At 53.5% G+C, this 71,310-nt stretch overlaps 1 protein-coding gene across 1 annotated transcript; it reads right to left on the bottom strand.

Annotated features, from left to right (window-relative positions):
• Positions 1 to 3,190: 3,190 nt before the first annotated feature.
• COL2A1 (collagen type II alpha 1 chain) lies at positions 3,191 to 58,016 on the bottom strand. The gene is given in 57 exon segments (XM_038752223.1): positions 3,191 to 3,708; positions 3,804 to 4,046; positions 7,942 to 8,129; positions 8,278 to 8,566; positions 8,809 to 8,916; positions 9,603 to 9,656; positions 10,057 to 10,164; positions 10,485 to 10,538; positions 11,312 to 11,377; positions 11,379 to 11,420; positions 11,569 to 11,622; positions 12,099 to 12,158; positions 12,160 to 12,207; positions 12,463 to 12,558; positions 12,560 to 12,571; positions 12,991 to 13,152; positions 13,917 to 13,970; positions 14,196 to 14,249; positions 14,863 to 14,970; positions 15,420 to 15,473; positions 16,345 to 16,398; positions 16,659 to 16,712; positions 18,435 to 18,488; positions 20,247 to 20,354; positions 20,560 to 20,658; positions 21,046 to 21,090; positions 22,905 to 22,958; positions 23,096 to 23,149; positions 23,479 to 23,532; positions 24,079 to 24,132; positions 24,376 to 24,474; positions 24,745 to 24,798; positions 26,024 to 26,122; positions 26,230 to 26,283; positions 26,446 to 26,553; positions 27,118 to 27,171; positions 27,483 to 27,581; positions 28,124 to 28,168; positions 29,768 to 29,866; positions 30,511 to 30,564; positions 30,705 to 30,749; positions 36,068 to 36,121; positions 36,618 to 36,662; positions 36,918 to 36,971; positions 37,072 to 37,125; positions 38,912 to 38,965; positions 39,782 to 39,835; positions 40,299 to 40,352; positions 40,493 to 40,537; positions 40,863 to 40,940; positions 41,557 to 41,658; positions 41,767 to 41,820; positions 41,930 to 41,962; positions 42,081 to 42,132; positions 44,631 to 44,634; positions 45,188 to 45,397; positions 57,912 to 58,016. Coding segments are annotated over 57 exon segments (4,485 nt in total). The 5' UTR covers positions 58,009 to 58,016; the 3' UTR covers positions 3,191 to 3,561.
• Positions 58,017 to 71,310: the final 13,294 nt, after the last annotated feature.

Consider the following 71,310-nt stretch of genomic DNA (forward strand, 5'->3'; position numbering starts at 1 on the left):
CTTAGTACAGTGCCCTGCGCACAGTAAGCGCTCAATAAATATGACTGATTGATTGATTGCTTAGAACAGTGCTTTGCACAAGTAAGCGCTTAATAAATGCCTTTATTAATAATAATAATGATGGCATTTGTTAAGCGCTTACTATGTGCAAAGCACTGTTCTAAGCGCTGGGGGGATACAGGGTGATCAGGTTGTCCCACGTGGGGCTCATTATTGTGGGCAAAGCAGTCAATCAATCAATCGTATTTACTGAGCGCTTACTGTGTGCAGAGCACTGGACTAAGCGCTTGGGAAGTACAAGTTGGCAACATATAGAGACAGTCCCTACCCAACAGTGGGCTCACAGTCTAAAGCACTGTTCTAAACGCTGGGGAAGTTACAAGGTGATCAGGTTGTCCCACGGCGGGGAGGGGGGGGGGGAGGGGGCTCACAGTCTTCATCCCCATTTTCCAGATGAGGGAACTGAGGCCCAAAGAAGTGAAGTGACTTGCCCAAAGTCGCCCAGCTTACTTTTACTTGTACGTATTTATTCTACTTATTTTATTTTGTTAATATGTTTTGTTCTCTTTCTCCCCCTTTTAGACTGTGAGCCCACTGTTGGGTAGGGACTGTCTCTAGATGTTGCCAACTTGTACTTCCCAAGCGCTTAGTACAGTGTTCTGCACACAGTAAGGGCTCAATAAATACGATTGAATGAATGAATGACAAGTGGCGGAGGCGGGATTTGAACCCATGACCTCTGACTCCAAAGCCCGGGCTCTTTCCACTGAGCCACACTGCTTCTCTAATAAATAATGATGGTATTTGTTAAGCGCTTACTATGTGCAAAGCACTGTTTGCTTACCTAATACGCAAGCAGCATGGCCTACTGGACAGACCCCAGACCTGGGAATCAGAAGGACCTGGGTTCAAATCCCAACTCTGCCACTCGTCTGCGGGACGACTTTGGGCTAGTCACGTCACCTTTCTGTGGAAAGAGCCCAGGCTTGGGAGTCAGAGGTCATGGATTCCAATCCCGCCTCCGCCACTTGTCAGCTGGGAGACTTTGGGCAAGTCACTTCACTTCTCTGGGCCTCAGTTCCCTCATCTGTAAAATGGGGATGAAGACTGTGAGCCCCCGTGGGACAACCTGATCACCTTGTAAACTCCCCAGTGCTTAGAACAGTGCTTTGCACATAGTAAGTGCTTAATAAACGCCATTATTAACTCTGCCTCTCGTCTGCTGGGTGACTTTGGGCTAGTCACGTCACCTCTCTGTGGAAAGAGCCCGGGCTTGGGAGTCAGAAGTCATGGGTTCAAATCCCGCCTCTGCCACTTGTCAGCTGGGTGACTTTGGGCAAGCCACTTCACTTCGGTGGGCCTCAGTTCCCTCATCTGTCAAATGGGGATGAAGACTGGGAGCCCCACGTGGGACAACCTGATGTCCTTGTATCTCCCCCAGCGCTTAGAACAGTGCTTGGCACATAGTAAGGGCTTAACAAATACCAACATTATTGTTATTATTACCTCAGTTCCCTCATCTGTAAAATGGGGATGACTACCACGAGCCCCAAATGGGACACGGACTGTGTCCAAGCTGATCACCTTGTATCTCCCCCAGCGCTTAGAACAGTGCTTGGCACATAGTAAGCGCTTAACAAATACCAACATTATTGTTATTATTACCTCAGTTCCCTCATCCGTAAAATGGGGATGACTACCGCGAGCCCCAAGTGGGACACGGACTGTGTCCAAGCTGATCACCTTGTATCTCCCCCAGCGCTTAGAACAGTGCTTGGCACGTAGTAAGCACTTAAGAAATACCAACATTATTGTTATTATGACCTCAGTTCCCTCTTCTGTAAAATGGGGATGACTACCGTGAGCCCCAAATGGGACACGGACTGTGTCCAAGCTGATCACCTTGTATCTCCCCCAGCGCTTAGAACAGTGCTTGGCACGTAGTAAGCACTTAAGAAATACCAACATTATTGTTATTATGACCTCAGTTCCCTCTTCTGTAAAATGGGGATGACTACCGTGAGCCCCAAATGGGACACGGACTGTGTCCAAGCTGATCACCTTGTATCTCCCCCAGCGCTTAGAACAGTGCTTGGCACGTAGTAAGCACTTAAGAAATACCAACATTATTGTTATTATGACCTCAGTTCCCTCTTCTGTAAAATGGGGATGACTACCGTGAGCCCCAAATGGGACACGGACTGTGTCCAAGCTGATCACCTTGTATCTCCCCCAGCGCTTAGAACAGTGCTTGGCACGTAGTAAGCACTTAAGAAATACCAACATTATTGTTATTATGACCTCAGTTCCCTCTTCTGTAAAATGGGGATGATTACCGTGAGCCCCAAATGGGACACGGACTGTGTCCAAGCTGATCACCTTGTATCTCCCCCAGCGCTTAGAACAGTGCTTGGCACGTAGTAAGCACTTAAGAAATACCAACATTATTGTTATTATGACCTCAGTTCCCTCTTCTGTAAAATGGGGATGACTACCGTGAGCCCCAAATGGGACACGGACTGTGTCCAAGCTGATCACCTTGTATCTCCCCCAGCGCTTAGAACAGTGTTTGGCACATAGTAAGCGCTTAACAAATACCAACATTATTGTTATTATGACCTCAGTTCCCTCATCTGTAAAATGGGGATGACTACCGCGAGCCCCAAACGGGACTGTGAGCCCACTGTTGGGTAGGGACTGTCTCTGTGTGTTGCCAACTTGGACTTCCCAAGCGCTTAGTCCAGTGCTCTGCACACAGTAAGCGCTCAATAAGTACGATTGATTGATCGATTGACACGGACTGTGTCTAAGCTGGTCGCCTTGTAATAATAATAATAATAATAATTGGCATTTGTTAAGCGCTTACTATGTGCAAAGCACCGTTCTAAGCGCTGGGGAGGATACAGGGTGATCAGGTTGTCCCACGTGGGGCTCACAGTCTTAATCCCCATTTTCCAGATGTATCTACCCCAGCGCTTGTGCCTGACACGTAGTAAGCGCTTAACGAATACCGATAAATAAAAAAGACGGCAGAGGCAGGGGGTGAGGGCGAGAGTGGGAGCAGGAGAGAAGCGGGACGAGGACGGGAGTGAGGGCAGAGGGCGAGGCGTCCAGGGCCCGGCCGGAGCCACAAACCAGACCAGAGCTCAGACCTTTCCAACAAGGTTTTTTTTTTTATATCAATTGACGTTTTACAAAATACAGAGGTGTTTGACACAGAGTAGCACCATTGGGCCGCCCCGCCGGACACGCGGGGGACGGGGTCTCGCCGGGGCCGGGCGGCCACGGGGTGTGGGGGCTTCGAGCTCACGCCAGGTCTTCTCCCGCCTCGGCCTCGGCCCAACAGTCTTCCGGGAAGACAATAAATAAATGGGATTCCCCCGGGGTCGGTGGGTCCGCCGTCTCGGGGGCGAGGCGGCCCCGGCGGGTGGGCGAGGGGGGCCGGGGCGCGAGTCCTGGGGGCGGCGGGCGAGGTTGGGGGGAGAAGGGCGAGGTCAGAGAGGGCAGAGTCCTCGGGGCCGCGGGCCGGACGGTGACGGACGGGTTCGGGGCTGGGGGGCTCTACAAGAAGCAGACGGGGCCGATGTCCACGCCGAACTCCTGCTCGGGCCCCCCGATGTCCAGGGGCGCGATGTCCACGATGGGCAGGCGTGACGTCTTCTGGGTCCGGTACTCCACGACGGTCTTGCCCCACTTGCCGGTGTGTTTCTGGGGGAGGTGGAGGCGGCTCAGCCCGACGGGTCGGTCCCGGGGCCCCCCGCCCCCCGCTTCCCTGCCCCGTCCCGAGCCCACGGGTCCCTCACCGTGCAGCCGTCCTCGAGGGCGCTGTAGGTGAAGCGGCTGTTGCCCTCGGCGCGGAGCTCCACCTCGTTGGAGCCCTGGAGCAGCAGGGCCTTGCGCAGGCCGCCGGCCGCCTCGTCCAGGTAGGCCACGCTGTTCTTGCAGTGGTAAGTGATGTTCTGGGAGCCCTCGGTGGACAGCAGCCGCAGGAAGGTCATCTGGACGTTGGCCGTGTTGGCGGCCAGGGACTCGTCGCCGTAGGAGAACTGCCGGGGGTCGGGGGGAGAGCGGGGTCAGGCGAGCGGGGGGCTGCGGCCTGGAGGGGCTCGAGGGGCTGGCGGGACTAGGAGATCCGGGAGCCCCACTCCTACGGGCCCGGCCACTGGACTGTGAGCCCGCTGTTGGGTAGGGACTGTCTCTATATGTTGCCAATTCGTACTTCCCAAGCGCTTAGTCCAGTGCTCTGCACATAGTAAGTGCTCAATAAATACGATTGATGATGATGATGATGATGGATGGCTCCCCCCTGCCCAGCCCAGCTGCCCAAGGGGCAGGCGGGTTCGGTTCTCCTCTGGATAAGATGGAGAACGGTGCTTTGCACATGGTAAGCGCGACCTCACCTCCTCCAGGAGGCCTTCCCAGACTGAGCCCCTTCCTTCCTCTCCCCCTCGTCCCCCTCTCCATCCCCCCCGTCTTACCTCCTTTCCTTCCCCACAGCACCTGTATATATGTATATATGGTTGTACATATTTATTACTCTATTTATTTATTTATTTATTTATCTTACTTGTACATTTCTATCCTATTTATTTTATTTTGTTGGTATGTTTGGTTCTGTTCTCTGTCTCCCCCTTTTAGACTGTGAGCCCACTGTTGGGTAGGGACTGTCTCTATGTGTTGCCAGTTTGTACTTCCCAAGCGCTTAGTACAGTGCTCTGCACATAGTAAGCGCTCAATAAATACGACTGATTGATTGATTGATTGATTGACCTTTTAGACCTTTTAGACTGTGAGCCCACTGTTGGGTAGGGACTGTATATGTTGCCAATTTGTACTTCCCAAGCGCTTAGTACAGTGCTGTGCACATAGTAAGAGCTCAATAAATACGATTGATGATGATGATGATGATGATGAAGGACGGCTCCCCCCTGCCCGGCCCAGCTGCCCAAGGGGCAGGCGGATTCAGTTCTCCTCCGGACAAGATGGAGAACGGTGCTTTGCACATGGTAAGCGCGACCTTTTAGACCTTTTAGACTGTGAGCCCACTGTTGGGTAGGGACTGTCTCTATATGTTGCCAATTTGTACTTCCCAAGCGCTTAGTACAGTGCTCTGCACATAGTAAGCGCTCAATAAATCCGATTGATGATGATGATGATGGACGACTCCCCCCTGCCTGGCCCAGCTGCCCAAGGTGCAGGCAGGTTCGGTTCTCCTCTGGACAAGATGGAGAACGGTGCTTTGCACATAGTAAGCGCAACCTTTTAGACCTTTTAGACTGTGAGCCCACTGTTGGGTAGGGACTGTCTCTATATGTTGCCAATTTGTACTTCCCAAGCGCTTAGTACAGTGCTCTGCACATAGTAAGCGCTCAATAAATATGATTGATGATGATGATGATGGACGACTCCCCCCTGCCCAGCCCAGCTGCCCAAGGTGCAGGCGGGTTCGGTTCTCCTCTGGATAAGATGGAGAACAGTGCTTTGCACATAGTAAGCGCGACCTTTTAGACCTTTTAGACTGTGAGCCCACTGTTGGGTAGGGACTGTCTCTATATGTTGCCAATTTGTACTTCCCAAGCGCTTAGTACAGTGCTCTGCACATAGTAAGCGCTCAATAAATACGATTGATGATGATGATGATAATGATGGATGACTCCCCCCTGCCCGGCCCATCTGCCCACGGGGCAGGCAGGTTCGGTTCTCCTCTGGACAAGATGGAGAACAGTGCTTTGCACAGGGTAAGCGCGACCTTTTAGACCTTTTAGACTGTGAGCCCACTGTTGGGTAGGGACTGTCTCTAGATGTTGCCAATTTGTACTTCCCAAGCGCTTAGTACAGTGCTCTGCACATAGTAAGCGCTCAATAAATACGATTGATGGTGATGATGATGATGATGGACGACTCCCCCCTGCCCGGCCCATCTGTCCACGGGGCAGGCGGGTTCGGTTCTCCTCTGGATAAGATGGAGAACGGTGCTTTGCACATGGTAAGCGCGACCTTTTAGACCTTTTAGACTGTGAGCCCACTGTTGGGTAGGGACTGTCTCTAGATGTTGCCAACTTGTACTTCCCAAGCGCTTAGTCCAGTGCTCTGCACATAGTAAGCGCTCAATAAATACGATTGATGATGATGATGATGATGATGGACGACTCCCCCCTGCCCGGCCCAGCTGCCCAAGGTGCAGGCGGGTTCGGTTCTCCTCTGGACAAGATGGAGAACGGTGCTTTGCACATAGTAAGCGCGACCTTTTAGACCTTTTAGACTGTGAGCCCACTGTTGGGTAGGGCCTGTCTCTAGATGTTGCCGACTTGTACTTCCCAAGCGCTTAGTCCAGTGCTCTGCACACAGTAAGTGCTCAATAAATACGATTGATTGATTGATTGATTGATTAATAAACGCCATCATCATTATTATTACTATGGAGGACGTAGCCTTCGTCGGCCCTCAACTGTACACCGAAGGTGTCGAAGGCACCCCCTTCCCCATCCCACATCTGCTTCCTCTCTTCCTGAGCTTCACCCAGGCATATGCGGAATTTCCCTCCTTCCCTCTCCCGCCCGCCACAGTCGCCCTCCGCCCCCCGGCCTCGCCCCTCTACCCCGGGCCAACTGCCAGTCAGGAGCCAATCAATCAATCAGTCGTATTTATTGAGCGCTTACTGTGTGCAGAGCACTGGGCTAAGCGCTTGGGAAGTACAAGTCGGCAACATATAGAGACGGTCCCTACCCAACAGTGGGATCACAGTCTAAAAGCCAGTCCCACTGGGGGGGCCTGGGCAGGGGTGTTGGGAGGGTGGACGGGGGCATTTCTTCTCCTGCAGGGAATGGACGGGAAAGGGACTCTCACGGGGTCCACGCTGGGTCACGCTCCCGGCTAGATAGAGTCCTGGGGGATCCTGCGGCCGGGCTCTGGCAAGGAACGCCCTCCCTCCTCAAATCCGACAGTGCCCCTCCCCGCCTTCCAAGCCATATTGAAACCACGTAACAATAATGACGATGGCATTTATGAAGCGCTTACTACGTGCAAAGCACTGTTCTAAGCGCTGGGGTACATACAAGGTGTCCCACGCGGGGCTCGCAGACTTCATCCCCATTTTCCAGATGAGGGAACTGAGGCCCAGAGAAGTGAAGTGAGTTGCCCAAAGTTACACAGTGAGCCCGCTGTTGGGTAGGGACCGTCTCTATATGTTGCCAACTTGTACTTCCCAAGCGCTTAGTACAGTGCTCTGCACACAGTAAGCGCTCAATCGATACGATTGAATGAATGAAGTGGTGAAACCGGGATTTACTACTACTACTAATAATGGCATTTATTAAATGCTTACTATGGGCAAAGCACTGTTCTAAGCACTTGGGAGGTTACAAGGTGATCAGGTCGTCCCACAGTCTTAATCCCCATTTTACAGATGAGGGAACTGAGGCCCAGAGAAGTGAAGTGACTTGCCCAAAGTCACCCAGCCGACAAGTGGCGGAGCCGGGATTTGAACCCGTGACCTTTGACTCCAGAGCCCAGGCTCTTTTCCATTGAGCCACTCTGATTTGAACCCACGACCTCTGACTCCAAAGCCACTGAGCCACGCCGCTTCTCTAAGCATCACCTCCTTGACTAAGCCTTCCTTTCCTCTTCTCCCACTCCCTTTTCATTCATCCCCCCCCCCTCCCAGCCCCACAGCGCTTACGCCCATATCCGCCGTTTATTTATTTCTATTCATGTCTGCCTCCCCCTCTAGACTGTCAGCTCGCGGAGGGCAGGGAAGGTGTCTGCTTATTGTTGTAGCGTGCTCTCCCAAATGCTCAGTCCGGTTCTCTGCGCACAGTAAGCACTCAATAAATACGATCGAATGAGGGACATCAGGGAACCCGAGCCCTGGGGTTGGGAGATGGGGGAGCCGGGGCCCTGGGGTGGATTTTCGGGGAACGGGGGCCCGGGGCCGACACTCACGTGGAAGCCGCCATTGATGGTCTCGCCGAACCAGACGTGCTTCTTGTCCTTGCCCTTGCTGCTCCACCAGTTCTTGCGGGGGACGCTGGCTGGGTTGGGGTACACACAGGTCTCGCCCGTCTCCATGTTACAGAAAACCTTCATGGCGTCCAGCGTGCAGCCTTGGTTGGGGTCGATCCAGTAGTCTCCTGCGGGGTCGGGGGGAGAGAAATGTCGAGGCCTCGGGTCGGGGCAGGGCCACCGGGGCGTCTGGAGCCGTGCCCCCGGCCTCCCCGCGGCCACGTGGCCGGCCCCGGCCCGCCACGCGTTCCCGTGGCCCGCGCCCGCCGGGCTCACCGCTCTTCCAGTCGGGGTGGCAGAGCTGCAGGTCGCGGCAGGTGCGGGCGGGGTTCTTGCGGGAGCCCTCGGGGCTGCGGAGGCTTTCGATCTGGTTGTTGAGGGACTTGAGGGTGGCGTCCACCTCGGCGTCGTGCGGCCGTGAGCCGCCGGCCGCCTCGTCGGCCCGCATGTACTGCATGGGGTCGGGGCCCTTCTCGCGCTGACCCAGCCCGGCGAAGGCCGACATGTCGATGCCGGGTCCCGGAGGGCCGGGAGGGCCGGGCGGGCCGGGGTTGCCGGGGGGACCCTGAGGAGGAAGCGGGGCGGGGGGAGCGGTCAGCGGCCGGAGTCCCCGGGAGGCTGGGATTTGCCAGGCGGACACCTTCCAGGACTGGAGATCTCCCCCAAGCAGGACCGGGTTAGGGGCAGCGGGAAGGGGCCGGAAGGAGGACGGGCACAGGGAGGAGGGCGAGTCGGGAGCGGGGAAGGGATGGGGGGCAGGAGGACGAAGGGAAGCCCAGTAGATGGGGGGCAGGGGGGCGAGCTCACCACAGGGCCGGTTTCTCCGGAGCGGCCACGGGGGCCGGGGGGACCGATGGGGCCTGGGATGCCGTTGGAGCCATCTTTGCCAGAGGGGCCCACGTGGCCGGGAGGACCCTGCGGCAGGCGAGAAACGAGGCCGTGAGACGCCAAGAGCCACGACGTCCAGCGCGGGGAGCAGGGGTACCAGGCCACATCCGGGCTGCAGCCCGGCCCCTCCGCTCACCAGTCATGGGAGAGGCACCCAAACGGACCCCCAGGGGCAGGGGCCGCGCCTGCCCATTCCGGGATCTGGGGTCCAAGGCACCACTGGTCAAGCTCTGCCCCACCCGGGGGGGCCCAGCACTGAATCAGGAGGCCGTCGCTCTCCCGTCTCGCTGAGCGATCCTGGGAAATTGCCGCCCATCTCTGGACCTCAGCTTTCCCTCTAATGGGACAGGCGCCCGAGCCCACCGGGATCAGAGGAAGATTGAGATGGGAAGCAAGAAGAGGATGTTGTTGAGGTAATAAGATTAACACAGTGAGCCCTATGTGGGACAGGGACTGTGTCCAACCCAATTACCTTGTATCCTCCCCAGCACTTTGTACAGTGCCTGGCACATGGTAAACGCTTAACAGCTACCACAGTTATTATTTTTATTATTAGTAACAGGAAACCATAGTGGTGTAAATATCCCTAATTGCCTTCCCCGATCGAGTCCTCCGAGGATCGTCCAGGGCCAGGGCCCCGGAATGTCTCCAGGTTGCCCAGATCAACCACCCGCTGCCCACCCCCGGCCCATTTCCCGCCCAACCGCACTCACCCTGGGACCAGAAGGACCAGCAGGACCGGAGATTCCCTGGTCTCCAGAAGGACCCTGTTGGGGAGGTCAAAGGTCCAGCGCTTAGAACAGTGCTCTGTACATAGTAAGTGCTTAATAAATGCCATTATATATATATATATATATATATATATATATATATATATATATGTATATATATATATATATATATATATATATATAATATAAAGGTCAGCCCCCAGCAGCTCCCCACAGCAGGGCTCTCATCCTGGGGCCGCCAGACCCGGGCTGGAGGTGATGGGGCAGAAGTAGGGGAGGTCGGGGGGTGGGGGGTATCTTGTACTGGATCTCGGGAGCCCGGTGGCGATCAGTCCAGCCCCACCCTCGGCCCCCTCCCAGCAGCCCAGCCACAACCCGGGCCACCATGGGTCCCGCCGCTCCCCCAGGGAAGCAGTCCCAGGGCACCGTCACTTACCGGGGGTCCGGGAAGACCCTGAAGTCCGGTGAAGCCTCGGTGGCCCTTCAGACCTCTCTCGCCAGCCTCGCCAGCCTCACCTTTGTCTCCGCGGGGACCTTGGGGACCCTGAGGAGAGAGAGGGAGCACGTGAACGGGTGGGTGAGCATGTGCGTGAGCCTGCGTGGGCGAGTGTGAGCATGTGTGTTCTCAGGGAAGTGAGCGTGCTGGTGAACAGGAGCGTGAACATGTGTGAGTTGGGACAGGGTGAATCCGTGGTCTGGGTTGGAGGGGAGAAGGGAGACGGAAGAAGAAAGGGGGACAGAGGGTGCCGGGGGTCCGGGATGGGGGGTGACCAAAGGGTCGGGGAAGGATCGAAGCCTTCGACACCCTAAATCCTGGGAAAGGGAACGGGAGGCGAGGGGTTGCTGGGGGTGGCCGGGACTCACCGCAACTCCCCGGGCTCCGGCCGGTCCGGATGGGCCCATGGGGCCTTGAGCTCCCTGGAAAGATACAGAGGGTCAGAGAAACACGCATATGGTCAGAGATACGAAGAAGGCAGCCAGAGAGACACCCACAAGGTAGCCAGAGAGACAACCACAAGGCAGTCAGAGAGACACCCACAGTGCAGTCAGGGAGAAACCCACAGGAGGTCAAGGGGACACACGCAGGCGGTCAGGGAGACACCCAAAGGTGGTCAGAGACACCCACAGGCAGGCAGAGAGATACCCACGGGCAGAGAGACACCCAAAGGTAGTCAGAGAGACACCCAAAGGCGGTCAAAAAGAAACCCACAGGCAGAGAGACACCAACAGGCACAGAGACACCAACTGGAAGAGACACACAGAGACACAAACGACTGAGAGAAACCCACAAGGCAGTGACACACAGAGAGGGAGAACGCCGAACTGTGCTGCGATTCTAGCCCAGTCCCCGAGCGTCCTGATCCCTGGGGTCATGGCCCTGGACCTCCCACCTTCCACCTTCCGCCCCTGGACCCCACAGAGTGCGGGGAGGGGAGATGACAATTATCGTATTTGTTAAGCGCTTACTATGTGCCAACCACTGCTCTAAGCACTGAGGTAGATACAGGTTGTCCCACATGGGGCTCACACTTTTAATCCCCATGTTACAGAGGGGTAACTGAGGCACAAAGAAGCGAAGTGACTTGCTCAAGGTCACACAGCAGACAAGTGGCAGAGCCGGGATTAGAACCCCGGTCCTCTGACTCCCAAGCCCGGGCTCTTTCCGCTAAGCCTCGCTGGGAGATACTCACAGTCTCTCCGCGGTCGCCCTGCTTGCCAGTTGGGCCGACGGGGCCAGGAGAGCCGGGGGATCCGGGGGGCCCCGGGAGCACCGAGGGGTCCGGTCTCTCCCCGATCGCCCTGCGGGTGGAGAGACAGAAACGTCCGCTCAGTCCCTGCTGAGCCCCAGACTTCCCTTCCAGGAAGCCCCCTCCGCTCAGGCCTAGCCAGCGGCTGACGTCTCAAGTCTGAGGCCGGGGTGGACTTAGGGCAAGACTCCGAAACTCACCTTGGCTCCAGCAGCGCCGTCGCGGCCGGGGGGGCCGTCAGAGCCGGGGTTGCCCTGCACAGAGACGAGGGGTTGGTAAGCCGAGCACCCCACTCTCCCTGCAATGACCCGCTCCATCTCCCCACAGCCCGTCCTGGGCCCGTCCCCTAGGCATCTGCTGTCCTTCGAGGCACCTCAGCACAACCGCCCCCAGCCCCAACCCGCTGAACCCCACCACCTCCACCAGCCTCCTCTGTGACCGGACCCCTCGATTGGCACCTTCAAACTGTGAGCCCGTTTTGGCCTCGACTTCCCTGGGCTTAGCAAGAGCAAGCATCACCACCCCCATGTTACTAATGAGGGAACTGAGGCCCAGAGAGGTCAGGTGACTTCCCCGAGGTAACTCAGCATACCAGGAGAGGGGTTAGGATTAGAACACAGGACTCCTGCCCCCCCAAGACCTGTGCCCTCTCCCTAGTGGCTCTCTCTGGCCCACCCTCCTCCCCATCCCACCCCTACCCTCCACTGTCCAGAGGACTCTATTCCTTTACCTCACGTCCAGGTTCGCCAGAAGGTCCAGTCAGGCCAGGGGGGCCCACGGGGCCGGGGGGGTCCACGGTCTCCGGCCCCTCCAGTAGCTCCCTGCTTTCCAGGCTCACCCTGCATGGCACGCAGAGACACAGAGCAGGCGGTGAGGCCCACCGCTGCCCCAGCCGGACCCTGCCCCGGACCCTGGGTCCCCTGGGGGCTCCGGTCTCCCTCCGGCCCTCCCTCCCTCTGTCCCCCCATCCTTCGCCTGAGAAGGCGACTGTGGGAAGCGGCATGGGCTCAGAGGGGGGATCCCTTTGGCCTCCTGACAGGTCAGCCTGGGCCCGGCCCCACGGCCGGCGGTTACGGGATGGGGCACTCACTCACCGAAGGGCCTGGCAGGCCGGGGAAGCCTCTCTCGCCCCGCTGACCGGGCAGTCCCACGATGCCTCTCTGACCAGCCAAGCCCTGAGGGCCGGGGGGGGCCGTCGGGACCCTGGAGGAGGTGGAGAAGAGAGGTGAGGGGGCCGCCGGTCCAGACGGGGGCTCAGGCAGCCAGTGACTGAGCCCGCCAACACAATGCCCTCCCCTCAATCCTGCCCTGGGGTGGGGGGGTGCGCTCTTCTCATGACATTTTTTTTCTTCTGGCATTTGGTAAGCGCTTCCTATGTGCCAGGCACTAGACTAAGTGCTAGGGTAGGTACAAGCTAATCAGGTTGGACACAGTCCCTGTCCCACATGGGGCTCACAGTCTTCATCCCCATTTTACAGATGAGGTAGCCGAGGCTCAGAGAAGTGTAGTGATTTGTCCAAGGTCACACAACAGACAAGTGGCGGAGCTGGGACTAGAACCCAGATCCTTTTGACTTCTAGGCCTCTAGGTCACACTGCGTCTCGATCCATTATGCCACTCACTGAGGGACCGTCGTCTCCGGGCTCGCCCTTCTCTCCGGGGGCACCAGCCGGGCCTTGAAGTCCAGGGTCTCCAGCGCGGCCTGGGGGGCCACCGTCTCCTCTTGCGCCTTTGGGGCCATCTTTGCCGGAAGCTCCAGGGGGGCCAGGGGGACCGGGGTTACCCTGCAAGGACACCGAGACTGGTGAGGACCAGGGGACCAGTGGGAGCAGGTGGGGGCCAGTGGAGGTGTCCCATGAGGCTGGTGTGGGCCAGTTCCCAGAGAAAACTTGAGAGACCCTGCTTCCCTCACCCCCACTCCAGGCCCCGCTGATCCAGGACCGCCTGCTTCCGGACCTAGAAGTTTGGCCCCCACATCCTGGCCCAGCGGGAGGGTCAGAGAGCCCAAAGAAATCTCCCCCACCCTCTAGATCCCTTACCTACTGGCTGATCCAGCCAGGCCAGGGGCTCTTGAGCCATCCCCCAACCCTGGCCCCATGCTCCTGAGAATGAGTGGGAGACAGAGAGGGAGAGAGGGATGGAAGAATTGGAAGGGGAGAGGGGAAGAGGGAGAGATAGGAATAGGGAGAGGGACAGGAGTAGGGAGAGAGGGAGAAGGGAAGACAGAGAGGGAAGAGAGGGAGAGGAGAAAAGGGAAGAGAGGGAGAGGGGAGAGGGAAAGGGAAGAGGGAGAGAAGGACAGGAGTTAGGAGAGGTGGAGGGAGAAAAGGAAAGGGGAAGATGGAGAGAAGGACAGGAGTCAGGAGAGGTGGAGGGAGAGAGGGAGAAGGGAAGACAGAGAGGGAAGAGAGGGAGAAGAGAAAAGGGAAGAGGGAGAGGGAGAGAAGGACAGAAGTAGGGAGAGGTGGAGGGAGAGAGGGAGAAGGGAAGATGGAGAGGGAAGAGAAGGAGAGGAGAAAAGGGAAGAGAGGGTGAGGGCACCACTTACATTGGAGCCTGGGGGTCCGACGCGGCCGGCAGCTCCGGGGAATCCAGTGGCGCCCTGTTGTGGGGAGAAGTCAGCGCAGTGTTCTTGGCCCTTGGTCCCAGCCAGTGCCCTCCCTCCCATCAACAACCCTTTGCCTTCCCCCGACCAAGCCTGTGTTCTGCCCTGGTAGAGGCCAGGTGAGGACCTGGGGACTCAGTAGGACCAGGCCTGGCCCGGCCTTTCTTCTCCCCACCCCCTGGTCCACACTCCAGTCTGCCGCCAGGCTGTGCCACCACTCACCGGGGGGCCCTGGGCACCGCGGGCTCCTTTGGGACCATTCACACCAGTGGGACCCTGAGAAGGCAAAGAATGGACGTGTCAGATGCAGGGCCGGGGGGACCACAGACCCCCAGCCCCTCACCCGGCCTAGGCACAGCGGGGTCTTTCCTCCTCGAGGCCTGTGTCTTCAGCCCCTCCCATCTGCCCTGAAGTCTACCTTCAGCCCCTCCAGCTGCACGTTCAGGCCACTTTTCTGCAGCCTCCCTGCAGCTCTGCCCACACCTCCCCGCGTTTCTCCACAACTCCAACCCCTCTCTCCCTCGCTGACCACAAGGTCGCCCACCGTGGCTCACCCAGAAAGCGGCCACTGCCTCCTGGCCCCCCACCGCTTTGATTCGACTTGTCTTCTCAAACAGCCCCGCCTCCCACCCCTACCAAAACTGCCCCCGGAGACCACCTGAACCCACCATGCATCTAACCCCCGACCTCTAACTCTCCTCCTCTTCCGTGCTCCTGTCCGTCTCCCTCCACCACTGTCTCTCACCCCTGAAATGGCAGCAGGGGACTCTGGACTCCAGAGGGGGTAAACTGAGATTCCACAGCCCCCCGAACACCTTTTTTGCAGCCCCCTCCCCTGCTCCTGTGGTTGGGGGATGGAAGAGAACAGCTTCAGAGGCGGGGCACTCACCTGAGGGCCAGGGGCTCCAGAGGGGCCCTGAGGACCAGGGGCACCGGCATCTCCCTTCTGCCCAGACTGTCCCTGCTCACCCTTGGCACCAGGTTGGCCGTCGGCACCCTGTGGCAGGAAGCGGAAAGGGGAGGCAGGGCAGTGAGAAGTGGGTTGGTCCCATGGGTGGAGAGCCGGGACCCACGGTGTAGGGGTGGGAAAGGCTGGAGAGATCAGGAATCGGGGATCAGGTAGGGATGAATGTGGTCCCAGGCCTGGTTAGGGCCCCACGGGCACCTGTCCTCCCTTCTGCCCAGACTGAGTGCAGAATCTGGTCTGTGGGAGTGAGCCGGGGATGGGGGCGGAGGGCAGAGGGGAAGGGAGAGGTGGGAAAGTGCTTGTCGGGGTGACGCCAAGGGACGCCGATGGGGTGTCATCAGGGGGAGCCGTTGGAGGGAGGTGGAGGAAGGGAGATCCTCGAGGAAAGGCCGGGGGTGGAAATGAGAGTCCCTGGGATGTGCAGTTGGGGGCCGGAAGGAGGGAAGGAAAGATGAGCAGGGGGATGCGGCCGTACTCACAGGGGGACCGGCGAACCCAGCGGGGCCTGGAGGACCAGTCTCACCACGCTCACCCTGCGGAGGAAGGGGGTCTGAGTCAGAAGGGGCAGTCAGTCCCAGACCCCAACCCCACTCTGCCAGGCCTCGGTTTGGGGGCGGCGGGGATCCATAGGGTCGGTGGGAGCCAAGCCCCACAAACACTGCCTTAGTCCTTATGCCTTAGTTTGCCTTATTAGAGAAGCAGCGTGGCTCAGTGGGAAGAGCCCGGGCTTTGGAGTCAGAGATCATGGGTTCAAATCCCGGCTCCACCACTTGTCAGCTGTGTGACTTTGGACAAGTCGCTTAACTTCTCTGGGCCTCAGTTCCCTCATCTGTAAATTGGGGATTAAGATTGCGAACCCCACATGGGACAACCCGATCACCTTGTAACCTCCCCAGCGCTTAGAACAGTGCTTTGCAGATAGCAAACGCTTAATAAATGCCATCATTATTATTAGTAGTATTTGGATGGTTGACTTCACTTCTCTGGGCCTCAGTTCCCTCATCTGTAAATTGGGGATTAAGATTGGGAGCCCCACATGGGACAACCTGATCACCTTGTCACTTCCCCAGCGCTTAGAACAGTGCTTTGCACATAGTAAGCGCTTAATAAAAGCCATCATTATTATTAGTAGCATTCATTCATTCAATTGTATTTGCTGAGCGCTTACTGTGTGCAGAACACTATACTAAGCGCTTGGGAAGTACAAATTGGCAACATATAGAGATGGTCCCTACCCAACAATGGGTAGTTGGGGGGGAACCTGGGGGGCACAGACAAACACACACACACACACACGCACACACACACGAACTGGGGATCCCAGCCAGGCCCGCCCACCCTAGGATGCCCAGAGGGAGCAGGGGGACCAGGCCCTGAACAGGTGAAGCCACTGAAGCCACTCACCGGAGCTCCACGAGCGCCAGCCGTGCCGGAGGGACCGGGGGCCCCGGACTCACCCTGGAGAGGAAGAAAGCAAAGGGGGAGGAGGAGGAGGGGTCTGGGAGCCGTCGGGCCCGGGCGAGCCCCTGCCCCTCTCCCTCCGCAACAGCCCAACCCGGGGACCCCCTGCCCCCAACTCAGATGGGGAGGGTGGAGCTCCAGGGAAGAGAGGAGGTCTGGGATGGGGCGAGGGGGCTACAAAGGAAGGGGGATGAGAGGTAGCCTCCCCTTCCCTGGGGTTGCCCAAGGGGCTGGGGTCCTTTGGCCCAAAAGCTTACCTTCTCGCCATTGGGTCCAGCGGGGCCGGGAGGGCCGATGGGGCCTGTCAGACCCTGCATGGGGAGGAGACAGGGAAGCAGAGTGAGGCTGGGCCGAGGAGCTCGGGCCTGCCTCCTTTATTGTGCTCACCTGAGCATTTAGTATATTAATTATATATTCTATTATATAATTTTATATTATATTAATTATATGGTATTTGTTAAGCGCTTACTATGTGCCAGGCAACGTACTAAGTGTTGGAGTGGATACAAGCTATTCTATTAATAGAATATTAATCCCCCCCATCTTACCTCCTTCCCTTCCCCACAGCACCTGTATATATGTATATATGTTTGTACATATTTATTACTCTATTTATTTATTTATTTTACTTGTACATATCTATTCTATTTATTTTATTTTGTTAGCATGTTTGGTTTTGTTCTCTGTCTCCCCCTTTTAGACTGTGAGCCCACTGTTGGGTAGGGACTGTCTCTATATGTTGCCAACTTTTACTTCCCAAGCGCTTAGAACAGTGCTCTGCACACAGTAAGCGCTCAATAAATATGATTAATTGATTGATTGATTGATAATAGAATGATTAATTCTATTTGTTCTGACGACTTGACACCTGTCTTCATGTTTTGTTGTCTGTCTCCCCCTTCTAGACTGGGAGCCTGTTGTTGGTTAGGGACTGTCTCTATATGTTGCCAACTTGTACTTCCCAAGCGCTTAGTACAGTGCTCTGCACACAGTAAGCGCTCAATAAATACGATTGATTGGTTGATTGATTGATAATAGAATGACTAATTCTATTTGTTCTGACGACTTGACACCTGTCTCCATGTTTTGTTGTCTGCCTCCCCCTTCTAGACTGGGAGCCTGTTGTTGGTTAGGGACCGTCTCTATATGTTGCCAACTTGTACTTCCCAAGTGCTTAATACAGTGCTCTGCACATAGTAAACGCTCAATAAATACAAATGAATGAATGAATGAATGAATACAAACAAATTGAGCTAGACACAGTCCCCGTCCCATGTGGGGCTCACAGTATCAACCCCCAATTTCTCAATGAGGGAACTGAGGCCCAGAGAAGTGACTTGCTCAAGGTCACACGGCCGGTGAGTGGTGGAGCCGAGACCAGAACCCAGGTCCTCGGACTCCCGGGCCCGTGCTCTATCCACTAGGCCCCGCTGCTTCTCACGAGTATAGTGCTGTGCACACAGTAGACGCCACTGACTGATTGGCGTGTAGGGGGACAGACTGCGCCCTGTGACCCCGATCGGAGCCCACCCCCAACCCCCGTTATGGGCAGGGTACGCTCCCAAGCGCTTAGTACAAGAGTCCCAAGGGCCCCTTCCTTCCTTTCCCCCTCGTCCCCCTCTCCATCCCCCCATCTTACCTCCTTCCCTTCCCCACAGCACCTGTATATATGTATATATGTTTGTACATATTTTTTACTCTATTTTATTTGTACATATCTATTCTATTTATTTTATTTTGTTAGTATGTTTGGTTTTGTTCTCTGTCTCCCCCTTTTAGACTGTGAGCCCACTGTCGGGTAGGGACTGTCTCTATTTGTTGCCAATTTGTACTTCCCAAGCGCTTAGTACAGTGCTCTGCACATAGTAAGCGCTCAATAAATACGATTGATGAAGTACAGTGCTCTGCACGTAGTACGCACTCTCTAAATAGCATCGATTGATGGATAGGGAGAGGACGTGCCCCGGTGGTCGGGCTCCGGGGCCGGTCCTGGGGTCCGGCTGACTGACCCCCGGCCGGTCCACTTTACTCACCCTTCCGCCGTCCTTGCCGGGGGCTCCTTCCGGGCCTTTCTCGCCGACGTCGCCCTAGTTGGGGGAAAGAGCGGGAGCCTCAGCCGCGGCCCCGTTGCCATGGAGATGCGGGGATGCAGGGATGCAGGGTATCCGGGGCAACGCGGCCCCGGCGGGTTGCTAGGGGCGTGGCCTGGGCTGTGACGCTAGAAGGGGGCGCGATCTGATTGGCGAAGATGTGAGGTGGGCGTGGCCTGGCCGGGGGACGCAGTGATTGACAGGGGGCGTGGCCTCCTGGCCAGGTGGGCGTGGCCCGGTCTGACAGGGGAGCGCAGGTAGAGGGCTTGGCCACGTCTGGTGCATCATCATCATCATAATAATGATAACGATAATAATGGCATTTGTTAAGCGCTTACTCTGTGCAAAGCACTGTTCTAAGCGCTGGGGGGATACAAGGTGATCAAGTTGTCCCACGGGGGGCTCACAGTCTTCATCCCATATTAAGCTCTGGGGTATATATGAGATAATCAGGTTCCACACAGGACTCACAGTCTAAGTGCATCATCATCATCATCATCATAATGTGCCAATAATAATAATGATAATAATGGCATTTGTTAAGTGCTTACTCTATGCAAAGCACTGTTCTAAGCGCTGGGGGGATACAAGGTGATCAAGTTGTCCCACGTGGGGCTCACAGTCTTAATCCCATATTAAGCTCTGGGGTAAATATGAGATAATCAGGTTCCACATAGGACTCACAGTCTAAGTGCATCATCATCATCATAATAATAATGTGCCAATAATAATAATGATAATAATGGCATTTGTTAAGCGCTTACTATGTGCCAAGCACTGTTCTAAGCGCTGGGGGAGATGCAAGGTGATCAAGTTGTCCCACGGGGGGCTCACAGTCTTCATCCCATATTAAGCCCTGGGGTAAATATGAGATAATCAGGTTCCACATAGGACTCACAGTCTAAGTGCATCATCATCATAAAAATAATAATGTGCCAATAATAATAATGATAATGATGGCATTTGTTAAGCGCTTACTCTGTGCAAAGCACTGTTCTAAGCGCTGGGGGGATACAAGGTGATCAAGTTGTCCCACGTGGGGCTCACAGTCTTCATCCCATATTAAGCTCTGGGGTAAATATGAGATAATCAGGTTCCACATAGGACTCACAGTCTAAGACGACGTATATTTTGTCGTGTGGGGAGGGTGGGAGGGGGAACGGGAGCCTGGGGAGTTGGGAAGGTCGGTTCTGAACTGATCAGACCTGAACTGAACTGATGAGAAGCAGTGTGGCTCAGTGGAAAGAGCCCAGGCTTTGGAGTCGGAGGCCAGGGGTTCGAATAAGCACTGTTCTAAGCGCTGGAACGGCTACAAGGTCAACAGGTTGTCCCACGTGGGGCTCACAGTCTTCCCCATTTTCCAGATGAGGTTACTGAGGCCCAGAAAAGTTGAAGCGATTTGTCCAAAGTCACACAGCCGATAAGTGGCGGGGCCGGGATTAGAACCCACAACCTCTGACTCCCAAGCCACTAAGCCATGCTGCTTCTCCAGGCCGAGGTGAAAGAAGGGAGCGTGACCAACCATGGTGGGTGAGCGGGCAGGGGCCAGCAGCAACAGGGAAGGGGCATGGCCAAGGCTGCCCTGCTCCAACGGGTAAACGTGCTTGGCTGTTCCAGAGGCAGGATGAGGGCTCCCAGGGCAGCAAGGAGATGGGTGGGTGTGGCTGGGGGGTGGCAGATGGGGCAGCGGGCACCGGCACGGGGCCTTCTGATGGCCCGCTGCCTGGGCACCCCTGAGGCCCGGGGGATACTCACTCTGTCTCCCTTCGGGCCAGAAATGCCTGCCGCGCCCCTCTCGCCGGGCATCCCCTGCAGACCTGGGGGGCCCTGAGCTCCGTTGGGTCCAGCTGGGCCGGTGGCACCCTGTGCGGGGAGGGAGAGTTCACCATTGGCAGTGCCCACCACTGACACCCATCCCTTCTGCCCCTTCCCACTTCATCTCCCTTTCTCCTTCCTTTCCCTCCCCTCTTCTCGCCTCCCGCTCCCTCCCTCCTCTTTCCCAGATGGAGGAGAGGGTAGTGTTGTCTAGGCAGGATTAGGTTCTGGAAGGAGACGGGGGAGGTCTCACCTTGGGTCCATCGGTGCCTGGTGTTCCAGGGAGGCCACGGGCTCCCTGAAGCCCCTGAGCGCCGGGAGAGCCTCGTTCTCCAGGGAAACCTCGCTCGCCCTGGTGCCAGAATATAGGGAGAGGTCAGGGATCAAGTGTCGCTGCAGGGGGGATTGGTCAGGGCAGCTCAGAGGGAAGACTGAGATGGGGTTAGAGGGAGGGGCACTCAGGGGGCTTGAAGCCAAAAGTGCCAGCCGTTCCCCGTGAGCCAGAGAGGGGCCGTGGGAGGCAGGGTCAGAAGGGGTCAGAAGCGGATGGGTTGGGGCGGTCCACAGGGTTGTGTGGACAGGGGCCAGGGTGGAGATGGTGGACGGGGGACAGTGGAGCTGGATGGGCAGGGGTCAGAGTAGAGCTGGGTGGATGGGAAAAAGGTGGAGCTGGGTGGGAGGGGACAGGATGGGACTGGTCATCCCCCCGCCGCCCCTTCCCCTCCCAGCAGACACTCACCCTGGGGCCCACAAGGCCAGGAGCACCACCTTCGCCGGGAACACCCTGGAGAAAGACAGAGGAGGACGGTGACGAGCAGAAGAAGCCCGACCCCGAGCCCCTGAGGGGCGAACCTGAAAGCCGAGCCCACAGGCCCAGCCTGGAGCCGAGTCCAGGCCACCAACCGCTGACCACTCTGGGATGACAAGCTCTGGTCACATCCTGGCTAGACTAGGCTCTTAGCCTCCTCGCTGCTCTCCTAGCCTCCAGCCTCTCCCCACTCCAAACCACACTGCCTGCCGCTGCCCAGATCATCTCCCGTTGATCCCATCTCCTTCCTCTCCCCCTTGTCCCCCTCTCCATCCCCACCGTCTTACCTCCTTCCCGTCCCTACAGCACCTGTATATATGTATATATGTTTGTACATATTTATTACTCTATTTTACTTGTACATATCTATTCTATTTATTTTATTTTGTTAATATGTTTGGTTTTGTTCTCTGTCTCCCCCTTCTAGACTGTGAGCCCACTGTTGGGCAGGGACTGTCTCTATATGTTGCCAACTTGTACTTCCCAAGCACTTAGTACAGTGCTCTGCACACAGTAAGCGCTCAATAAATATGATTGATTAATTGATTGATTGATTGATTGATTGAGACTGTGAGCTCCTTGTGGGTGAGGACCATTTCTCCTAACTCAATTGTACTGTATCTCCCAAGCGCTTAGTACAGGGCTCTGGACACAGTGAGCACTCAATAAATACCACTGATCGATCTTGCCAAAGCACTTCTCAGCTCACCTCTCTCCTCTCCTCAGTTCCCCCAGCCCCTCAGCTTCCTGCAACCCCCCACAACACACAAACACTTTTCATTGTTCAGCTTCAAGTTTCAGCTCTCCCCATCTTGCCCAGTGGCTCTCTTCACCCTTCCCATACTCGCCTTCTCACTGTGCTTTGCTCGACTGGCCCTGCTGGCTCTGTCCCTTTTCTGACACTGCTGGCCCTGGCCTGGACTCCCTCCCCAACCAAACCCCACCAGACCCCTTGTTCAAACCCCCCGAAATCTCACTTCTCAATAATAATAATAATAATGATGGCATTTGTTAAGCACCTACTATGTGCAAAGCACTGTTCTAAGCGCTGGGGAGGATACAATTTATTCAGGTTGTCCCACGTGGGGCTCACAGTCTTAGTCCCCATTTTACAGATGAGGTAACAGAGGCACAGAGAAGTTAAGTGACTTGCCCAAGGTCACACAGCTGACAATTGGCAGAGCCAGGATTTGAACCCATAACCTCTGACTCCCAAGACCATGCTTTTTCCATTGAGCCATGCTGCTTTTCTAATCAATCTCAACACTCCAAACTGCAACAACCCAACTGCCACCTTCAACAATTAAGTATTCACTTACACCCATCCTTAGCCCTGTGTAGGTATAGACTGCCCTTTCATCTGTATATTCGAATATTTATTACGACTCCACTACTTTTATAAATGTTGACATCTGTCTCCCCTATTGGAGAGTGAGCTCCTCAGGGACAGGCTACACGTCTTGTGCATCTGTTTTGCTTCCCCAAGCGCTTAGTACAGTGCGGTGCATCAAGCGGGCATTCAGTAAATACCACCTTGTGCTGAGCCCTAGTGATGGTGTCTAATAATGATGGTATTTGTTAAGCACTTATTATGTGTCAAGCACTTTTCTAAGCTCTGGTGTAGGTACAACCTAATCAGGCTGGACACAGTCCTTGTCACCCACGAGACTCCCAGTCTTAATCCCCGTTTTACAGATGAGGTAACTGAGACACAGAGAAGTGAAGTGACTTGCTCAAGGTCACACAGTTCCAAGGGCCCTGAGCTCCAGGAGCAAAGAGTCCAAACTCACCTGGTCACCTGGTTTTCCTCCTTCTCCAGGGGGGCCGGGAGGACCAGGGAGTCCCTAGGAGACAAAGAGACACATGTTTGACCATGTTATGAGGGTGGGGTTGGCCCTGGTGCAATCAATCCAGGGCCCACCCTCTGACCCCCAAATTTCCCGCCCTTCCCAAGTCCCAAGAGCATCTCCTGGCTGCTCACCTGGAAGCCGGAGGGGCCGGGAGCTCCCTGCTCTCCCCGTTCGCCAACGGGGCCCTGTGGGAGGAGACGGACACTGTAAGCGGAGCTGGCGGGGCAAGAGAGACAGTAGGGGCACGAGGGAACTGCAGACGGTTGGGGTTGGAGTTGGCGTTACACGTTACACGTTGGGTAGGGACCGTCTCTATATGTTGCCAACTTGTACTTCCCAAGCACACAGTAAGCGCTCAATAAATACGATTGAATGAATGAATGATGACCCAGCCCTGGCCCCTGCCCCCCACCCAGGACACGGGGCCCGTCTCTGCCCAGCTTCAGGATCGCCGGTGCCCCTGCTCCCCACCGGCCTCCGCCCGTCCTGCCCTGTGGGGGACCAGGGGACTTACTGCAGGTCCTGGGGGGCCGGAAGCGCCTGTTTCTCCATCTTTGCCGGGAAGACCCTGGAGGAAGGAGAAGAGAGGGGAGAGGTGAAGGGCGGTGGGGGCGGAGATGGGGATGAGACAGGACGGGGCAGAGAACTTCCTTGGGCCCTGGCTATGGACCCTCAGATGGTTCTGCGGTCAAGACGGGGGACCACCGAATCTGGGTCATCGGCCTGCTGCGTCCCACACTCCCTCACTCAGTCACAGGAACGTCCATCATCTTACCTCTACCCTCCTTCCACTGTCTTCCTTCCCACCTCCTCCAGGAAGCCTGCCCTGGTCCAGGGTTCCTTCCCACCCACCCACCCCGGCAACCCTTCAGGCCTGTCCCCTCCACCCCCTCCCAGACACAGCCATATACACCCACCCACCCAGGCACACACCCATGTGCACACAGATGAACGACACTATCTGTCTCCGTGGCAGCCCCAGGACCCTCAGATTTGCTTCCTGAGGCTCCCGCCCACCTTGAGGAAATGGTCAGGGGTCCAGTGAGTTGGACAGGCTCTGACCCGGGTGTGACCGGCCCTTCCCCTGACAATGGGGCACCCGGCGGGCACTTACTCTGAGCCCAGGAGCGCCGGGCAGTCCTTTCTCTCCCGCCTTGCCGGCTTCACCCTGGTGGAGAGGAGATGCAGAGTGAGGGAGGGATGGAGGGATGGGGAGGCAGCGGGAAGGAGTGAGAGGCGAAGCAGGGTTGGAGGAGGTTGAAAGGCCTGAGCCAGGTTGAGCAGACAAGGGCACCCACAAAGGGCACACCCAGGGTCAGGGGTTTGCCTGGCAGGAGGGTCAGGCCTGCCAAAGGGTCAGCAGGAGCACTATCCTCACTTGGGAGCACCGCAAAGGCATGGGAAGACTTACGCTGGCACCTTTGGGACCGGGGAAGCCCATGACGCCAGGCTGTCCGCGAGCTCCCTGAGGGCCCGGGGGACCGGGGCGGCCGTCCTCGCCAGCAGCTCCCTGCAGAGGGCACAGAGATGGCACATCAGAGCCCTCCGTCCTTCTCCACAGACACGGAGGTGAAGCTGGGCACCTCAGCTTCTGGGTGAGGTCACTGGACCTCCCCCGCCCTGTCTCCAAAGCGCTCCCCCGACCACAATCCCTCACAGATTCCCAGGATGATGGCAGCCCTGCCCCCTCTGCCCTCCATCCCAGCTCACGGGAGCCCCAAACCTCCCAGCACGCCCGCCCCTTAGCCCGGCTCCAATCCCCGAGCGGGGTTCCACTTACAGAAGGTCCAACTTTGCCTTGAGGACCAGCATCTCCGGGGCGCCCAGTGAGACCCTGCATTCAAGGGAAAAGAGGTCATCAGCAGGCCTGGGGTGGTCGGGGGGAAGTCGGGGAGCGGTGTTCAGCCTCTCTCACCAGGGGCAACAAAATGGCTCCATGGTCTGCCCTCCCCCAACCCACTAAGAGGGTCAACCAGGGCAAGGCCAGGGCAGCTCATCTCTTGAATGGCTCACAAAATGGCCCCAGGACACTCCCAGTTTATAATAATACTAATAATAACAACATTTGCAGGAACATGCAAAGATGGTGCTAATGGGATGGAGCGATTGGCACTATTCATTCATTCATTCAATCAAAGATATCGAGCACTTACTGGGTGCTGAGCACTGTACCAAGCGCTTGGGAGAGTCCAGTATAATGGTAAACAGACACATTACCTGCCCACAATGAGCTTAGAGTCTTAGAGGGTCTGGATGCCAGTGAGAATGACCCAGACTAGATTGAGTGCCAGTGAGGATGACCAAGGCTAGACGGGATAGCAGTGGGAATAACCAAAGCTAGACTGGGATGCCCAAGGGAATGACCAAGGCTAGACTGGGGTGCCAGCTGGAACAACTGGTCCCAGACCGGATGCCAGTGGGAATGGCCAAGTATAGACTGGCTACCAGCGGGAGTTGTTGAAGATAAGCCGAGTGTGGACAGGAATGGTTCAAGTTAGATTGGGCGGGGGCATCGAGAACCATCAAAATTAGTTCGGGGGGTGAGGCTGGAAGGGTGTTGATAATAATAATAATGATGATGATGGTATTTGTTAAGGGCTTACTATGTACCAAGCACTGTTCTAAGCGCTGGAATAAATACAAGATAATCAGGTTGTCCCATGTGGGGCTTTCAATCTCAATCCCCATTTTACAGATGAGGTACCTGAGGCACAGAGAAGTTAAGTAACTTGCCTAAGGTCACACAGCAGACAAGTAGCGGAGCTGGGATTAGAAACCATGACCTCTGACTCCCAAGCCCGTGGAGCCAAGCAGTGGCCAAGCCACTAGGCCATGCTGCTCCTCTATGGGCATCGATGAAAAGGGCTGCTGAAGGAGGGCATCCTTTCTCTGGTTCAAATCTCTACCACACCCGCTGGGCCCCAAGTCCCTGCGTGATTTAGGCACACAACTGGGCACACAATGTACAAAGGGAAGAGATGACCCTATCCCACCACTCCACCCTCACTCGTCCACAGCTTCCGCCTCCGCCCCAGTCCCAGCCCCACGGGGCAACTCACCCTGGCACCCGGGAGGCCGGGTTCGCCGGGGCGGCCGGGGTCACCGTTGGCTCCTTTGGGTCCACCTAGGCCGCTGGGTCCACGCTCGCCAGGGGCTCCCTGCCAAGCAAGGGGGGGAAGGGAGGAGAGAGGTCACAGGGGAATATACCTTACCCCACCAGGCCAAGGCCCGCCATTTCCTTGCCCGTGGCCTCACATCCACTCACCTTGGGTCCGGCCAGACCGTCCTGTCCTGGGAAACCGCGGTTGCCTGGAGCTCCCTGGGGGGAGAGGGGAGAATCTGGGGGTGAGGTGGGGGTCCCCGGGCCCCCTCGAGAAGCACTGAGGGATGTCCCCCCCGGATTCCAGCAGGGGAGTTGGCCAGCCAGGGCGTGAGGCGGGATGAGGTCTGACGTCCCAGAACCCAAATCCAAGCCACTCACCCTCTCGCCAGGTGGGCCCAGAGGTCCAGCTGCTCCAGGTTCTCCCCGGGCTCCTCTCTTGCCTTCTTCGCCAGCTGGACCTGGTGCTCCTTGAGGGCCTGAAGGTCCCTGTGTGTGTTTGTGTTTGTGGGTGTGGGAGAGAGAGAGAGAGAATGAGAGCAATGCTTAGTACAGTTCTTGGCACTCAATAAATGCCATCGTTACTACTGAGGCTCCAGCGTGGGGCCCACCCAGGCCGGGGGAACCATTTTGGGGTTGAGGGGGGTGAGATGGGAGGGTGAGCGGAGCATTCAGGATGAACTGAAGATCCCAAATGCTACCGCCCAACTACCCAGTGCCCAGGTGCCTCTAGGTCAGTTCTGGGCCAGGATTGGATCTGCTGAGGTCCAGGCGTCAGGGTCCAGGGAAGAAGGAGGAGGAAGAGGGGGTCCCCAGCTCACTCCAAGGCATTCTGGGGATGAAGACTGGCTGGATGGAGGAGCTAAAGCCAGGAAGTCCTCGGGGGGGCTAAGGGGGGGAGATGCAGCTCACTGGGACCACCCTCCCCGCAACCAAGATTGCACGGGTCCCAGAAAGTGATCTTGGTAAGAGAGCTGGAAGGAGTGGGAAGCAACTTGGAGTCAGAGGGGCTGGTCTCATAGGGTGGGGGATGAGGTGGGGGGGGACACTTACAGGTTCTCCCTTGGGACCAACTTCGCCTTTGAATCCTGCCACTCCGGGTTCTCCCTGCAGAGAGAAAGGAGAGGCTGCAGGGTGCAGGAAAGATGAGGATGGAGGACGGGTGGGGGCTGACTGGGGGGAGGGAAAGGCTTGGGGACATGGATGTGAGACGGAGTTCATGGAAGGATGAATAATTATGGTATTTGTTGAGCGCTTACTATGTGCCAAGCGCTGGGTTAGATACAAGTTAATCGGGTGAGACACAGTCCCTGTCCCACAAGGACTCACAGTCTAAATAAGAGGAAGAAACGGTATCGAAGCTCCATTTTACAGTTGAGGAAACTGAGGTCCAGAGGAGTTGAATTGGGGTCTCTTACCGTCTGGCCTTTCGGGCCCAGGGGACCAGTGGCACCTTGAGGTCCAGGAGGGCCACGGGGGCCGGGGAAGCCGGGGGCGCCAGCTATGCCAGGAGCGCCCTGCATGGGACCACACGGAAAAGAGTGTCATTCATTCAATCGTATTTATTGAGCGCTGACTGTGTGCAGAGCACTGTACTAAGCACTTTGGAGAGTACAATATAACAAAACAGACACATTCCCTGTCCACAAGGAGCTTACAGTATAGAGGAGGGAGAAGCCAGAGGCCTCAGTCCTCCCTCCTCTCCCAGCAATATAGATGCCCGCCCTGCTCTCCCTAAAAATTCACTTTTCTAAACCTTCACTGGTCCCCACATCGCACCCTCCCCAGGCGAAGGACTCCCACGAGTCAGAATCAATCAATCAATCAATCGTATTTATTGAGCGCTTACTATGTGCAGAGCACTGTACTAAGCGCTTGGGAAGTACAAATTGGCAACAATTGAATCTCCACACATACCTCAGCCTCAGGACACCTCTCCCCCTAAAGCCACCCTAATCTGACCGTCGCTCACCCAACAGGGGTGGCCCATCCACAAACACCCCCCCCCCCCAGACCCAGGATGCGGACCCTCAAAGCGGGGAGAAGACATCACACTCACCGCAGACCCCTTGGCTCCGGGGATACCGTCTGTTCCAGGGTTCCCCTAAAAACAGAGAGACTTCAGGGCCAAAAGCAAGCTGGTTTCCCGACCTCCCACCCTTCAGGAGGAAAGATGGTAGATGGGAAGGACGGGGATGGGTTAGAAACAGGACAGAAGCTGGAAGGGAGGCACTGAGACGCTCTAAAACATTTCAGGGGGACTGGATGGAGGTCAGAGTCCAAGGAGAGAAGCAGAGTAGAAGAATAAATCAGTAGTATTTACTGAGCACCTACTGTGTGCAGAACACTGTACCAAGTGCTTGGGAGAGTACAACAGAGCTAGCAAGAACTATCCCCACCCTCCAGAAGCTTACAATTTAGGGGGAAGAGCTGTGTGACTTTAGGCAAGTCACTTAATTTCTCTGAGCCTCAGTTACCTCATCTGTGAAACGGGGATGAAGACTGTGAGCCCCGCGTGGGACAACCTGATAACCTTGTATCTGCCCCGGCGCTTAGAACAGTGCTTGGCACAAAGTAAGCGCTTAACAAGTACCATCATCATCAATATCATCATCAACAAAAGGAAGAGGATAAGGGGTTAATGACTGAATGATTGTACATAAATTAATGCTTAATAATGTAGATTATGTTCACAGGTGCTTAGGGCAGTTGTATGTATACATAATAATAATGATAGCATTTGTTAAGCGCTTACTATGTGCAGAGCATTGTTCTAAGCGCTGGGGGGGATACAAGGTGATCAAGTTGTCCCACGTGGGGCTCACAGTCTTAATCCCCATTCTACAGATGAGGTAACTGAGGCTCAGAGAAGTTAAGTGACTTACCCAAGGTCACACAGCAGACACGTGGGGGAGTCAGGATTCGAACCCATGACCTCTGACTCCAAAGCCCGGGCTCTTTCCGCTGAGCCACGCTGCATATATTACCACCGTTATATTTTATCTCCCAAGTGCTTGGTACAGTGCTCTGCACAAAATCAGTCCTCAATAAATACAACCGATTGTTAGATCGATGGCTGTGGAAGTTGGAGAGATCGATCGGGGAAGGCTTCTTGGAGTAGATGTCATTTCAGAAGGGCTTTGAAGATGGGGAGAGCTGTGTTTGGTGGATTTGAAAAGGAGGGAATCCCCGGCAGGGGAAAAGGCGTGATGAAGAGGTTGGCGATAACAAAGATGATAAAGAGAAACAGCGAATGGGCTAGTTTGGGAGGAATGAAGAGACTGGGTTGTAGTGGGAGAACACAGTAGTCAAATAGGAGGGAGAGAGCTGAAATCACAGACTGGACAAGCCCTGACTCCTGGGGTCATTTTGTCGCTTCCCCTGCCTCAGGGTAAGGCTGCTCCCTATCCACTCCAGTCAAACCCCCTCCATTCCTCGGGCACCGGGATCCACTCGGAGTCTTACTCTGTAGCCCCCAGCCCTGAGGAAGCGCTGGGCAGCCCCCTCCCCATTATCTTCCACTTCTGGAAAAACTTGCAAGAGGGTGAATTCTCCCCTTTTCCCCCCCACGCCCCTTAGGAAGGGTCAGGAGCAAGGACCCGGAACGGGGAATAGGGGCAGGAAGCAGGAGGGCAGAGAGTGAGGGGCAGGGGGCCGGGGGAGCAGGGAAGGGATGGGAGGGGAAGAGGGAGTCATTACTCACAGAAGCTCCAGTGGGGCCGGGGGAGCCGGGAGTTCCAGATTCGCCTCGTGGGCCCTGGGCACCTTCAGGGCCGCGGGCACCTGTGGGGCCGGCTTCACCCTAGAAGGGAGGGGTGAAGGAAGGAGATGTCAGGCAGAGGCGGGCCAGGGGACCCGAGGGGCAGGTACACTGGGTGAGATGCATGGGCCCACACACACGCACGCAAGCACAGCCAAGGCCTAAGAGCTAGGCCAACCGGGCAGGTCTGAATTGGGTTCTTCAGACCCCAAATCAGCCCTCCTCCGGGGGGGCTGGAGGGCCCCTTTCCTGCTCGGGGGTCCTAGTGGGGGTGGAGGGCTGCGGGGGGGAAGGGAAGGCCTGTGGTCCGGCCGGGTGTAACCCAGCCCTCCTCTCCCCCTCCCTGCCCCGCACAATGGGCTCCTTCAAGTGACTTCGACAGCGGGGGGCCCGCCTGTCGCCATGGAAACATCCGGACCGGAGAAGCCCGTCCCCAGCTCCCCCTCCAGCTTCCCCCTCCTGCTCCCAAGGGGACGGGGGGCTCTGACCACCTCACCACCCCCCGCCCCATTCCCCCGCCGACACGCCTGCAGACTGTCGGCCTTCTCCTCCGTGTCCATTCATTCAATCTTATTTATTGAGCGCTTACTGTTTGCAGTACTGTACTGGGAGTCAGATGGTACCAAATTGAGTCCAGCTCCCCTTCCCGAAGAACCCCTCTCCCCAATGACCCCGGCGAGACTCACCTTGGAGCCAGGGCCGCCGGGGAATCCAGGAGCACCAGCTGGGCCTACGGGTCCCTGTGGTGGGGAGAAGGGAGGGGAGGGGGTTAGCGGGGCTGCTGCAGGGTGGAGGTCCCAAGGTCTTGAGACCCCGGGTTCCCGGAGCCCTCCTGGGCTGCTCGGTCTGGAGGCCATGGCCGCGATGGGGTGCTACTTACCGGGGGACCGGCCGGGCCGGGCTGACCGTCGTTGCCTCGAGCGCCCTGGGGAGAGAAAAGAGAAAGGGCGGTCAGGGCCGAGCCTCCGAATCAGATTAAATGAACCCCATTTTACATCTGGAAGTCGGGGCACCCTCTGCAGCCGGGCTCACCTGCCCCACGCATCCCTCGATCCGGCTCCAACCCACCACGAGAAGCTGGGTGGGGGCAAGAGATAGCATCTCCTGCAGCTCCCAACCTCCCCCAGGCCTCTGACCTAGTGGCTAGAGCCCGGCCCCGGGAGTCAGAAAGACCTCAGTCCTAATCCCGGCTCCTCTACTTGTGTGCTGTGTGACCTTGGGCAAGACACTTCACTTCTCTGGGCCTCAGTTACCTCCTCTGTGAAATGGGGATTAAGACGGTGGGCCCCCACAATGGGACGTGGACTTTGTCCAATCTGACCATCTTGCATCTACCCCCGCGGTCATTCATCGTCATATTTATTGAGCGCTTACTGTGTGCAAAGCACTGGGCTCAGTACTGTGCACTTAGTACCATGCACTTATACCAGTAAAAAAACAAACAACAAAAAACACGCATTAGGGTCCAGCCTTGGAGCCCCTCACCTTTTCTCTCTGGGCAAAGACTCTCTGGACCTCAGAGACCAATTAACCTAAAATGGCCAATTTTCCCCTCACCCCCTGGACAGCCCACCCCCACAATCTCCTCTGACCCCAGGTAGACTGTGACCCGACTGGGCTGGGGGTGTATCCTGGGCAGCTCCAGCTCCCAAGTAAGCACTGGATAAAGAGGAATCACCACTTTTTTATTTGAGGGGGGCGTTGGCTGAGGGAATCAATCAGCCAGTGGCTTTTATTGAGCGTTTACTGGATGCACAGCACTACACTAAATGCCTGGGAAAAGACAACAGTGGGTAGACGCGATGTCAGACTCAAACAGCGTGGCTCAGTGAAAAGAGCACGGGCTTTGGAGTCAGAGGTCACGGGTTCAAATCTCAGCTCTGCCACTTGTCAGCTGTGTGACTTTGGACAAGTCACTTAGCTTCTCTGGGCCTCAGTTACCTCATCTGTAAAATGGGGATGAAGACTCTGAGCCCCACGTGGGACAACCTGTTCACCTTGTAACCTCCCCAGCACTTAGAACAGATCTTGGCACATAGTAATGCTATTATTATTATTATTAAGCTCCTATTGGGTCTGGAAGGGGAAGGGAGTTTTTCCCACTCTCGGGAGGGGTGGGAGGCTCCAGGCCAGGGCCAGGAAAGGGTGAGCCGGCTGAAGTTGGGCTAAGGAAATCCTTAGGGGATCATGACCAGCTCCCTTGAGTCATGTGTAAACTGACATTTCAGCAACCCGGGACCACCCACCCGCCTCCATCCATGGGCTGGCTCAGCCCTGGGCCTGAACTTGATCCTCCAGGAACCCCAGAGCGTTTACCCATCCTGGGGGTTACATGTGAGCCTGTGAGCCCACTGTTGGGTAGGGACTGTCTCTATATGTTGCCAATTTGTACTTCCCAAGCGCTTAGTACAGTGCTCTGCACACAGTAAGCGCTCAATAAATACGATTGATGATGATGATGGGGGTGAGAGGGTCCTAAGATAGAGGAGGTTATGGAGAGGGTCCCTGCCCCCAAAATGACATTAAAATACGGAATGGGATCCACAAGACCTGACGATGTCCTCCCCGGAGGAAGATTTGCTGCAGATCCCACCGGTTATGATTCAGCTCAGAACGGGGCAACCTCCTCAAGAGCTGATTGTCCCTGCTCTGTGCCCCTGCCTGGGCACCGGACGATGTGGGGGAGCCCCTCCCCAGGTGGAATGGACTAGAAAGCCCCCCCAAAGAGCCTGAAGATCCAAGAACAAGGTCAGACCGTGCCTCTGGCAGCGCCCAAACTTTGGGACCCTGATATCCCACAGAGGAAGATGGAGAAGTGGAAGATAACAATAATAATAATAATTATTATTATGGTACTTGTTAAGGGCTCCCTATGTGTCAAACACTGCTCTAAGCGCTGGGGTAGATACAAATTAGTCAGGTTGGACACAGTCCCTGTCCCACACAGGGCTCACACTCTTAATTCCCATTTTGCAGACGAGGTAACTGAGGCCTGGAGAAGTGAAGTAAAAAAAAAGGATGGCATTTGTTAAGCGCTTGTTATGTGCAAAGCACCTTTCTAAGTGCTGGTGGGGTCAAACACTGTTCTAAGCACTGGGGCAGATACAAATTAGTCAGGTTGAACACAGTCCCTGTCCAACACAGGGCTAACACTATTAATTCCCATTTTCCAGATGAGGTAACTGAGGCCCAGAGAAGTGAAGTAAAAAAAAAAGATGGCATTTATTAAGCGCTTATTATGTGCAAAGCACCTTTCTAAGTGCTGGTTGGGGGATACGAGGTGATCAGGTTGTCCGACGTGGGGCTCACAGGCTTAATCCCCATTTTCCAGATGAGGTAACTGAGGCTCAGAGAAGTGAGCCTTACCTTCTTCCCCTCTCCACAGCACCTGTACATATGTACATATATTTGTACGTATCTATTACTCTATTTTATTTGTACATATTTATTCTATTTATTTTATTTTGTTAATATGTTTTGTTTTGTTCTCTGTCTCCCCCTTCTAGACTGTGAGCCTGCTGTCGGGTAGGGACCGTCTCTAGATGTTGCCAACTTGGACTTCCCAAGCGCTTAGTCCAGTGCTCTGCACACAGTAAACGCTCAATAAATACGATTGATTGAATGAATGAATGAATGAATGAAGTAACTTGCCCAAGGTCACACAGCAGACATGTGGCAGAGGCAGGATTAGAACCCATGACCCTCTGACTCCCAGGCAGACCTTCTGACTCTCTAGGCAGTAAGCCATGCTGCCAATCAATCAATCAATCAATCAATCATATCTATTGAGTGCTTACTTTGTGCAGAGCACTGTACTAAGCGCTTGGGAAGTACAAGTTGTCAACATAAAGAGACAGTCCCTACCCAACAGTGGGCTCACAGTCTAGAAGGGGGAGACAGAGAACAAAACCAAACATACGAACAAAATAAAATAAATAGAATAGATATGTACAAGCAAAATAAATAAATAAATAGAGTAATAAATATGTACAAACATATATACATCATCATCATCATCATCAATCGTATTTATTGAGCGCTTACTGTGTGCAGAGCACTGTACTAAGCGCTTGGGAAGTACAAGTTGGCAACATATAGAGACAGTCCCTACCCAACAGTGGGCTCACAGTCTAAAAGGGGGAGACAGAGAACAAAACCAAACATACTAACAAAATATGTACAAGTAAAATAAATGAATAAATAAATAAATAGAGTAATAAATATGTACAAACATATATACATATATACAGGTGCTGTGGGGAAGGGAAGGAGGTAAGATGGGGGGGATGGGGAGGGGGACGAGGGGGAGAGGAAGGAAGGGGCTGAGTGTGGGAAGGCCTCCTGGAGGAGGTGAGCTCTCAGCAGGGCCTTGAAGGGAGGAAGAGAGCTAGCTTGGCGGATGGGCAGAGGGAGGGAGGGAGAGTCAGGGGTCAGAGGGGTCTCCACAGTGCAGGAAGAGCGGGATGTGCCACGATGGCCCCCTCCAAGCTCTCCGCTCGGCTCCAGGGAGACAGTGCAGTTGGCACAGCCCGGCCCCTGGCCCGGCCCCGGGACTGGCCGCTAGCCACTGGCAGGTTGCCCGGGAATGCCTGGCTCACCCCAAAGTGGGCCAGGTGGGGGAGGGAGAGACCAAAGCATTCCACCGAGGCAGGCTGGTAAGGGCGGCCAAGCACCCTGCCGGGACCGTCCAAGAAGGCCTAAGTCGGGGGTGGGTGGCCATTCCTCTCCCTACCCCACACTGCAGCTCTCCTTCCAGCCACTGCGTGCTTTCCCCCCAAACACTCTCCCCCTTCCCCTCTGCTGGCCTGGAATAATAATAATAATAATAAATAATAATAATAATAATAATAATAATAATAACAATAATGGCATTTGTTAAGCGCTTACTATGTGCCAAGCACTGTTCTAAGCACTGGGGGGGGATACAAGGTGATCAGGTTGTCCCACGTGGGGCTCACAGTCTTCATCCCCATTTGACAGATGAGGGGACGGAGGCTCCGAGAAGTTGTGTGAGAAGTAACTTGAAGTTACTTGAAGTTGATAATGGTGGCATTTGTTAAGCGCTTACTATGTGCAAAGCACTGTTCTAAGCGCTGGGGGGGATACAAGGTGATCAGGTTGTCCCACGTGGGGCTCACAGTCTTCATCCCCATTTGGCAGATGAGGGGACGGAGGCTCAGAGAAGTTAAGTGTGAGGAGTAACTTGAAGTTACTTGAAGTTGAAGAGAAGCTGGAGAAGCAGCATGGCTCAGTGGAAAGAGCCTGGGCTTTGGAGTCAGAGGTCATGGGTTCAAATCCTGCCTCCACCACTAGTCACCTGTGTGACTTTGGGCAAGTCACTTCACTTCTCCGGGCCTCAGTTACCTCATCTGTAAAACGGGGATGAAGATTGTGAGCCCCCCGTGGGACGACCTCATCTCCTTGCAACCTACCTAGCGCTTACAACAGTGCTTTGCACATAGTAAGCGCTTAATAAATGTTATTATTATTAAGTGACTTGCCCAATGTCACACAAGTAGACATGTGGCGGAGCCAGGAAGTCTGCTGTGTGACCTTGGGCAAGTCACTTAACTTCTCGGAGCCTCAGCTGGGGGTAAGGGAGTCCAGGGGCAGAACCTGCTGTTGGGTAGGGACTGTCTCTATATGTTGCCAACTTGTACTTCCCAAGCGCTTAGTACAGTGCTCTGCACACAGTAAGCGCTCAATAAATACGATTGAGTGAATGAACCTCGTCCCTTCTGATGTCTCCAAAAGTACTAGTAATTGTAATTCTGGCATTTGTTAAGTGCTTACTATGTGCCAGACACTGTACTAAGCGCTAGGATGGTTACAAGCAAATCAGGTTGGACACAGTCCATGTCCCACGTGGGGCTCACAGTCTTAATCCCCCTTTTACAGATGAGGGAACTGAGGAACAGAAAAGTGCAGTGACTGGCCCAAGGTCACACAGCAGACAAGTGGCGGAGCCAGGATTAGAACCGTTTGACTCCCAATCCCATGCTCTGTCCACTCCACCGTGCTGCTTCTAGTGGCACTGGGGTCTGCCCATCCCCAGAGCCAGCTGGATCTCGCCCCCGGGGATCCCCTCCCTCCTTGCCACACAGGGAAAGGAGGGAAAATGTCAGCCCACCCTGATCCAGAGAGGGAGTTTCTTTCCCCAATCCAGAGGGGCAGGAAGGGCAGATCTTGGGCTGGAGTTGGGATGGGATGTGGGTGGGGGAGAGGTTGGGGGCCGACACTCACCGCAGCACCGGCAGGTCCGTTCCGTCCTCTCTCTCCAGGGAGGCCGCGGGGTCCCTGGAACACACGGCGGCACAGGTGAGAAGCCCCACGGATGGAGCTGGGATCCAGGATGCCCCTCGGGACTGGTCTGACCCCCCTCGGGACCCACCACTCCCCACCCTGCCCCGGGCAGAGGGCTGGAGTCCCTGGGATCGGTCGTTCAACAGTGTTGACTAGGTGCCCACTGTGTACTGAGCTCTTGGGGGAGTCTGAGAGAGTTGGTAGACACGGTCTCTGCCCTCGAGCTCGCGGTCTAGGGTGGAAGACCACCCTCCCAGAAAGCCTGTGGCACAATTCACCCAGCACAGCATTCAGTGCCCGACTCCAGGGCCCAGACGGGGCAGTGGCTCGGACGCGAAATCTCCAGGCCCACTGCCCTTCTACCCTACCACCCGGGGGTGATACTAGCCAGGCCCTCCTTCCCCTGGACCCTGAGTCTCTGGGCCGAGCCCCTGGGCCTGAAGGAGAAGAAGAGAGGAAGGAGGAGGATGAGGCAGAGTTTCTCACTCACCATGGGACCGGGGGAGCCGTTTTCTCCGGGGGAACCGCCTTCACCCTGGGGGCAGAAACGGAGGGGATCATGGCAGCAGCCTGAGTCGTAGTGACCCCAGTCCCCCCACCCACCCCCTAATCCCCCCGCATCTGGCCAGTCGGGACAGATGAGGGAAGGGGCCTTCCCACCCCTACAGATTCTCCAGAGGGAAACGAGGACGTGACCCATCCCCTCAGGGCCAGGGGTGGTTCGTCCCCGCACCCACCGGGCAGAGCCAATGGGTCAGTCGGAGACCCCAGTAGTTCCCCAGAGCCTCACCTTGACCCCTGGAGCACCAGCCTCTCCCTTGGCACCATCCAAGCCGGGGTAACCCTGTGGGGGGCACACAGGACTTCAGATGCGAACTGGGCCCGGGAGAGCACAACCGACAAGGCCCCCAAGCCCTGCAGCCCCAGCCCCGCGCAAGACTTACCCTGTGACCTTTGACACCGGGGAGGCCGGGGGTCCCTGGGAAGCCGCGAGCACCCTGCAAGGACAGGGAACACACTCAGGGCGGGGCAGGTGGAGTGAAGCCCATGCCAACCTCCTCAGCCCAAGGGGCAAAGCGCTTTGGGCCCGGCCCCACCTCCTCCAAGCCCCACTCCCTCCCTCAGGTTCCTGCCTACTCCAGGCCAGAAATAATAATAATAATAATGATAATAATGGCATTTGTTAAGTGCTTACTATGTGCAAAGCGCTGGGGAAGGTGATCAGGTTGTCCCATGTGAGGCTCACAGTCTTAATCCCCATTTGCCAGATGAGGGAACTGAGGCCCAGAGAAGTCAAGTGACTTGCCCAAAAAGTCACCCAGCTGACAAGTGACAAGGGTCAGTTCTTGGTTCCCTTCTGTTTTCTATCTACACTCACTCTCTTGGTGAATTCATTCGTCCCACGGCTTCAACTATCATCTCTACGCTGATGACACCCAAATCTACATCTCTGCCCCTGCTCTCTCTCCCTCCCTTCAGACTCGTGTCTCCTCCTGCCTTCAGGACATCTCCATCTGGATGCCTGCCTGCCATCTAAAACTCAACATGTCCAAGACTGAACTCCTTATCTTCCCTCCTAAACCCTGCCCTCTCCCTGACTTTCCCATCACTGTAGATGGCACTACCATCTTTCCCGTCTCACAAGCCCGCAACCTGGGTGTCATCCTCGACTTCACTCTCTCATTTACCCTACACATCCAATCCATCACCAAAACCTGCTGGTCTCACCTCCACAACATCACCAAGATCGGCCCTTTCCTCTCCATCCAAACCGCTACCTTACTGGTTCAATCTCTCATCCTATCCCAACTGGATTACTGCATCAGCCTCCTCTCTGATCTCGCATCCCCCTGTCTCTCCCCACTTCAGTCTATACTTCACTCTGCTGCCTGGATCATCTTTATGCAGAAATGCTCTGGGCATGTTACTCCCCTCCTCAAAAATCTCCAGTGGCTACCAATCAATCTGCGCATCAGGCAGAAACTCCTCACCCTGGACTTCAAGGCTGTCCATCACCTCGCCCCCTCTTACCTCACCTCCCTTCTCTCCTTCTACAGCCCACCAAGCACCCTCCGCTCCTCTGCCAATGCTAACCTCCTCACTGGCCTTCGTTCTCATCTGTCCCGCCATCGACCCCCGGCCCACGTCCTTCCCCTGGCCCGGAATGCCCTCCCTCCGCACATCTGCCAAGCTAGCTCTCTTCCTCCCTTCAAAGCCCTACTGAGAGCTCACCTCCTCCAGGATGCCTTCCCAGACCGAACACCCTTTTTCCTCTCCTCCTTCCTATCCCCCCCGCCCTACCTCCTTCCCCACCCCACAGCACTTGTATATATATTTGTACAGATTTATTATTCTATTTTACTTGTACATATTCATTATTCTATTTATTTTGTTAATGATGTGCATATAGCTTTAATTCTATTTATTCTGACAACTTTGACACCTGTCTACATGTTTTGTTTTGTTATCCGTCTCCCCCTTCTAGACTGTGAGCCCGTTTTTGGGTAGGGACCGTCTCTATATGTCACCAACTTGTACTGCCCAAGCTCTGCACACAGTAAGCGCTCAATAAATGTGACTGAATGAAGGAATGAATGAATGAATGAAAGTGGCGGAGCGGGATTAGAACCCACGACCTCTGGCTCCCAAACCCATGCTCCTTCCACTGAGCCACGCTGCTCCCAAATGACCCTCCTCTTCCTCCCCACCCCACCACCCCTCCCCAGCTGGCAGAGCCCCCCAGTGCTGCTTCCCCAGTGATGAGCTCCAACAAGCCAATGGTACCTGGGGGCCAGGAAGACCCCGTTCTCCAGATTTTCCAGGCTTTCCAGCTTCACCCTGGGAAACACGTGGGAAAAATCTTAGCTCCTTCCGCAGCAACATCGGTGCAGATCCTGGACTCTGTGGGCAGCCCTGGTCCCCATCCACCTGCCCACTCTCCCACCCTCTCCTACCTCAGTGGCCAGACCTTTGGCCCCTCTCTGGAGCCTCCACTCAGGGAACAAACCTCTCCCCCTCTCTCAGACCAGGGCCCTCGGTTAATAATTATAATAATTATGGTACCGGTTAAGTGCTAACTATGTGCCAGGCACTGTAATAAGCGCTGGCACGGGTAGAAGCAAATTGGATTGGACACAGTCCCTGTCCCACTCGGGGCTCACAGTCTTAATCCCCATTTTACAGATGAGACGGCTGAGGCATAGAGAAATGAAGTGATTTGCCCAAGGTCACACGGCAGATAAAAGGTGGAGCCAGGATTAGAACCCAGGTCCTTCTGACTTCCAGCCGGGATCTAGCCACTAAGCCACGGTGCATCCCACGGACGGCCTCATCCAACCTCACCCTCTCCCCACCGAGCACATCTTGGGTCGATGCCACCATAGAGGGGTTTAGGGGGAGTGCGGCTTCCGGGTCTGCCCTTTTCGGGGCTGGGTGAGGCCGTGTGTGTGGCCTGTCCCTACTCGCTCCCCAACTCCTGTTCCGGCCTGCCTCAGTCTCCCCTTCCCAGTCCTGGCTCCCTGCAGGCGCTGGTGCCCGGAGGAAGACCCTTCCCACAGGGAGGTGATCTGACACAGACAGTCCGCTCGACAGTCTGCCCCGCTGGCCTCCCCCATGACCCTGCTCTACCCTTTCCCCCGCCTGCCCGATACTCACGTCATCGCCGGGTTTCCCAGGGGGTCCGGACGGGCCTCGGGGACCCATGGGGCCCTGGAACAGAAGGAGAGACACCGAGAGGTGAGCGGGCAGTGGGCAGACAGGTGAAGGCCAGCCGGCCATCGGGCCCAGTCAGTAGGGATGATGTTGCCACCTGCCTCCAACCTATCAGGGGCCTCCCGGTCCCTTCAATCCCCCCCAAAAAAGGGCCCCAAACCCTAGACAAACAGCGGGGAGGGGGCTCAGTACTCAAAGCTGGGGTCCCAAAGCAGCAGTAATCAATCCATCGAATTTTTGAGCACTTACTGTGCAAGGAGCAGTGTGCTAAGCTTTGGAGAGTACACTATTACAGAGTTGGTGGTAGGCGCAGTCTAGAGGGAAGTTGCGTTTACTGAGCATCCACTGGGTGCTGAGCACTGTAGTGAACGCTTGGGCAGTCAAAGGCAGAAAAGGGATAAGCTCCATGCCTCCCGGGGGCTTGAACTGTAATGGGGCAGGGAGGGGTCCCAGTACTCACGGAGACGCCGGGTTCGCCGGGTTCACCAGGGTTGCCCTGGAAACCTTGAGGTCCCTGCAACAAAGCCGAAAGGCCGGGTGAGCCTCTGAGGAGGGGGATGCACGAAAAAGGGGAGGGGGGGGGCTATGCTGGTGCTTGAAAGCTTTAGGGAGGACGGGGGTGGGGAGAGGAGAGGGTGAGGGGCGGGTACTTACAGGAGAGCCTGATGGGCCAGGTGGGCCTCGGGGTCCCATGGGGCCCTGTTGAGGGGGGAAGCAAACCAGAAGTGAGGGGGGGATTGCAAACCCCAAACAAGGCACGGGACCACCCCTGCTCCCAACCGGCCCCGCCGCCCCAAGCCGGCTGTGGTTATTTGGAGAAGATGCTTGGAAAGAGGGCCCATGCTGGCACGCGGCCGTGTTTGCTGAAGCCGCCGGTTCATTCAGCCGCTGCCAAGCCCACCGCCTCCTTCCCCCCTGGCCACGGGCTGGGATTCCCCCCATGGGGCAGTCTGGCCCCCCTCCAGCAGTTGAAGGATGCCGCCCCGGCTCCACCCTGCAAACCCCGGGAGAGCGCCGTCCTCACCATGGGGCCTTGCATGACGCCCATCTGGGCTCCTCCAGCCTTCTCGTCGAATCCGCCCGCCATCTGAGCAGCAAAGTTCTGCAAGCAAACCCCACCTCATCAGGACTCGGGAACAAAGCAGTGGAGCCATTCGAGGCAGGTGGCCGACTGTCTGGGGCTCAGCGCCCCTCGGAGATGGGGAGCTGGGGTGGCCCGGGGGACTCTCTCCTTCGGCACGGTAGCTCCTGTGGCCCCCCACTGCCCACCTGGACTGGGTCAACCAGCTATGGAACCCGGCAGGGTCTGCCAGGACGAGGGCCTGGCATCGCCCGACCAAAGGCATGGGCGGAAGTCTTTGGGACTGGCGGCAGCGGGCCCCAAGAGGAAGGGGGCAGTGGGCGGCTTGTCCCTCGGTCTAATTTGGTCACCACGAGCGTCCGGCTGGGACAAGGGGGGTCACATCCTTTGCCATGGACCCACTTCCCGGAACCTATCCCTTGCTGAACATGGCAGGGCTCGACGGAGCCTTGGCAAGCGATCGGCCAACACTGGGCCTGAGACCCTCCGGGACCCCCTCCCTCCCCATCCTCCTCCTCTCGAGGGCGGGGGTCCGGCTCGCCCTCTCTCTGTCCCAGCAGCCATCCATTCCAGGTAGAGTATGACCCAGGGGCCGGCGTACGGGGGCCTGTGGGAGATGGACAATGAGGAGACTTACTCCTCCAAGGCCAGGGGGGCCGGGAGGCCCAGAGGGTCCAGGTGGGCCAGGGTTTCCGGGGGTTCCAGGCTCGCCATCTTTTCCACGAGGTCCAGGAGCTCCCTGGGAGGAGACAAAGAGACCTCAGTGTTGAAACTGGGGAGTTCAACAGCTCCTCCTGCCCCTCCCACTGAGGGGGCCGGGATACCAGAGACTTAGGCCTCTACTCACTTTTTCACCCTTGTCCCCACGGTCTCCTCTGGGTCCCTGTTCTCCTGCAGGGCCCTAAAACGGAAGGATGTGGTGAGGTGGGCTGAGCCCAACATCCCTCAAGGCCCTTCGAGGGACAGAGGGGGCATTATTCTCTCTCTCTCTCTCTCGCTCCCTCTCTCACCTGGGGTCCTGGGGGTCCTTTGGGGCCTACAACCTGGAACAGAGAGAAACAGAGGCAACAGTTAGGGTCCGCTCCAACGAGCCCCCCGGTCAGCCCAGCTCCAGGATGGAACCAGCCCGGCGGCGCCGATCAAGACCCAGACAAGACTTACATCTTTAATGTCTCCGGGTTCTCCTTTCTGTCCCTGAAACGCAGAGCGAGACCTGGGTTAGGCTACGGCCCAGTTCACCCCACAGACCGCAGCCCCCCGCCCTCTTACTAGAGACCCACCCCAGCAGGAGCAGCCCAGCCTCTGATAAAGACTATAAAACCCAAGAGGCAGAGGAGCCTAGTGGTGAGAGCTCGGGGAAGGGAGTCGAAAGACCAGAGTTCTAACCCCAGCTCTTCCGCCGGCCTGCTGCGGGACTTGGGCGAGCTACTTAGCCTTCCTGAACCTCAGTTTCCTCATCTGTAAGATGGGGTTTAGATACATCCCCCTCCTCCTTTCTTAAGACTGCGAACCCCGCGAAGGACGGGACCTGTGCCCCATCGATCATCTAGTATCGGCCCCAGCTCTTAGCACGCCGCTTGGCATCTAAAAAATGCTTAACCAAGACCCCTAAGCAGCGTGGCTCAGTGGAAAGAGCCTGGGCTTTGGAGTCAGAGGTCATGGGTTCAAATTCCGGCTCCGCCCATTGTCAGCTGTGTGACTTTGGGCAAGTCACCTCACTTCTCTGTGCCTCAGTTACCTCTTCTGTAAAATGGGGATGAAGACTGTGAGCCCCCTGGGGCACAACCTGATCACCTTGTAACCTCCCCAGTGCTTAGAACAGTGCTTGGCACATAGCAAGCGTTTAATAAATGCCATTATTATTATTAAAAATCCAACTCACCTTTGGTCCAGGTTGCCCTGCTCGAAGGAGAGAAAGGAAAAAACCGTTATACTTCTGGCAGGGGTGGGGAGGGAGAGTTTGGTTCCTCGAAACCGAGGGATCACACCCCTGCTGCGCGGATGGGTCACCCTGATGGACCGCTCTGACGGGGGAGGGGGGTCGATTGGGGTGCAGGGCAGGGGGCTGGGATCCTCTCGCCCCCCTGGTCCAGAGAGTGGGGAGAGGCACACATATCACCGCCCGGGGGGCTCAAAGCGACCATGTGCGGGGCCGCAGGGCGGGAAACCGAGGCAGGGAAAGCCCCCCTCCCCACTCAGCGCTCTCGGGGTGGCCCCTCCCCCGGGGTGAAGACCCTCGTGCGGGGCTTACGTTAAAGAAGCGTCTAAGCCTCCTCCAGGCAGCAGTGAGAGACAGAAAAGCGCGGGAGTTAGTTTCAGAGCAATCAAAGAACAGTGCTTTGCACATAGTAAGTGCTTAATAAATGCATCATGATTATTATTATTATTATAGCAGAGCGGAGAGGGGGCTGGGGGGCGCAACCCTTCCCCCCTGGGGGACGCCCTTCGGCCCAAACCGTGGACGAGGCAGGGAAGGGTTGAGGAAAGGCACCTTCTCTTTTCGGTCTTTGCATCCATGGGTCCCTGGGCCTATTCTATTTATTTTGTTAATGATGTGCATAGAGCTTCAATTCTGTTTGTTCTGACGATTTTGACACCTGTCGACATATTTTGTTTTGTTGTCTGTCTCCCCTTTCTAGACTGTGAGCCCGTTGTTGGGTAGGGACCATCTCTAATTGTTGCCGACTTGGACTTCCCAAGCGCTTAGTACAGTGCTCTGCACACAGTAAGCGCTCAATCAATACGATTGAAAGAATGAATGGTCTCGGGCAACCGAGAGGGCCTGGGGATGGGGGTCCTCCTGAGCGGGGGCTCGCCCACCCCGGAGGGTCAGGCTAGTTTGGCGGTGAGCAGGGCTGGCCCTAAACCACCACACTCCTGCCTTGGAGTTGGTTCCTCCATCCATCGGTGGTATTTAGTGAGCGCTTATGGTGGGTGGGGCACTGTACTAAGCGCTCGGGAGGGCACAATGCCACAGAGCTGGTCACACCCGCAAAGATCTTACAGAGTGGGGGGAGTTAAACCCCGGCACCCCTCCAGCCTCTAGCCTCAAACCCAGCGTGGCCTAGTGGAAAGAGCCCAGGCCTGGGAGTCCGAGACCCTGGGTTCTAATCCCGGCTCTGCCACTTACCTGCCGTGTGACCCTGGACAAGTCACTTCACTTCTCCGGACCTCAGTTCCCTCATCTACAAAAATGGGGATTCAATAACTGTGCTCCCTCTTAATAATAGTGATGGCATTTATAAAGCGCTTACTATGTGCAAAGCACTGTTCTAAGCGCCGGGGAGATTACAAGGTGATCAGGTTGACTCACACTCTTAATCCCCATTTTACAGATGAGGGAATTGAGAGAAGTGAAGTGACTTGCCCAGAGTCACACAGCTGACAATTGGCGGAGCCGGGATTTGAGCCCATGACCTCTGAATCCAAAGCCCGGGCTCTTTCCACTGAGCCATGCTGCTTCTCCATGGGACCTGAGTATTTTGTATCTACCCTGGTGCCTAGTATAGTGTTTGGTGTATAGTAAGCGCTTCACAAAATACCACCATTATCATTATTATTATTGCCCATAATAATAATAGATGCTGCTTCTCCATGGGACCTGAGTATTTTGTATCTACCCCAGTGCTTAGTATAGTGTTTGGCACATAGTAAGTGCTTCACAAAATACCACGACCATTATTATTATTATTGCCAATAATAATAATAGACACTGCTTCTCCATGGGACCTGAGTATTTTGTATCTACCCCGGCGCTTAGTATAGTGTTTGGTATATAGTAAGAGCTTCACAAAATACCACCATTATTATTATTGCCAATAATAATAATAGATGCTGCTTCTCCATGGGACCTGAGTATTTTGTATCTACCCCGGCGCTTGGTATAGTGTTTGGTATATAGTAAGCGCTTCACAAAATACCACCATTATTATTATTGCCAATAATAATAATAGATGCTGCTTCTCCATGGGGCCTGAGTATTTTGTATCTACCCTGGCGCTTAGTATAGTGTTTGGTATATAGTAAGAGCTTCACAAAATACCACCATCATTATTATTATTATTATTGCTAATAATAATAATAATAATAGACCCGGAGCCCCGTGTGTTCTGGTCCCTTTCCTGCCTCATCTCCTCAGGGAGGGGACCACCGAGAAGGCACCTTTCCCCAGCGGGAAAAGCGGGGGATCCATGGATGCCCAGGCCGTTGGCCGGCCCATCCATGGCCCTCGGGTAATTTATTTATGGAGCGGGAAATAAATAAATTACGAGCACTGGCGGCGGGCGGGTGAGTCGGGCAGATGGGACAGCACTCTCCGAAGGGGATCTCGGGGTTGAGGCAGTCCCGCATCTCTTCGCAGATTATCTCGTCGCAGAGGACGGTCCCCGTGTCGCAGACACAGATGCGGCAGGGCTCGGGCTTCCACACGTCCTTATCGTTATAGCGCTGCCCGTCCTGCACGCAGCCGCCCGCCTCCCCTGGGCCCGGCCGGGAAAGAGAAACTGAGTCACCCCAGGGGCCCACTCGCCTGCAGGGAGCGGAGCTTGGAGGGATGGGGGGGGGGGGGGAGGCGGGGACCTCACCCAGGGGCCGGAGAGGGCGGGCGCCCCCTCCTCCCCTCCTCCAGGTGGACAAACGCCCCCTCCTCCTCTTCCCTGGACGGATGGACGCCCCCTCCTCCTCTTCCCTGGACAGATGGACGCCCCCTCCTCCTCTTCCCAGGACGGATGGACGCCCCCTCCTCCTCTTCCCTGGACGGATGGACGCCCCCTCCTCCTCTTCCCTGGATAGGTGGACGCCCCCTCCTCCTCTTCCCTGGACAGATGGACCTCTCCTCCTCCTCTTCCCTGGACGGATGGACGCCCCCTCCTCCTCTTCCCTGGACAGATGGACGCCCCCTCCTCCTCTTCCCAGGACGGATGGACGCCCCCTCCTCCTCTTCCCTGGACGGATGGACGCCCCCTCCTCCTCTTCCCTGGATAGGTGGACGCCCCCTCCTCCTCTTCCCTGGACAGATGGACCTCTCCTCCTCCTCTTCCCTGGACGGATGGACACCCCCTCCTCCTCTTCCCAGGACGGATGGACGCCCCCTCATCCCCTCCTCCAGATGGACAAACGCCCCCTCCTCCTCTTCCCTGGACGGATGGACGCCCCCTCCTCTTCTTCCCTGGACGGATGGACACCCCCTCCTCCTCTTCCCTGGACGGATGGACTCCCCCTCCTCCTCTTCCCTGGACGGATGGACGCCCCCTCCTCCTCTTCCCAGGACGGATGGACGCCCCCTCCTCTTCCCTGGACGGATGGACGCCCCCTCCTCCTCTTCCCTGGACGGATGGACACCCCCTCCTCCTCTTCCCTGGACGGATGGACGCCCCCTCCTCCTCTTCCCTGGACGGATGGACGCCCCCTCCTCCTCTTCCCAGGACGGATGGACGCCCCCTCCTCCTCTTCCCAGGACGGATGGACGCCCCCTCCTCCTCTTCCCTGGACGGATGGACACCCCCTCCTCCTCTTCCCTGGACGGATGGAGGCCCCCTCCTCCTCTTCCCAGGACGGATGGACGTCCCCTCCTTCTCTTCCCTGGATGGATGGACGCCCCCCTCCTCCCCTTCCCTGGACGGATGGACACCCCCTCCTCCTCTTCCCTGGACGGATGGACCTCTCCTCCTCCTCTTCCCTGGACGGGTGGACGCCCCCTCATCCCCTCCTCCAGATGGACAAACGCTCCCTCCTCCCCTTCCCTGGACGGATGGACGCCCCCTCCTCCCCTTCCCTGGACGGGATGGACGCCCCCTCTTCCCCTCCCCCGGATGGTCAGACGACCCCTCTACATGTTTGGTTTTGCTGTCTGTCCCCCCCTTCCAGTCATTCCTTCATTCAATCGTATTGATTGAGCGCTTACTGTGTGTAGAGCACTGGACTAAGCGCTTGGGAAGTCCAAGTTGGCAACATCTAGAGACAGTCCCTACCCAACAACGAGTTCACAGTCTAGAAGGGGGGTGACGGACAACAAAACAAAACAAGTAGACAGGCATCAATAGCATCAAAATAAATAAATAGAATTATAGATACGTACACATCTTCCCACCTGATGGACTTCTATCTACCCCAGCACTTTCATTCATTCATTCAATCATATTTATTGAGCGCTTACTGTGTGCAGAACACTGTACTAAGCGCTTGGGAAGTCCAAGTTGGCAACATAAAGAGATGGCACCTACCCAACAACAAGTTCACAGTCTAGAAGGGGGGTGACGGACAACAACTGTGAGCCTGTTATTGGGTAGGGACCGTTTCTATATGTTGTCGACTTGTAGTTCCCAAGCGCTTAGTACAGTGCTCTGCACACAATAAGCGCTCAGTAAATACGATTGAATGAATGAATGAATGGAGAGGAACCGGGGTGTCCTGAGGGGGGCAGACAGACCGGCCCGGTGTTGGCTGGAAGATTTTGTCCCTAATAACAATAATAATAATAATAATAATAGTGGTATTTGTTAAGTGCTTACTATGCGCCAAGCACTATTCTAAGCGCTGGGGGAGATAATAATAATAATAATAATAACTTTGGTATTTGTTAAGCGCTTATTATGTGCCAAGCACTGTTCTAAGCACTGGGGGAGATAATAATAATAATAATAATAATTTTGGTATTTGTTAAGTGCTTACTATGTGCCAAGCACTGTTCTAAGCACTGGAGGAGATAATAATAATAATAATAATAATAATTTTGGTATTTGCTAAGCGCTTAGTATGTGCCAAGCACTGTTCTAAGCACTGGGGGAGATAATAATAATAATAATTTTGGTATTTGTTAAGCGCTTACTATGTGCCAAGCACAGTTTTAAGCTCTGGGGGAGATACAAGGTGATCAGGTTGTCCCCCGTGGGGCTCCCAGTCTTCATCCCCATTTTCCAGATGAGGTCACTGAGGCCCAGAGAAGTGAAGTGACTTGCTCAAAGTCACACGGCTGACAAGGGCCGGAGCAGGGATTAGAACCCATGACCTCTGACCCCCAAGGCCGGGCTCTTTCCACTGAGCCACGATGCCATTATTATTATTTTTGGGGGGGGGGGAGGGTCCCCAACTCAGGCCTCTCACTACTGCGCGTGAAGGCGGCGCGGGGCCAGGGGTCTTGGCCGGGTGTTGCCTTGAAGGCCGGAGGGGAAACGGCCTGTTTTTATCATCAAAACAGTCGGAGCAGTGACAGCGTGGACTGGAAAACAGCCTGGAGCCTGGGGGATGTGAGGGAGTTATAATAATAATGATGGCATTTATTAAGCGCTTACTGTGTGCAAAGCACTGTTCTAAGCGCTGGGGGGGATACAAGATGATCAGGTTGTCCCACGGGGGGCTCACAGTCTTAATCCCCATTTGACAGATGAGGGAACTGAGGCCCAGAGAAGTGAAGTGACTTGCCCAAAGTCACACAGCTGACAAGTGGCAGAGCCGGGATTAGAACCCACGACCTCTGGCTCCCAATAATAATAATAATAATGATGGCATTTGTTAAGCGCATACTATGTGCAAAGCACTGTCCTAAGCACTGGGAAGGTTACAAGGTGATCAGGTTGTCCCACGGGGGGCTCACGGCCTTAATCCCCATTTTACAGATGAGGGAACTGAGGTCCAGAGAAGTGAAGTGACTTGCCCAAGGTCACACAGCTGACAATTGGCAGAGCCGGGATTAGAACCCATGACCTCTGACTCCAAAGCCCGGGCTCTTATGTTTGTGTGTATGTGTTTGTTGGGAGGACAGTCCGGCCCGACGCCCCGCGAGATCCCGACTCCCCCACTTGTCTGCTGTGTGACCTTGGGCAAGTCAATCCACTTCTCTGGGCCTCAGTTACGTCATCTCTAAAATGGGGATTAAGACTGTGAGCCCCACGTGGGGGTCTAACCGGATTTGTTGGTATCCACCCCAGCACTTAATACAGTGCTGGCCACTTAACAAATACTATTATTATTATTATTTATGATTATCATCCTCTGGGAAGGGCTGGGCATGTACAGCGTGGCTAGAGAAGCAGCGTGGCTCAGTGGAAAGAGCACGGGCTTTGGAGTCAGAGGTCATGGGTTCGAATCCTGCTCCACCACATGTCTGCTGTGTGACCTTGGGCAAGTCATTTAACTTCTCTGAGCTTCAGTTACCTCATCTGTAAAATGGGGATTAAGACTGTGAGCCCCAACGTGGGACAACTTGATCACCTTGTATCCCCCCCGAGAGCTTAGAACAGTGCTCTGCACATAGTAAGCGCTTAATAAATGCCATTATTATTATTCTCTGAGCCTCACTTACCTCATCTGTAAAATGGGGGTTAAGACTGTGAGCCCCAACGTGGGACAACTTGATCACCTTGTATTCCCCCCCCAGCGCTTAGAACAGTGCTCTGCACATAAGTGCTTAGTAAATACCATTATTATTATTATTATACATGTTTGTACGTATTTATTATTTTATTTATTTATTCATTTTATTTGTACATATTTATTCTATTTATTTTATTTTGTTAATATGTTGTGGGAGGGGGCTGTTGAAGCAGTCCCTGGGATCTGAACCTGCATTCAATAATAATTTAATAATAATAATAATATCTTTTAGACTGTGAGCCCACTGTTGGGTAGGGACCGTCTCTATATGTTGCCAACTTGTACTTCCCAAGCGCTTAGTACAGTGCTCTGCACACAGTAAGCGCTCAATAACTACGATTGATTGATTGATTGATTAATAATTATTATTATTAGGAGGCAATCCCAAACTGAGCCCCCTCCTTCCTCTCCCCTTCCCCATCCCCCCGCCTTACCTCCTTCCCCTCCCCACAGCACCTGTATATATGTATATATGTTTGTACGTATTTATTACTCTATTTATTTTATTTGTACATATTTATTCTATTTATTTTATTTTGTGAATATGTTTTCTTTTGTTCTCTGTCTCCCCCTCCTAGACTGTGAGCCCGCTGTTGGGTAGGGACCGTCTCTAGATGTTGCCAACTTGGACTTCCCAAGCACTTAGTACAGTGCTCTGCACACAGTAAGCGCTCAATAGATACAATTGAATGAATGAATAGGGAGGTGTTCTGGGGACAGTTAGATGGGGATGATTCTATTTATTTTATTTTGTTAGTATGTTTGGTTTTGTTCTCTGTCTCCCCCTTTTAGCCTGTGAGCCCACTGTTGGGTAGGGATTGTCTCTATATGTTGCCAATTTGTACTTCCCAAGCGCTTAGTACAGTGCTCTGCACATAGTAAGCGCTCAATAAATACAATTGATGATGATGATGATGATGATGGGGAGGATGTTGAGGACAGAATCTAATAAAGCAGCCTGGAAGGTAGGTGGGTGGGGGCTGTCGAAGCAGTCCCTGGGGTCTGAAACCTGCGCTCTGCACACAGTAAGCGCTCAATAAATACGATTGATTGATTGATTGATTCAATAATAATAATAATTAAGAGGTCTTCGAGCTGAAACCTGCATTCCAGTCGAGCCAGGACGGCGTTGGGGGGGGGGGGGGGGGGAAGGTGTCAGATGCCGAGGAGGGGAGGGGGCTGCGGGAGGGTAAATCAGGCTCCTTGTTGAGGGAGAGAAACTTTTCAAAGCGTCCAAAGAACCTGCGCAGGCCTTCACGCCCCTGGGGAGACGTGGGGAAAATACGGTCGGGGGGAGAGGAGGGGGTGTTGTGTGTGTCTGTGTGTGTCTGTGTGTGTATGTGGGGAGGGGGCTAAGAGGGGAGGGGGTCCATGGGCTTAAATTCCCACTCCCGCCGGGGCTGGTGACGAGATGGCGGACAAAGCGTGGCTCTAGGGTTACCCTAATGCCCGCAGCCCGGATGAGCGGCCTCTTTGTGGGAGTCCCCTCCAGCAGTCCCCCCCTTCGGGGGCGGGGGCTGGGGGTGGGGTGGGGGGTCTGGGGTCCCCCGGCGGCCCCCGCCATGAATGGGCCCTTTTCTGGAGCGCACACAGAGCGCGATTCACCGGGCCCCGCCAGGCCCAGGCTCCGGCCAGCCGGGCCGCCCCTCCGGCCCATCTGGAAAACCAGGCTGCCAATCTCCCCAACGCAAACAAACCCGCACAAAGGGGGATTGAGGGCTCGCCTTCTCCCCGCCGGACCCCAGACCGCTGACGAGGAGGGGGGCCCCCACCCATCCACCCCCTCTTTTTCCCCAGGACTCCGGTGCCTTCGAGGAAAGAGGAGGTGGAAACCCCGGGATGGAGGGTTTTGCGGCCTGCAGGCTCCCCCTCCTCTTTTTTCCCCTCCCCACCGCCGCCTGAGGTCTCCAGGCCTAATGCATTCATTCAATCATATTTATTGAGCGCTTACTGTGTGCAGAGCACTGTGCTCAACGCTTGGGAAGTCCAAGTTGGCAACATATAGAGACGGTCCCTACCCAACAGTGGGCTCACAGTCTAAAAGGGGGAGACAGACAACAAAACAAATCAAGTAAATAGCCCCCCCGCCCATGCTCTAATGACCCAGTTTGGCCCTCTGGGCCTGCTCATTCATTCAATCATATTTATTGAGCGCTTACTGTGTGCAGAGCACTGTGCTAAGCGCTTGGGAAGTACTAGTCGGCAACATATAGAGAGACGGTCCCTACACAATGAAGGGCTCACAGTCTAAAAGGGGGAGACAGACAACAAAACAAAACAAGTAAATAGCCCCCCACCCAAGCTCTAATGGCCCAGTTTGGCCCTCTGGACCCGCTCATTCATTCATTCATTCATTCAATCTTATTTATTGAGCACTTACTGTGTGCAGAGCACTGTATTAAGCACTTGGGAAGTACAAGTTGGCAACAGCCAGCTGGGAAAGGGGGTGGGGGGCGACCCGGGAGCTGGGAGGGAGAGAGGAGGGCAGATTTTTTGAGACCCCCCCACACTGAGAGCTCACCTCCTCCAGGAGGCCATTCCAGACTGAACCCCCTTTTTCCTCTCCTCCTCCCCATCCCTACCCCCTTCCACTCCCCATGGCGCTTGTATATATTTGTACAGAATCATTACTCTATTTTACTGGTACATATTTACTACGTATATATGTTTGTACGTATTTATTACTCTATTTATTTTATTTGTACATATTTATTCTATTTATTTTATTTTGTTAATATGTTTTGTTTTGTTCTCTGTCTCCCCCTTCTAGACTGTGAACCCACTGTTGAGTAGGGACTGTCTCTATATGTTGCCAACTTGTACTTCCCAAGCGCTTAGCTTAGTACAGTGCTCTGCACACAGTAAGCGCTCAATAAATACAATTGAGTGAATGAATGAATACTACCCGATTTATTTTGTTAATGATGTGCATAGAGCTGTAATTCTATTTATTCTGACAGTTCTGACACCTGTCTAAATGTTTTGTTTTGCCGTCTGTCTCCCCCTTCTAGACTGTGAGCCCATTGTTGGGTAGGGGCCGTCTCTGTTGCTGATTTGGACTTCCCAAGCGCTTAGTACAGTGCTCTGCACACAGGGAGCGCTCAATCAATACGACTGAATGAATGAATGAATACACACACACACACACTCACTCCAGTGCTCTGCTCCCAGTCAGTGCTCTATAAATATGATTGAATGAATGAATACACACACACACTCACTCCAGTGCTCTGCACCCAGTCATTGCTCAATCGATACGATTGAATGAATGAATACACACACTCACTCTAGTGCTCTGCACCCAGTCAGCTCTCAATCAATACGATTGAATGAATGAATACACACACACACTCACTCCAGTGCTCTGCACCCAGTCAGCGCTCAATAAATACGATTGAATGAATGAATACACACATACTCACTCCAGTGCTCTGCACCCAATCAGCGCTCAATCAATACGATTGAATGAATGAATACACACACACACTCACTCCAGGGCTCTGCACCCAGTCAGTGCTCAATCAATACGATTGAATGAATCAATATACACACACACTCACTTCAGTGCTCTGCACCCAGTAAGTGCTCAATAAATACGATTGAATGAATGAATACACACACACACTCACTCCAGTGCTCTGCACCCAGCCAGCGCTCAATAAATACCATTGAATGAATGAATATACACACACACTCACTCCAGTGCTCTGCACCCAGTAAGTGCTCAATAAATACGATTGAATGAATGAATACACACACACACTCACTCCAGTGCTGTGCACCAAGTCAGTGCTCAATAAATACGATTGAATGAATGAATACACACATACTCACTCCAGTGCTCGGCACCCAGTCAGCGCTCAATCAATACGATTGAATGAATGAATACACACACACACACTCCAGTGCTCTGCACCCAGTCAGCGCTCAATCGATATGATTGAATGAATGAATACACACTCACACTCACTCCAGTGCTCTGCACCCAGTAAGCACTCAATAAATACGATTAAATGAATGAATACACATACACTCACTCCAGTGCTCTGCACCCAGTCAGTGCTCAATAAATACCATTGAATGAATGAATATACACACACACTCACTCCAGTGCTCTGCACCCAGTAAGTGCTCAATAAATACGATTGAATGAATGAATACACACACACACACTCACTTCAGTGCTCTGCACCCAGTCAGCGCTCAATCAATACGACTGAATGAATGAATGCACACACACACTCACACACAAACCACACACCTGGTGTGCCCAGGGCAGAGGCGGCAGCTGAACCAAGTTTCCCGGCTCCGCGACCCCTGACTAATCACCCCAGCCTTTAGGGCCTTTTCGGCTGGGGAGGGGGCAGGCCTTATCTCCAGACTTGGACCAAACTCTAAGAATCTGCAGGAGCCGCCTCCCGGGGCTCAGACACTTTTGTGGAAATGTTTTTTTGGGAATTGCTTAGTCCAGTGCTCTGCACACAGTAAGCGCTCAATAAATACGATTGAATAAATGAATGAATGAATTGGCAGCCCCGGCTCCTGCCTCCACAACACACCACACAAACACCCCCCACATACACACACACACACACACACACACACACGTGAGCCCGTTGTTAGGTAGGGACCGTCTCTATATGTTGCCAACTTGTACTTCCCAAGTGCTTAGTACAGTGCTCTGCACATAGTAAGCACTCAATAAATACGATTGAATGAATGAATGAATATCTGTCGCCCACTTGTACTTCCCAAGCGCTTAGTCCAGTGCTCTGCACACAGGAAGCGCTCAATAAATACGACTGAATGAATGAATACAGACGCAAACACCCCCCACTCACACACGTAGACACACACACACACGTGCTCAGCGCTTAGAACAGTGCTTTGCACATAGTAAGCGCTCAAGTCCAGTGCTCTGCACACAGTAAGCGCTCAATAAATACGATTGAACGAATGAATACACATACAAACACCCCCCACATACACACACGTAGACACACAAACACACATGCGCTCACAGAAATACATCCAGTGCTTAGAACAGTGCTCAGCGCTTCGAACAGTGCTTTGCACATAGTAAGCGCTCAAGTCCAGTGCTCTGCACACAGTAAGCGCTCAATAAATACGACTGACTGAATGAATACAAACACCCCCCCCACACACATACACACACGTAGACACACAAACACACACGCGCGCACGGAAATACATCCAGCGCTTAGAACAGTGCTCAGCGCTCAGAACAGTGCTTTGCACATAGTAAAGCGCTCAAGTCCAGCGCTCTGCACACAGTAAGCGCTCAATAAATACGATTGAATGAATGAATGCCTTCATTATAAATGCCATCATTACATTTGGTTTTGTTCTCTGTCTCCCCCTTCTAGACTGTGAGCCCGCCGTTGGGTAGGGACTGTCTCTATGTGTTGCCAAGCGCTTAGTACAGTGCTCCGCACACAGTAAGCGCTCAATAAATACGATTGATTGATTGATTGATTGATTGATCGATTACATACGGGCCTGTAAACACTCAACACCCTCAAACGTGCACCCACAAACACATGTGCAAACGTTCATGTGCGTACCCCACTGCACAAGCGTGCACACAAAAGACCCTCAGTGACCCACGTGCACACGCACATACCCTCCCCCTCTCCCCCCCCCCCCATTACCCATATAGGAATAATGACTTTGGGCAAGTCACTTCACTTCTCTAGGCCTCAGTTCCCTCATCTGGAAAATGGGGATGAAGACTGGGAGCCCCCCGTGGGGCAACCTGATTACCTTGGATCTACCCCAGCGCTCTGAACAGTGCTTTGCACATAGGGCTTAACAAATACCAACATTATTATTATTATATTATTATTATTATTATTATTATTACCCAGATTGCAGGCCCCCCACCCCCCATCCCGGCCCACGAGCACGCGGCTCCGCCCCATCCCCAAACACACTCTCACGGGAACGCGCACCGGGCTGGTGTATCGACTTCCCAAATGCACAAAAGTGTCTCTTTGTCTGGAATTGCGGGGAGAGGAGAGGAGGGGGAGGGAGGGAGCGCTATTTTGGGGTTGGGGGCTGGGAGCCGATTGACTGGCCCTGGAATGCGCCCTTTCCCTTCAGGTGGCCTCTTTGGAGACGTTTTTCCCAGAGAGACCCAAGGGAAGAGGAGCTGCCTCTGGGGCGGGGGGCGAAGGGGGAGAACTGGGGGTCGGTCGTTGGGGTTCTGGGAGACCCCAGGGGTCTCCTGCAGCCCCTCGGAGGGGCTGGATGGAGGGGGGGAAGAGAGGAGCCTGGGGGGAGAAAGGGGAAGGAAAGGGAGGAGCAGGCTCCATCTCCAAAGTTTTTCTAGGAAACTTCTGCCTGACAACTTCAGTTCCCTCCCCCCTCCATCCCTAGGAGGGCTTCTGGCTACTGCAGCAAGACAGACCCGAGACCCCCAAATTCCCTACACCCAAACCCACACCCATAAATTGGCATAAGGGATAAAAAGGGTCGTTGGATCTTTCCTGACCAGAAGCACGGGTGGTGGTGGGCCTGTGGATCTGCCTCACGCCTTGGCCTGATTGTGTGGTGGGAATGTACGTCCCTGGGGGTCCTGGGGGGCCTATGTGGTGTTTGTGCCTGGAGGATAGGCCAGTCTGGGCGTGTGGGAGGTGTGTGTCTGCTTCTGGGGGTCGGGGGGCTTCTGAGAGATGCGTGTCTGAGTGTGTGGGTCCGAGAGTTGCGTGGCTGGGTGCCTGGCTGAGAGACGTGTGGGTCTGTCTCTGTGTGTGTGTCCGAGATGAGCGTCTATCTGTGTGTGTCTCTGGGAGATGAGTGAGGACGAGAGATGCGTGTCCCCTTGTGGGTGTGTGGGTGTCTGAGAGATGCGTGGGTCTGTTTCTGTGAGTGTGTGTGTATGTGTGTCTGGGAGAGGCGTGTCTGTGTGAGAGAGGTGCGTGGGTCTGCCTCTGGGTGTGTGTGTGTCTCTGGGGGATGTGTGTCCGTCTCTGTGTGTGTGTGTGTGAGAGAGATGTGTGTCCCTGTGTGTGTGTGTGTGTGTGTGTCTGAGAAATGCGTGTGCTGTCTCTATGTGCGTGTATGTGTCTGGGAGATGTTTGTCCATCTATGACTTCGTGTGAGGGAGGTCTGTCTGGGTGTGCGTGTCTGAGAGATGCCCCTCTGTGGATGCGTGTGTCTGTCTCTGGGTGTTTGTGTGTGTCTCTGGGGGATGCAGGTTCATCTCTGTGTGCGCGAGAGATGCGTGTCCCTGTGTGTGTGTGTCTGTCTCTATATGTGTGTGTGTCTGGGAGATGCTTATCTCTCTATGTGTGTGAGCGAGGCCTGTCTGGGGGTGTTTGTCTGAGAGATACCTCTCTGTGGATGTGTGTGTCTGTCTCTGGGTGTTTGTGTGTGTGTGTCTCTGGGTGATGCGTGTCCGTCTCTGGGTGTGTGAGAGATGTGTGTCCCTGTGCCTGTGCCTGTCTCTATGTGTGTGTGTGTGTGTGTGTGTGTCTGGAAGATGCTTATCTGTCTATGACTTTGTGTGAGCGAGGCCTGTTCGGGTGTGCATGTCTGAGAGATTCATCTCTGTGGATGCGTGTGTCTATCTCTGGGTGTCTGTGTGTGTGTCTCTGGGGGCTGTGTGTCTGTCTCTGTGTGTGTGTGTCTATCTCTATGTGTTTGTGGGGGTCTGGGAGATGCTTCTCCGTCTATATGTGAGAGGAGGCCTGTCCTGGCGTGCGTGTCTGAGAAATGCCTCTCTGTGTTTGTGTAGGTGTCTCTGGAGGCTGTGTGTCCGTCTCTGTGTATGTGTGTCTGTCTCTATGTGTCTGTGGGGGTCTGGGAGATGCTTCTCCATCTATGTGTGAGAGGAGGCCTGTCCTGGCGTGCGTGTCTGAGAGATGCCTCTGTGTGCTTGTGTGTGTGTCTGTGAAGTGGCAAGCCTTCCTCAGGGCTGCGGCTCCGAGAAGCCCTCCGGGACCAGCCAAGAGGAGCCCCCGGCCAGGGTCCGCCGGGGTCCCCAGCCCCCTCCCTCCCCGTCTCTATATGTTGCCAACTTGGACTTCCCAAGCGCTTAGTACAGTGCTCTGCACACAGTAAGCACTCAATAAATGCGATTGAATGAATGAATGAATAAATACGATTGAAAGAATGAATAATTGCTAAATTTCAGGCATCTCTCTTCTGCTTCTCTGCTGCTTATTAGACCCGGGCTTTGGGTCAGAGGTCATGGGTTCAAACCCTGCCTCTGCCACTTGTCAGCTGGGTGACTTTGGGCCTTGAGCCCACTTTTTAGACTGTGAGCCCACTGGTGGGTAGGGACTGTCTCTATATGTTGCCAACTTGGACTTCCCAAGCGCTTAGTCCAGTGCTCTGCACACAGTAAGCGCTCAATAAATACGATTGATTGGCTGATTGATTTAACTTCTGTGGGCCCCAGTTCCCTCATCTGGAAAATGGGGGTGAAAACTGTGAGCCCCCCCCCCCGTGGGACAGCCTGATCTCCTTGTCACCTCCCCAGCGCTTACAGCAGTGCTTTGCACAGAGTAAGCGTTTAATAAATGCCATTATTATTATTATTATTATTATTATCCAGGGGTCCGGTGGGGGGGGGGGGGGCGAGGAGGGGGGACTTACGGCTTCCTTGGTCCTGAGCTTGGACGGTGGCGACGAGGAGCAGCGCCTGGGCGACCGCCAGGAACAGTAGAGGCCGGAGGGCCCCGAGGGGGACCATGGCTTTCGGGCCGGACCCGACGGGACCCGGCCGGCCGCAGGGAAGGGAAGGGAAGGGAAAAGGGAAGGGATGGAGGGAAGGGAAGGGATGGAGGGAGCGGTGCGGACCCCCGGGGAGGGCGGAGGGCCGACGGACGGCGGATGGAGGGGACTCGGAGGGACGGGACCCCGGCGTCCCCAGCCTCTCTCTGCGCCCTCCCCGGCTGCCGCGCCCGTTATATGCCGCGCCGGACCCTCGCCCGCGCCCCCCACCACCTGCCCCCCGAGCCCGGGCCCGCCCCCTCCTCCCCCTCCTCCTCCTCCTCCTCCTCCTCCTCCTCCCTCCATCCACCCATCCAACCGTATTGAGTCAGCCCTGCCCGGCTGCAGAGCACCGGACTAATAATATCATAATAATGATGGCATTTATGAAGCGCTTACTATGTGCCAAGCACCGTCCTAAGCGCTGGGGAGGATGCAAGGTGATCGGGTTGGCGCTCATCATCATCATCATCATCATCAATCGTATTTACTATGTGCAGAGCACTGTACTAAGCGCTTGGGAAGTCCAAATTGGCAACATATAGAGACAGGCCCTACCCAACAGTGGGCTCACAGTCTAAAAGGGGGCTTCATCCGAGGCCCGGAGAAGTGAAGTGACTTAATAACGAAGCCGTTTATTAAGCATTTACTACGTGCAAAGCACTGTTCTAAGCGCTGGGGAGGATGCAAGGTGATCGGGTTGGCGCTCACGGGCTTCATCCGAGGCCCGGAGAAGTGAAGTGACTTAATAATGATGCCGTTTATTAAGTACTTACTACGTGCCAAGCACTGTTCTAAGCGCTGGGGAGGATGCAAGGTGATCGGGTTGGCGCTCACGGGCTTCATCCGAGGCCCGGAGAAGTGAAGTGACTTAATAACGATGCCGTTTATTAAGCACTTACTACGTGCAAAGCACTGTTCTAAGCGCTGGGGAGGATGCAAGGTGATCGGGTTGGCGCTCACAGTCTTCATCCCCATTTTCCAGAGGGGCCCGGAGAAGTGAAGTGACTTAATAATGATGCCATTTATTAAGAACTTGCTACGTGCAAAGCAGTGTTCTAAGCGCTGGGGAGGTTACAAAGTGATCGGGTTGTCCCTCGGGGGTGCTCACAGTCTTCTTCATCCCCACTGAGGCCCAGAGAAGTGAAGTGACTTGCCCAAAGTCACCCAGCTGACAAGTGGCGGAGCCGGGATTAGAACCCATGACCTCTGACTCCAAAGCCCGGGCTCTTTCCACCGAGCCACGGGCGCTTGGGAGAGTCCCAGTCGGCAACGGAGACGGCCCCTCCTCAACAACGGGCCCCCAGTCTAGAAAGGGGGACACACAGACAACGACACAAAGCAAGTAGACGGGCCTCGACACCATCAGAATAAATAGAATTATAGCTACAGACACAGTGAGCCCACTGTTGGGTAGGGACCGTCTCTATATGTTGCCAACTTGGACTTCCCAAGCGCTTAGTACAGTGCTCTGCACATAGTAGGCGCTCAATAAATACGATTGAATGAATGAATCTGTCTCCCCCTTCTAGCCTGGGAGCCCGTTGAGGGGTAGGGACAGTCTCTATATGTTGCCAACTTGTGCTTCCCAAGCGCTTAGTCCAGTGCTCTGCACACAGTAGGCGCTCAATAAATACGATTGAATGAATGAATCTGTCTCCCCCTTCTAGCCTGGGGGCCCGTTGAGGGGTAGGGACCGTCTCTATATGTTGCCGACTTGTACTTCCCAAGCGCTTAGTCCAGTGCTGTGCACACAGTAAGCGCTCAATAAATACGATTGAATGAATGAATCTGTCTCCCCCTTCTAGCCTGGGAGCCCGCTGAGGGGTAGGGACCGTCTCTATATGTTGCCAACTTGGACTTCCCAGGCGCTTAGTCCAGTGCTCTGCCCACAGTAGGCGCTCAATAAAGACGACTGAACGAGTGAATGAATCGTTAATAAAATAGAGTCGTCCATATGTACAAATAGACACAAGCGCTGTGGGGCGGGGGTAGAGGAGGGGAAGGGGGGCGATGGGGAGGAGGACAGGGAAAAGGGGATCAGTGTGGGAAGGCCTCCCGGAGGAGGTGAGGTCTCAGGAGGGGTTTGAAGGGAGGAAGAGAGCAGTTCCCTCCGCCTCTCCAGCCCCTCGGTCCCCCGGGCCTCCTGCCAATCCCGGGCCGGGGGTGGGGGGCATCCCCTATCCCTGGGCCTCCTCTTCCCGAAACGCCCCTTCCCCTTGTCCCAATCTTCCCCATCCCTCCCTCCCCCAGCCCCCCGCTTCCCCAGCCCCGCAGGACCAGGCCGGACCCCCTCGATCCCCCCCTATCCTCCTTCCCCAGCCCCCCTCGATCCCCCCTCTCCTTCCCCAGACCCCCTCGATCCCCCCACTCCTTCCCCAGACCCCCTCGATCCCCCCCCCCCCCCAGCTCCTCCTTCCCCAGACCCACGCAAAGCCTGGAAAGATGATGAGGGAAAACCAGGAAAACCGTTCAGGCGAAAGTCCGAGCGGGATTCGGGCGGGATTTTTAGACTGTGAGCCCACTGTTAGGTAGGGACTGTCTCTATATGTTGCCAACTTGGACTTCCCAAGCGCTTAGTACAGTGCTCTGCACACAGTAAGCGCTCAATAAATGCGATCGATTGACTGATTCGGGATTGTCCGGGTTCCCTCCTCCTCGCCCCTGGCAGGACCTCATCGTTTTTCGAAAACGTGCCTCTGGGCACCTCTCCCTTCTCCCCACATTTCATTCAGTCATTCAGTCGTATTGATTGAGCGCTTACTGTGTGCAGAGCACTGTACTAAGCGCTTGGAAAGTCCAAGTTGGCAACATAGAGGACGGTCCCTACCCAACAGCGGGCTCACAGGCTCGAAACAAACCTTCAACGCTCGCTCGTCCGCCGCCTCAACCAGCAGAAACTCCCGGCCACCGGCTTCAAAGCTCTCATTAATAACGATGGCAGTTGTTAAGCGCTTACTACGTGCAAAGCACTGTTCTAAGCGCTGGGGGGGATACAAGCTGATCAGGTTGTCCCCCGAGGGGCTCACAGTCTTCATCCCCATTTTCCAGGTGAGGTCACTGAGGCTCAGAGAAGTGAAGTGACTTGCCCAAGGTCACCCAGCAGACGTGTGGCAGAGCCGGGATTCGAACCCATGACCTCTGACTCCCAAACCCGGGCTCTTTCCACTGAGCCACGCTGCTCATTCTTCTGGGCTCTCTGTCTACTTGTTCTGTTTTGTTTCTCCTGTCTATTCATTCATTCAATCGTATTTATTGAGCGCTTACTGTGTGCAGAGCACTGTACTAAGCGCTTGGGAAGTACAAATCGGCAACATATAGAGAAGGTCCATACCCAACAACGGGCTCACAGTCTAGAAGTCTACTATCCACTTTCATTCATTCATTCATTCATTCATTCATTCATTCAATCGTATTTATTGAGCACTTGCTGTGTGCAGAGCACTGGACTAAGCGCTTGGGAAGGACAAATCGGCAACATATAGAGACGGTCCCTACCCAACAACGGGCTCACAGTCTAGAAGTGTACTATCCACATTCATTCATTCATTCATTCATTCATGCATTCATTCAATCGTATTTATTGAGCGCTTACTGTGTGCAGAGTACTGTACTAAGCGCTTGGGAAGTACAAGTTGGCAGCATATATAGAGACGGTCCCTACCCAACATCATCATCATCAATCGTATTTATTGAGCGCTTACTGTGTGCAGAGCACTGTACTAAGCGCTTAGGAAGTACAAATCGGCAACATATAGAGACGGTCCCTACCCAACAACGGGCTCACAGTCTAGAAGTCTTCTATCCACATTCATTCATTCATTCATTCATTCAATCATATTTATTGAGCGCTTACTGTGTGCAGAGCACTGTACTAAGCACTTGGGAAGTACAAGTTGGCAACATATATAGAGACGGTCCCTACCCAACAACGGGCTCACAGTCTAGAAGTAGTCTACTATCCACTTTCATTCATTCATTCATTCAATCATATTTATTGAGCGCTTACTGTGTGCAGAGCACTGTACTAAGTGCTTTGGAAGTACAAGTCGGCAACATATATAGAGACGGTCCCTACCCAACAAAGGGCTCACAGTCTTGAAGTCTACTATCCATTTCATTCATTTATTCATTCAATCATTCATTCAATCGTATTTATTGAGCACTTACTCTGTGCAGAGCACTGTACTAAGCGCTTGGGAAGTACAAGTCAGCAACATCTATAGAGATGGTCCCTACCCAACAACGGGCTCGCAGTCTAGAAGGAGGAGACAGACCACAAAACACAGCATGTCAGAACAAAAATTCGTCAGAACAAATAAAATTAAAGCCATACGCACATAATTGAAATAAATAGAATAGTAAATCTGTACAATTAAAATAAATGGAGTAATAAATCGGTACAAATATCCAGTTGTTTTGTTTTGTTGTCTGTCTTCCCCCTTGTAGCCTGTAAGCCCGTTGTTGGGTAGGGATGGTCTCTATCAGTTGCCCAATTGGACTTTCCAAGCGTTTAGTCCAGTGCTCTGCACACAGGAAGCGCTCACTAAATACGACGGAATGAATGCTTCCCCACTCCCTTCTCCCACCACGACTTAATGATAATGATCATCATCAATCGTATTTATCGAGCGCTTACTATGTGCAGAGCACTGTACTAAGCGCTTGGGAAGTACAAATTGGCAACATATAGAGACAGTCCCTACCTAACAGTGGGCTCACAGTCTAGAAGGGGCTCACAGTCTAGAAGTCTATTCACAGTCTATTTAATTACTGGGGTAATATAATAATTATTATTATTATTACCCATGTGGGACAAGGACTTTTTTCTTACCGCATTATTTTGTATTCACCCCAGCGCTTAGTTCAGGACTTGGCACCTAGCAAACCCTTAACAAATACCACAATTATCACCCGGAGGAGGCTTTCCCCAATTAATTTCTTATCTCCCCACTTTATATAGCACCACAACTTCTGGCTTAGTGGAAAGAGCCCGAGCTGGGAGTCAGAGGTCACGGGTTCAAATCCTGGCTCCACCACTTGTCTGCTGTGAGATCCTGGGCAAGTCACTTCACTACTCTGGGCCTCCGTTCCCTCATCCGTAAAATGGGGATGAAGACGGTGAGCCCCAAGTGGGTCAACCTGATCACCTTGTATCTACCCCAGCGCTTAGAACAGTGCTTGGCACATAGTAAGCACTTAATAAATGTCATTATTATTATTATTATTATTATTATTATTATTATTATTATAGTAAACGCTTAACAAAACAAATACCATCATTAGGATTAGCTTCTCAGAAGCGCTTCTGTACTCAGACCCTCAAAGCATACGTAGGGTCTACGGTTTCCCCCTGATTTATTGTTTTGCCTGTCTCCCGGGCTAGACTGTAAATAATAATAATAATAATAATAATAATGATAATAATAATAATAATGGTATTTATTAAGCGCTTACTATGTGCAAAGCACTGTTCTAAAGTCCTAGGGTGCAGAGGGGATGTCTACTAACTCTCCTGTGATCTCCCAAATGCTTTGCACAGAGCTCTGCTCACTCAGTAGGATTGATTGATTTTTTTTTTTTTTGGTGGTATTTATTAAGTACTTACTTTGTGTCAAGCCCCGTTAATCGGGGTGGACACAGTCCCTTTCCTACATGGGGCTCACAGCCTAAATCAGAGGGAGAAGGATTTAATCCCCATTTTACAGATGAGGGAACTGAGGCACAGAGAAGTTACAGGACTGACCCGAGGTCCCCCAGCAGACAATAATAATAATAATAATAATAATAATAATAATAATAGCATTTGTTAAGTGCTTACAATGTGTCAAGCACTGTTCTAAGCGCTGGGGCAGATACAAGGTAATCAGGTTGTCCCACGTGGGGCTCACAGTCTTCATCCCCATTTGACAGATGAGGGAACTGAGGCACAGAGAAGTGAAGTGACTTGCCCAAGGTCACACAGCTGACAAGTGGCAGAGGTGGGATTAGAACCCAGGGCCTCCGACTCAGGGTGAGAGGGAACGTGGGAAATATCTCTGGGTGTCGGCAGCCATTCATTCATTTATTCAATCATATTTATTGAGCGCTTACTGTGTGCAGAGCACTGTACTAAGCGCTTGGGAAGTACAAGTTGGCAACATATAGAGACGACCCAACAGTCTCCTTTTTAAATGTGGAGGGAGGGGTGGGGTTTGCCGAAGGAGAGCGGAAACGTGTCTGCCAATTGAGCTGTATCGTCCTCACCCAAGCGCTTAATACAGTGCCCTGCCCACAGTGAGCGTTCAGTATATAGCATTCCAGGATTCCCGGGACGGGGTCATCAAAGCTTCAAGGCAGAAGTTTCTATCTGATCCCAGCTGGGGGAAGGGAGGAGGGGACCATTCATTCATTCATTCAATCGTATTTATTGAGCACTTACTGTGTGCGGAGCACTGGGCTAAGCGCTTGGAAAGTACCATTCAGCAATAAAGAGAGACAATCGCAGCCCACACCGGACTTACGGTCTGGATCATTCCATCAATCAACAGTATTTATTGAGTGCTTACAGGGTGCAGAGCACTGTACTAAGCTCCTGGTAGAGGACAATAATAATAATAATGACATTTATTAAGCGCTTACTACGTGCAAAGCATCATCATCATCAATCGTATTTATTGAGCGCTTACTATGTGCAGAGCACTGTACTAAGCGCTTGGGAAGTACAAATTGGCAACATATAGAGACGGTCCCTACCCAACATTGGGCTCACAGTGTAAAAGGGGGAGACAGAGAACAAAACCAAACATACAAAATAAAACAAATATAACAAAACAAACATAACAAAATAAAATAAATAGAATAGATATGTACAATGAAAATAAATGAATAAATAGAGTAATAATAAATAAATAGAGTAATAATAGAGTAATAAATAGTGTAATAGTAATAAATAGTGTAATAAAGCACTGTTCTAAGCGCCGGGGAGGTTACAAGTTGATGAGGTTGTCCCACGGCGGGTTCACAGTCTTAGTCCCCATTTTCCAGATGAAGTCACTGAGGCCCAGAGAAGTGAAGTGACTTGCCCAAAGTCACCCGGCTGACAATTGGCGGAGCTGGCATTTGAACCCATGACCTCTGACCCCAAAGCCTGGGCTCCTTCTACTGAGCCACGAGAGTTGGTGGACACGTTCCTTGCCCACAGGGAGCTTACGGTCTAGAGGGGCAGGTGGTCGCTCCTGGAAAGAGGGCAGACAGGAGGTAAGGACGTTGCATCACACAACACACAACAACACCTACACAAGCACACAACACACGGCACGCACGTGGTCTGAAATCCCACCAACCCCCACCCCCACCCCCCAGAACCCCTGTGCACGTTAGTTCACTTATTCCATTTATTACAACTACTAATAATAGAGAAGCAGCGTGGCTCAGTGGAAAAAGCCCGGGCTTTGGAGTCGGAGGTCATGGGTTCAAATCCTGGCTCCACCACTCGTCAGCTGTGTGACTTGGGGCAAGTCACTTCACTTCTCTGGGCCTCAGTTCCCTCATCTGTAAAATGGGGATGAAGATTGTGAGCCCCACGTGGGACAACCTGATCACCTTGTAAATTCCCCAGAGCTTAGAACAGTGCTCTGCACATAGTAAGCGCTTAATAAATGCCATTAATAATAATAATACGCTTTTTCATTTTTGGATTCATTTTGCGGTTATGTGTTGTAACTACGTGTTGCCTCTCGCATCCGTTGTATCCACTGTGTGTGTCATAACCTTAGATCGTGAAATCCCGCCGACCTCACCCCGCCGAGGGACAGGGACCGCGTTTAATTCCCCCTAGTGCATTTTCTACCAGCGCTTAGTACAGTGTTCTGCACCCAGTAAGCGTTTCGTGCGTAGGAGAAACAGTGTGGCTCAGTGAAAGAGCCCGGGCTCTGGAGTCAGAGGTCATGGGTTCAAATCCCGGCTGCGCCACTTGTCAGCTGTGTGACTTTGGGCAAGTCACTTCACTTCACTGGGCCTCAGTTCCCTCATCTGTCAAATGGGGATGAAGACTGTGAGCCCCATGTGGGACAACCTGATCACCTTGTAACCTCCCCGGTGCTTAGAACAGTGCTTTGCACGTAGTAAGTGCTTAATAAATGCCATTATTATTATTATTATTATTATTATTATTATTATTATTATCAGTATTGTGGTGGGGTAGAGGCGGTCTCCTTCTCTTCCCCGTGCAACTGTAAGCTCCTGGAGGGCGAATTAACAATAATAATAATAACGGTATTTGTTAAGCGTTTACTATATGTCATGCACTGTACTAAGCGCTGGGGTGGATCCAAGCTAATCGGAATTGACCTGAATTGACAATTCTACATGTCTCTCGATGTCTCTGAGGTCTCCGTCAACGTCTCTGTCCATCTAAACATCTCTCGCAATGTCTCTACATAGCTCTGTACAGTCAAGCGGTTAGTACAGTGCTCTGCACACAGTGAGCGCTCAATAAATACGATTGAATGAATGAGTGTCTGCCGGTGCGTGGCTGTGAAGGGCCGATTATAGGTGTGAACGTGGGGTCGTGTCTTTGTATAGAGGGTCATGGGTTCGAATCCTGCCTTCACCAAGTGTCAGCTGGGTGACTTTGGGCAAGTCACTTCACTTCTCCGTGCCTCAGTTACCTCATCTGTATAATGGGGATGAAGACTGTAAGCCCCCCGTGGGACAACCTGATCACCTTGTCACCTCCCCAGTGCTTAGAACAGTGCTTTGCACATAGTAAGCACTTAATAAATGCCATTATTATCATTATTACCCCTTCTTCTCTTTCCCTGTCTCTTCTCTTTCCCTTCTCTTCCTTCTCTTTAGAGAAGCAGCATGGGTCAGTGGAAAGAGCCCGGGCTTTGGAGTTAGAGGTCATGGGTTCAAATCCCGGCTCCGCCAGCTGTCAGCTGGGCGACTTTGGGCAAGTCACTTCACTTCTCTGGGCCTCAGTTCCCTCATCTGTAAAATGGGGATGAAGCCTGTGAGCCCCCCGTGGGACAACCTGATCACCTTGTCACCTCCCCAGCGCTTAGAACAGTGCTTTGCACATAGTAAGTGCTTTAATAAATGCCATTATTATTATTATTAAGAGACATGCAGAGCTGTTTAGACAGCTGTTGAGACCTTGAGAGACATCAAGAGATGAGCAGGAACATCGACAGAGACATTGAGAAAGGTGTTGAGAGACGTGAGCCCACTGTTGGGTAGGGACCGTCTCTATATGTTGCCAACTTGGACTTCCCATGCGCTTAGTACAGTGCTTTGCACATAGTAAGTGCTTTAATAAATGCCATGATTATTATTATTATTAAGAGACATGTAGAGAGGTTTAGACAGCTGTTGAGACCTTGAGAGACATCAAGAGATGAGCAGGAACATTGACAGAGACATTGAGAAAGGTGTTGAGAGACGTGAGCCCACTGTTAGGTAGGGACTGTCTGTATATGTTGCCAACTTGGACTTCCCAAGCGCTTAGTACAGTGCTCTGCACACAGTGAGCGCTCAATAAATACGATTGATTAATTGATTGACAGAGACATGTAGATGGGACAGAGACATGGAGCGGTATCTAGAGATGTCTAGATACCTTTTAGACTGTGAGCCCACTGTTGGGTAGGGACTGTCTCTATATGTTGCCAATTTGTACTTCGCAAGCGCTTAGTACATTGCTCTGCACATAGTAAGCGCTCAATAAATACGATTGATGATGTCAGAAACATTGAGAGAAGTGTAGAGACTTATAGGGACATTGAGAGAACTGTTTAGACAGGGATGTTGAGACGTTGACAGAGACATGTCAATGTCCCCCTTTTAGACTGTGAGCCCACTGTTGGGTAGGGACTGTCTCTAGATGTTGCCAACTTGTACTTCCCAAGCGCTTAGTACAGCGCTCTGCACACAGTGAGCGCTCAATAAATACGATTGCTGATGATGTAGAGAGGACGGAGAGATATTGAGAGACGCTGGCAGACAGCAGAGACATCAAAAGTTGTGTAGACACATTTAGAGTGACAGATGCGTCTTTACACACACACACAACACACACCCACGGTCACACATTCGCACACACGCAGACCCGCAATCGGCCACAAACCCACGGACACACAAGCACTCACACACAGCAGCCCCACACTCCCGAGGCCACGCTGTGAACTCGTTGTGGGCAACATCGCGCTCTCCCAGGTGCTCAGTACAGAGCTCGGCACATAGTAAGTAAGCTGGTTTGATGGGCAAAGTGCTAATTCTGTTGCTCTGTAATAATAATAATAATAATAATAATAATAATAATAATAATAATAATAATATTAATGGCTCGTTATGGGCAACATCGCTCTCTCCCAGGTGCTCAATACAGAGCTCGGCACATAGTAAGTAAGCTGGTTTGATGAGCAAAGAAAGTGCTAATTCTGTTGCTCTGTAATAATAATAATAATAATAATAATAATAATAATAATAATAATAATAATATTAATGGCTCGTTGTGGGCAACATCGCACTCTCCCAGGTGCTCAATACAGAGCTCGGCACATAGTAAGTAAGCTGGTTTGATCAGCAAAGAAAGTGCTAATTCTGTTGCTCTGTAATAATAATAATAATAATAATAATAATAATAATAATAATAATGATAATGGCTCGTTGTGGGCAACATCGCGCTCTCCCAGGTGCTCAATACAGAGCTCGGCACATAGTAAGTAAGCTGGTTTGATGAGCAAAGAAAGTGCTAATTCTGTTGCTCTGTAATAATAATAATAATAATAATAATAATGATAATGATAATGGCTCGTTGTGGGCAACATCGCGCTCTCCCAGGTGCTCAATACAGAGCTCGGCACATAGTAAGTAAGCTGGTTTGATGAGCAAAGAAAGTGCTAATTCTGTTGCTCTGTAATAATAATAATAATAATAATAATAATAATAATAATAATGATAATGGCTCGTTGTGGGCAACATCGCGCTCTCCCAGGTGCTCAATACAGAGCTCGGCACATAGTAAGTAAGCTGGTTTGATGAGCAAAGAAAGTGCTAATTCTGTTGCTCTGTAATAATAATAATAATAATAATAATAATAATAATGGCTCGTTGTGGGCAACATCGCACTCTCCCAGGTGCTCAATACAGAGCTCGGCACATAGTAAGTAAGCTGGTTTGATGAGCAAAGAAAGTGCTAATTCTGTTGCTCTGTAATAATAATAATAATAATAATAATAATAATGATAATGGCTCGTTGTGGGCAACATCGCGCTCTCCCAGGTGCTCAATACAGAGCTCGGCACATAGTAAGTAAGCTGGTTTGATGAGCAAAGAAAGTGCTAATTCTGTTGCTCTGTAATAATAATAATAATAATAATAATGATAATAATAATAATAATGGCTCGTTGTGGGCAACATCGCACTCTCCCAGGTGCTCAATACAGAGCTCGGCACATAGTAAGTAAGCTGGTTTGATGAGCAAAGAAAGTGCTAATTCTGTTGCTCTGTAACAATAATAATAATAATAATAATAATAATAATAATAATGATGATGATAATGGCTCGTTGTGGGCAACATCGCGCTCTCCCAGGTGCTCAATACAGAGCTCGGCACATAGTAAGTAAGCTGGTTTGATGAGCAAAGAAAGTGCTAATTCTGTTGCTCTGTAATAATAATAATAATAATAATAATGGCTCGTTGTGGGCAACATCGCGCTCTCCCAGGTGCTCAATACAGAGCTCGGCACATAGTAAGTAAGCTGGTTTGATGAGCAAAGAAAGTGCTAATTCTGTTGCTCTGTAATAATAATAATAATAATAATAATAATAATAATGGCTCGTTGTGGGCAACATCGCACTCTCCCAGGTGCTCAATACAGAGCTCGGCACATAGTAAGTAAGCTGGTTTGATGAGCAAAGAAAGTGCTAATTCTGTTGCTCTGTAATAATAATAATAATAATAATGGCATTTATTAAGCGCTTGCTATGTGCAAAGCACTGTTCTACTCTTCCAAGCGCTGGTTTGATGGGCAAAGTGCTAATTCTGTTGCTCTGTAATAATAATAATAATGACGATGGCATTTATTAAGCACTTGCTAGGTGCAAAGCACTGTTCTACTCTTCCAAGCGCCTAGTACAGTGCACTGCACATAAGAAACACTCAATAAATACGATTGAGTGATCGATTGATTGATGTGGGGGAGACGGAGCCCGTCCAAAATGATCAAATCCATCAGATTCCCACTTGGGGCGGGGAGTGATAGAGTGGTGGGGGGTAATAATAATAATTATAATGATGGCATTTGTTAAGCGCTTACTATGTGCAAAGCACTGTTCTAAGCGCTGGGGAGCTTACAAGGAGATCAGGTTGTCCCACGTGGAGCTCACAGTCTTCATCCCCATTTTACAAATGAGGGAGGCTCAGAGAAGCTAAGTGACTTGCCCGAGGTCACACAGCAGACGTGTGGCGGAGCCGGCATTCGAACCCATGACCTCTGACTCCCAAGCCCGGGCTCTTTCCACTGAGCCACGGAGTTGTTCTCCTGGGGTCCAGTGACCATCAATCAATGGTATTTATTGAACGCTTGCTGTGTGCGGAGCGCTGTACTAAACACTTGGGAGAGTGCCAGTGTGTTGTCTCTATTTGTTGCTGAATTGTACTTCCCGATCCCTTAGTCCAGTGCTCCGCACACAGTAAGCGCTCAATAAATACGATTGAATGAATGTAACAGAGATGGCATAGTGGATAGAGTCCGAAAGTCACGGGTTCCAATCCCGGCTCCAGCGTGGCTCAGTGGAAAGAGCCCGGGCTTTGGAGTCAGAGGTCATGGGTTCAAATCCCGGCTCTGCCAGTTGTCAGCTGTGTGACTTTGGGCCAGTCACTTCACTTCTCTGTGCTTCAGTTACCTCATCTGTAAAACGGGGATTAAGACTGTGGGACAACCTGATCGCCTTGTAACCTCCCCAGCGCTTAGAACAGTTCTCCGCACATAGTAAGCGCTTAATAAATGCCATCATCATCATCATTACTTGTCTGCTGTGTGACCTTCGGCAAGTCACTTCGCTTCTCTGGGCCTCAGTTCCTTCACCTGTAAAATGGGGATGGAGACTGTGAGCCTCACGTGGGACAGGGACTGTGTCCAACTCACTTTGCTTGCATCCAGTCCAGTGCTTTGTACAGTGCCTGGCACATAGTAAGCGCTTAATAAATGCCATCATCATCATCATCACTTGTCTGCTGTGTGACCTTGGGCAAGTCACTTCGCTTCTCTGGGCCTCAGTTCCCTCACCTGTAAAA

This window comes from Tachyglossus aculeatus, chromosome 10 (assembly GCF_015852505.1).
Source record: "Tachyglossus aculeatus isolate mTacAcu1 chromosome 10, mTacAcu1.pri, whole genome shotgun sequence".
Classification (NCBI taxonomy): Eukaryota; Metazoa; Chordata; class Mammalia; order Monotremata; family Tachyglossidae; genus Tachyglossus; species Tachyglossus aculeatus.